This window comes from Macadamia integrifolia, chromosome 11 (genome assembly GCF_013358625.1).
Source record: "Macadamia integrifolia cultivar HAES 741 chromosome 11, SCU_Mint_v3, whole genome shotgun sequence".
NCBI classification, from domain to species: Eukaryota; Viridiplantae; Streptophyta; class Magnoliopsida; order Proteales; family Proteaceae; genus Macadamia; species Macadamia integrifolia.
The window spans coordinates 30,888,116-30,959,021 of record NC_056567.1 but is presented as its reverse complement, the minus strand read 5'-3'; the positions used below and the strand labels follow the sequence as shown (position 1 = coordinate 30,959,021).

General features: G+C 37.1%; 7 protein-coding genes, 1 long non-coding RNA gene and 1 pseudogene across 11 annotated transcripts; 3 read left to right on the top strand and 6 right to left on the bottom strand.

The window, feature by feature from the left end:
- Positions 1-13,927: 13,927 nt before the first annotated feature.
- LOC122092829 (cypmaclein-like) lies at positions 13,928-14,703 on the bottom strand. The gene is made up of 3 exons (XM_042663122.1): positions 14,590-14,703; positions 14,436-14,463; positions 13,928-14,301 (listed from the first exon to the last, which is right to left on the bottom strand). Exons 1-3 carry the CDS (start codon positions 14,665-14,667, stop codon positions 14,117-14,119), a joined length of 291 nt encoding a protein of 96 aa, XP_042519056.1. The 5' UTR covers positions 14,668-14,703; the 3' UTR covers positions 13,928-14,116.
- LOC122093085 lies at positions 14,666-18,167 on the top strand (annotated as a pseudogene).
- Positions 18,168-21,746: 3,579 nt separating this feature from the next.
- LOC122093508 (probable carboxylesterase 18) lies at positions 21,747-22,952 on the bottom strand. Its single transcript, XM_042663852.1, has one exon. It carries the CDS (start codon positions 22,877-22,879, stop codon positions 21,878-21,880), a length of 1,002 nt encoding a protein of 333 aa, XP_042519786.1. The 5' UTR covers positions 22,880-22,952; the 3' UTR covers positions 21,747-21,877.
- A 3,273-nt stretch (positions 22,953-26,225) lies between these two features.
- On the bottom strand, positions 26,226-27,959 carry LOC122093243 (probable carboxylesterase 18). Its single transcript, XM_042663527.1, has one exon. The coding sequence runs from the start codon at positions 27,848-27,850 to the stop codon at positions 26,798-26,800; it is 1,053 nt and encodes a 350-aa protein (XP_042519461.1). The 5' UTR covers positions 27,851-27,959; the 3' UTR covers positions 26,226-26,797.
- A 2,588-nt stretch (positions 27,960-30,547) lies between these two features.
- On the top strand, positions 30,548-33,050 carry LOC122093510. Of its 2 annotated transcripts, XR_006144488.1 has the most exons (3): positions 30,556-30,929; positions 32,521-32,777; positions 32,892-33,050. XR_006144488.1 is itself a non-coding variant. In XM_042663855.1 (2 exons), exons 1-2 carry the CDS (start codon positions 30,657-30,659, stop codon positions 32,931-32,933), a joined length of 315 nt encoding a protein of 104 aa, XP_042519789.1. In that variant the 5' UTR covers positions 30,548-30,656; the 3' UTR covers positions 32,934-33,050. The 2 variants fall into 2 exon arrangements, 1 of the variants encoding a protein (XP_042519789.1); XM_042663855.1 differs by lacking the exon at positions 32,521-32,777 and having other exon boundaries at positions 30,548-30,929.
- A 2,814-nt stretch (positions 33,051-35,864) lies between these two features.
- Positions 35,865-40,280, bottom strand: LOC122093521 (WAT1-related protein At1g68170-like). 3 transcript variants are annotated; one of them, XM_042663868.1, is made up of 4 exons: positions 40,148-40,280; positions 39,890-40,048; positions 39,044-39,195; positions 35,865-36,413 (listed from the first exon to the last, which is right to left on the bottom strand). In XM_042663868.1, exons 1-4 carry the CDS (start codon positions 40,277-40,279, stop codon positions 36,410-36,412), a joined length of 447 nt encoding a protein of 148 aa, XP_042519802.1. In that variant the 5' UTR covers position 40,280; the 3' UTR covers positions 35,865-36,409. The 3 variants fall into 3 exon arrangements, with proteins under 3 accessions (XP_042519802.1, XP_042519801.1, XP_042519800.1); XM_042663867.1 differs by having other exon boundaries at positions 35,865-36,378; XM_042663866.1 differs by lacking the exon at positions 35,865-36,413 and adding an exon at positions 38,442-38,907.
- Position 40,281: 1 nt separating this feature from the next.
- LOC122093084 (WAT1-related protein At1g09380-like) lies at positions 40,282-44,454 on the bottom strand. Its single transcript, XM_042663336.1, has 5 exons — positions 44,303-44,454; positions 43,813-44,045; positions 42,102-42,164; positions 40,498-40,614; positions 40,282-40,402 (listed from the first exon to the last, which is right to left on the bottom strand). Exons 2-5 carry the CDS (start codon positions 44,007-44,009, stop codon positions 40,282-40,284), a joined length of 498 nt encoding a protein of 165 aa, XP_042519270.1. The 5' UTR covers positions 44,010-44,045; positions 44,303-44,454.
- A 5,542-nt stretch (positions 44,455-49,996) lies between these two features.
- On the bottom strand, positions 49,997-51,596 carry LOC122094241 (pathogen-related protein-like). Its single transcript, XM_042664981.1, has 4 exons — positions 51,418-51,596; positions 51,117-51,249; positions 50,705-51,003; positions 49,997-50,465 (listed from the first exon to the last, which is right to left on the bottom strand). Exons 1-4 carry the CDS (start codon positions 51,559-51,561, stop codon positions 50,313-50,315), a joined length of 729 nt encoding a protein of 242 aa, XP_042520915.1. The 5' UTR covers positions 51,562-51,596; the 3' UTR covers positions 49,997-50,312.
- A 12,836-nt stretch (positions 51,597-64,432) lies between these two features.
- Positions 64,433-65,509, top strand: LOC122094249. Its single transcript, XR_006144701.1, has 2 exons — positions 64,433-64,818; positions 65,162-65,509. It is a non-coding gene; the product is annotated as an uncharacterized LOC122094249 (long non-coding RNA).
- Positions 65,510-70,906: the final 5,397 nt, after the last annotated feature.

Genomic DNA, 70,906 nt, shown 5'->3' with positions numbered 1-70,906 from the left:
CGACAAATATTTTACAACCGTTGCGTAATATATATTGCTCGACAGAAGTAATTTTTTCATCACTAACATGCGTGATGGATGTTTTAGCTACAGAATGATGACGGATATATGTTCCGTCGGTGATAATATGGGCGACAGAAATGTGGGTTTTGGGGACAGTTTATTTTTGTCGCCAAAAATGCAATTTGTTATAGTGATCATTTGTTTTGATCAATTTTTGAATGGACTAAGTAATCAGTGAGAATACAAATATTTTTCAAGATAAAATAGTTGGATTGCTATCAATTAGTAATTCAGAATTACGGAAAAGTGGACCTAAGTTTGTATTGTTATTACTTGTCAATCTAAGTGATATATGATTATTTGGAAATTTGACAAGTGTGACAGGTAATCCATAGCATTCAAGATTTTGCACCTAAGTGATAATAATATATTTTGAAATAGTTCCAAAGAGTAATTTATCTTGAATTTCACTATAATAGTAGAATGTTTAGCAATAAGCCAAGTTGTTTGGTTGATAAAAGTTCTTGACTGAACAAGAGACTATTTATAAACTTGGAAAACTATTTATTGTCCAGATATGTGATAATGAGAATGTTTTACACTTGAATAAGGAACTCAAGTTGCATTATATAGAAAATTATTCCAGGAAGATGATAAGATTAGCTCAAAGAAATAATTTTTCTAAATCTCTTTACTAAGAGATTGATGTAGGACGTGTATATGTTGAGAACATGTAAGACAACTTGATGACTTTAATATACAAGTGGAAGTTTATTGAAAATTTTTCATCATTCAATCCATATTTATATGAAAATTATATAAATTAATTTGCATGATTTAATAACGAGCATTGGTAAATCCTTAGGTTTTAATCTAAAACTGTTCACGACTAGGGACGAGACTGGACATCCTATGTAAATGGTCGTCGTATTATGTATAGCTAGTAATGAAAATTTCAGGGCACAAGTGCGAGTGTACATATAGTGTGTGCGTTGAACCAAATCATATGAGAAAATTTCAAGTGTGTGTTACTGTCTATTGATTTGAAACGAGATTCTCGTGAGTAGTATACGGTCGGTCCTTTGACCTGAGGGGTTCTTATCGATGCGATCACACATTGTGAATTTGGGTGCACCAATGGTTGATATCCCTCTGATTATATATCGGTGTACTAGATTCGTATTGTTTGGTCGTATTCGAAAAAAATTCCTAACAAGAAATCCACTACCTTTATTGGAAGAATATCAAGGAGAGAGAATGATTATACTTGATTGGACATAATTCAGGTACCGGCGGTATTTTTGTAAATTGTTTACAAAGTTTTTAAAATTAATATTATTTATTAATATTTGTTTTCGTAAATTATTTTGAAAAATGTTTTCTTTGGTCCAATCAGAATTACAGAATCTCTGAAAATTGTCTATAGATTGGGGATATGACAATATACATATGCCCTATAGTTTATAATGTGATACTGTATTGACTGATGCGTAATAATCTACTTAAATTAAATATTGATTGTTACATCTACTTGGCTTCATATGTGTTGGTTAATCATATATTATGAATGCAGTATAATTAAGATGCATAGCATGCTAGGTGAAATCCCAATGGGATCCTACCCCTTTCCTATTAGTTCAACCCATATGTACAACATTTTAATGGTCATGAATTCTTTTTGTGATCTAAGATTTTAGATCCTCATAAGAGATGAGATTTCATATTAGGATGGATGAGATTGTTAAGAAAAAAGAATTTTATAATATTTATTTTTCTATTGTTAGGAAAGGAATTTTATATTGTTTATTTTCCTAATAAATTTGATATTATCTATTATGATAAGATTGGTTTTGGTGTTGGCTTTGAATAGGAAACGCATTACTTAGTTGGATGTTTCTAAAATACTAAATAATATGAGATTCTGATTGGCCAAGAATACATGAGATTGGCTGACCAAAACAACGTGAAAAAAACAAAAGAATAGCTCTCACAGTTCTCACCCTCCTTTAGAATCATCTCTCACATCTCCCGCTCTCTCTTTTCCTCTTTGAGTGATCGAGTATGATGATCAGGGTTTTCATAAAACCCTGACTATTGTGGAGGAGCTTGGATCCAAGGGAACGCAAAGTTGTACGTGTGAGAATGACTCACTGTGAAAGGGCTAAGATCGCGTGGAGGCTCTGCACTTGTGGAGTTTCAGGTAACGATTGAAACCCTCAAATTAATTATTTTTTAAATAGCCGACCCTACCGGTAGGACAACCCGAATCGTTTCTGCTGATGCCATCTTTCAAGGACAGCATTACTTACATCTTACACTTTCTTAAGAAATTGGTGTGTGTTGGCTCCACGATTCCTTTGTCAAATGAGCCTTGGATTTTCTATCGTTAATGATTTTCATCTTCTTGAAGTTTTATACATTAGTTCTATTGTTAGGAATGTTGGTGGATAGTATATGATTCTTAGGTGGGATGGTATTGCCCTAGGACTAGGAATGGTGAATTTTCAAGTAGTGTGGTGGTTAAATTAATTGTGAGAGATGAGCCTGAAAATAGATTAAATCAGATGAGCCTTAAATCTTGGAGGGCTATTATAAAAACTTAATATTCACCCATTCTACACTTTTTATTTGTTTGAATCTTTTGCCTCTTGTCGGTCTTTATTGAAATCAAACAAAACTCCCATATTTTTCATTGCTGCAATAACCATGTACTATAGTTGGATTTCTCGCAATAAATGTGTTTTTTTTTTTCTCTAACCCTTGACCAATTGTGTGATCAGTTTTCGAATGTTGTGGTTAGATTGTTAGCTACAGTTCTCCCTTGAATATCTTGACTTGCCAACTGTGGGTATATCCTCTAATTATTATATGTGATGGATGCTACGATACTATTTCCCATTCAGCAAGATTGGCTGCTATTGTGCTTGTTAATTCCAATTTCCACTTTGTTTGTATGAATTATGGATCTCCAAGGAGTTTGATGGAAACAAAAGCTAGTAGTGTCTTGCAAGGGGTACGGATTGCAATGAACCAAAGATACGAAATGGTGGTTCTAGCACGTCAATACTTCCCACAAATGTGGATGTTGATTTTGATACTGCTATCAGATTTCTCCATTGAATTGAATTTTAGTTTAGATAGTGGGAGTCAAACTTAAGACGTCTGAGCTTACGGCTCCTACCAAGTTCGTTGCTCACCAATTACGCTACCTCCTTGGGTTCAGTACTCAGGCATTCAATAAATGGCTAACAAAAACATTTACTTTACCCAAAAAATAAAATAAAAAAGTATAAAATACGCAATGATAAAACAAATGGTTAATCAATAGAGAAGGTTAAAATCATTATTAAGTAATTTAGATTAATCTATGCCAATAGAACTGAATCTACTTGATCCATTCCTTCCATTAAGTCCAGAATGCCAAAAAACCATAAGAACACCTGACCTCTGTACCACACCCTCTATAAGAAAATTGATTTTTGGGATAGATAATCAAACATGTATGATATAAACTTCTTTTTAAAGTGAACCCTTCTTCTCAAGCGAAATTTCCTTCCATAATCATTACCAGATTAACTTTTTTTTCTTTCTTTTTAATTCCTTCTTCAGAGCTTTACTAACCCCTCCTTTTTTTCACCTTTTCTGTATAATACCATAGAACCTTGGGGTTTGTCACTAACAACCCACCTCCCTTCCCACCTTCTTTATAATGAAAAACAGAGAAAAAAATCTCCCCCATGCCACATGGACACCTAATTTTTATCGTATTTGTATCTCCTGACAAACACGAACTCCCTTTTTTATCTCTATACGTGAAACACAATTATAGCATTGTCATGATCCAGACTGCAAACTTAACTGAAGTATGAGATTTCTCCATTTTCTCTTTTCCTTCCATTTCAACTTCACGGAATTGTAAGTTCAATTTGTACTTTGGAAATCTTCTTCCTTTGCTCTTTTTATGAATTGTCTTTCCTCATATATTCATGCACACCCTACAATAATCTGTCGAATATCGCTTTGATATCACTTATTAAGGACAAATGTACAACCACGAGGAAGAAAACAAGCAAACAATCACACACAACGTAAAGAATTTAATATCATTCAACAAGATTGCCTACATCCACTTGAGAGAACTAAAGATTTTCCACTAAACCAGAAAAACTCTCAACACCACTCTTCACCTCACGAAGTTATATCCCTTTTGCTATCTAGGTTTTTCCTAATCCCCCGACTGACTCGTGTAAGAAGAAAACCATTACAATCTTCAACAACAAATCTTTAACAGCTTGTTGTCTTCCCTCTTAGAAGATGGAGACAGTAATGAAGTCGATGGTAGCACTGGAGCAGGAAAGGGTACTAGAAACTCGACCAAAGTGCCAAAATGGTCTTGCTCATATGTTGAACATAGATTACTTGATTTCATATTGCTTAATACCGTTGTTCCATGTATATACTTTACCCATCTAGGTGTTGATCCGGCAAAAACAAATCTCACTTCATAAAATTTGATTGACATAGGGTTGGTCAACTGAAACCCTTGCATCCAACTCTAAAAGATTCATTGCAAATAAATTGGAGGCGTTGTAGCCAATCAAATCCGAAATAGGCATCAATTATATGTAACCAGATAGTGGATGTAAACTGGTGATCAATTCTTAAGGTTTCGGTAGACCAGAGTCGGCCACTTCACATACGGTTCCACCACAACTCTAGGAGGGATATCAAATTCCTTCTAGCTTTTAACCATTTTTTTCTCGAACTTCCTTCTTAAGGTCATTGTAGAAATTGTAATCCAAGTTAAATTTGAGGGGACCTTTCCACATAGTGGATGTTGATTAGTGGCCGAACGAAAGTTTTGTTAGCATTATTTTGTAGAAACGAATCTAAGGATCTTATTCCATCACTTGATATCCCAAGGGCTTCAACAACAAGTCCTAGTCACTATAGGGAACAAAAAATAGTGAAGAATATTTCTAGACTTCCAAGAAAACTAATCTTAATCTGTAGTAATTTTTATACTAGAAGAGGAACTATTGTAGATGCTTCAAGTTAGATGAATCCAGTAAGAAAATCATGACTCTTTCAAGACTTCTCTGCAAAGGAAAAAAAAAAATTATAAATTATAAAGCGATTGTGGATGATTGGAGGATTCTTTAATTATTTAAGCTACCGTTTGATAATGTTTTTGTTGTTTCTATGTCTAAAAAAACAGAAACACAGAAACAGCAAAAACAGCTTTCACATTTCTGGAAACAAAAACAGATTTTTTGGTGTTTAATAAACCTATTTCTCGAAACGTTTTTTACAGACATAATGCCACTAAAAAACCCAATAATATCATTGGATACCCAAAAGGGAGAGAGGGTTCGATTGCCTCTTTTTAGGTTTAAATAGTTGAGAGATTTATTGGGCACAACGCCTTTTTTTCTCTCAAAATCGTTTCTAGAAACGACGAAACAAGTCCGACTTGTTTCGTCAAAGTTATTTCTAGAATTGCAAATAGTCCGACTTGTCCGTCCAATTTCAGTTCTCTTAATGCACAAAAAGTAATTCAGACAAAAATTAGAAAGCACAAAACATAATTTAGACAAAATACCTGAAATCGAGGAAGAAATAAACTCTAATGAGCAAAACAGTCTTCAACATTTTTAAATGAAATCCTCCAAATTACACAAAGTAAACAAAAGATGAACCTCTAAATTCTCCCGAACATGCCAATTCTTAAACAAAACACATTGAACAACAAAGGAGACACCTATAAAATTCTAGCAATCCTCATGAGATCTCCTGATGTAGTCCTTGATACATAAACATCTGAAGCTCTTGACCAACTGTTTGTAATATATCTCCAAGAGTTTAGTCTTATACAAGCTCATGTTGTTAGTTGAATTGTCACTTGCTACCTTAGATGGATGGCCAAGAACTTGACCAACCATAGAGCCATTTAAAACATACATCATCCTGTGGATACTTACAAACAACTAAACAATGATAGATATGCTAAATAATTTCTCAACATTTAATCAAACTATTAATCAAAATTTAGTGACTCAAGTGTCGTTGGAAAACTTTTTCTAAGTACCAATAAATGATATGAAAATCAAGAACCATTTTAGGCAAGAATAGGTTAAAAATCCATTCTAAAGTAGGTCCCATGAAGTCAAAAATAGAATTTACTTTTTTTTTTTGCTTAATATCAATGATAGAAATATATTGGCATAAACAAAATATACACGATTAATGTCTCGGTATTCCTAGACGAAAGAAAGAAAAGTCAAAGATAGATTTAAAGCTCCATTTACAACATAAAATATAATTTAATATAAAATAATAAGAAAATGGGAAATTTCCTTGATCTACTAGAAAAGAAAATTAATTACAAGATAAGTATGATTCAAATTTATTTTACATTGACTAGTTTCAACTTTGAAGATATTTACTCAATCTCCAAAATTATTTATTGCTTATGTGGTTTAAGAAAAAATAAAAATAAACTTCCTAAAATACCCCAACTTCAATTCTTTTATTTTTATTCAATTCATTTTTAATCACATGTGGGACCTACTTCCTCCTCACCTCTCCTCTTCGGCCTCTTCTCCTTCCTCTCCACAAAGGCTGATTGAAAACGTTGATGACGATGAGGATTTCAGAAACTTCAAGTTCGTGTCGCCATCTTCTAATGGATCTCTTTATGTCAATCAGGACAACGGTGTGGAAGACGAATGGGGAGATTTCATTGATAATTTCTCTCAGAAGCAAGATTTTTTTGAAAATCGATCCCTATTTCAGCCATTTAGTGGCTTCACTCAAACTGTAAATCCTACTAATCCACCTCAAGACTTGAAAACTTTTTATCTTTTCGGTGATTTCTCGGATCATTCGATTAAAGCCACCGATTCAAAGCTGGATCATGTGGAATCTGAAAGTAATTCTGTTTCTTCGGTTACTGAGAAACGGTGGGAGAATCCTCAAACTGTAAATAATTTGTTCGTTGCGGTTTCTCCACACTTTGAAAGTAGAAATGGTCTCAAGCTCTCAGGGTCTCCACCTCGATTTTCGCCATTGAAATCCACCAACCCACCATGGGCGGTCACCTGCTCTAAATTCTAAACCCTCTCATTCCTTCTTTTCATTCATTCCTTCACCTGACCACACCATAAAAGCAAGGAAATCCATCTTGATTTTATCCATTATTGAATTGGTTGAATCCATTGACGAATAGTGATCTTCCTGTCTGGGGTTTCACCATCAATTTCTTAGTAATGGAAGAAAACGATTCCCAAATCTGTTCGGTATCATCTGATTGGGGTTATCTGGGTTCAGACTTAACAGGTTTGATCCTCTCTTACCTCCCCATCCAATCCATAGTTGTTAAGTTTGTCTCAAATTCTTGACCCATTTTGAAGATTGACCCGATCCGACATATTTTGATGGCGACCAGAATGGGAATTTTTCTGAGATCTGTGATGGAAGCAAAGGGGTTGGGTCGATAGACCCAAGCCCGGAGCCCATCACTGATCTCATATGGAGGTGCGGGGGTGTAGCCCCCGTGGTATGGTTCGATCGGATTGACCGTGACCCGATGGGTCGACCCACGATTTTGGAGTATATATAATGTACTGTTGCATGTTGAGAAAGTCATTGTATTCTAGGATTTTCACGCAGCTAGGGTTTCAGGGAAACTTTTTTCTCGCTGCTGTTAGGGTGTAATCTCTCTCCTCTGCATAGTGAATCATCTTCTTCGCCCGAGGACGTAGCACACCACCCTAGTGTGTGAACCTCGTTAAATCTCTGTCGTACGGATCTATTGTCTCTTTATTATTCGTGTTTCTTAGTGTTTGATCTAACAAACTGGTATCAGAGCTCTGGGTTACTTCGATCCATGGCTTCAACAAAGTACGATATTGATAGGTTTGACGGCAACATCAATTTTAGTTTATGGCAGGTTCGAATGATGGTTGTTCTCACGCAGCAGGGTTTGAAGAAAACCCTATTTGGGAAGGCGAAGAAACCTGCAATTATGTTCGATGATGATTAGAGCGATTTGGATGATAAAGCCCTTTCAGCTATTCAGTTGTGTCTTTCGAATAATGTTCTACAGGAAGTTCTCTTAGAGAAAACGGCTGCAGAGTTATGGGTGAAGTTAGAGAACCTCTACCTCACCAATAGGTTGAGATTGAAGCAACAACTGTATACCCTTCATATGGGTGAAGGTACTTCTATTAAATCCCATATATCTGAGTTCAATTCTATTGTTACTGATTTGAAAAGGATAGATGTTAAAATAGACGATGAAGATTTGGCCCTATTATTGTTATGTTCTCTGCCTCCATCTTATAAGCATTTTAGGGATACCATGATTTATGATAGAGAGACAATCTCTATTGAGGATGTCAAAACGAATCTGCAAAGCAAGCAGAAGATTGATGATGAGTTGACAACTACCAATAAATTTGATGGTGTTGGTTTGGTAGCTAGAGGGAGAACGAATGAAAGGGGTTCAGATGGTGACAAAAAGAAGGCTAGATCAAAATCTAAGCACAAGAATTTAACCTGCAATTACTATAAGAAAAATGAGCATATTAAATCTGAATGTTATAAGCTTTTAAATAAGCAGAAGGCAAGTGGTGGTGCTCAAAATCAACAGAAAAGAGATGATTCTGCAGAAGCTAGCATTGCTGAAGATGAGAGTGAGTCTGATATTCTTTTGGTGACTGATGATAAAGTTAGATCACAGGGTGAATGGATTCTTGACTCTGGTTGTTCCTACCATATATGTCTCAATCGTGAATGGTTCTCCACATACGAATCAGTTAGAAGTGGAGTTGCGTTGATGGAAAATAATTCTTCTTCAAAGACTATTGGAATGGGAACGATCAATATCAAGATGTATGATGGCATTGTCAGAACCTTGTCCAATGTCAGGCATGTCCCTGATTTGAAGAAGAATCTCATCAGTTTAGGCACTCTTGATTTAAATGGGTGCAAGTATACAGCTGAAGGTGGAGTCATGAAGATCAGCAAAGGTGTTCTCTTATTGATGAAAGGAATCAAGGTTGACAGTTTGTATGTGTTACAGGGTACTACAGTCACTGGATCTGTTGCAGCAGCTTCATCATCTATGTCTGAATCAGATGTCACAAATTTATGGCATATGAGGTTAGGCCATATGAGTGAAAGAGGGATGGCATCATTAAGTAAAAGGGGTTTATTGTGTGGTCAGAGTACAGGAGCAATGGAGTTCTGTGAGCATTGTGTGTTTGGGAAGCAGAAAAGAGTTAGTTTCAGTACTGCTATTCACAGGACCAAGGGAACTTTGGACTACATTCATTCAGACCTATGGGGGCCCTCCAGGGTTGCTTCAAAGGAGGCCGGTACAAGATACTTGCTTACTTTCATTGACGATTTCTCTAGGAAGGTTTGGGTCTATTTCTTGAAGCACAAAAATAAAGTATTTGTCACTTTCAAACAGTGGAAGAATTTGCTTGAGAAGCAGACCGGGAAACAAATTAAAAGGTTGAGAACCGATAATGGCCTAGAGTTTTGTGAATGTGACTTTAATGAGTTCTGCAAAAATGAAGGTATTGCAAGACACCATACAGTTGTTAAAACACCCCAGCAGAATGGAGTGGCGGAGCGTATGAATAGAACCTTGTTAGAAAAGGCAAGGTGTATGTTATCAAATGCAGGATTGGGCAAGGAGTTCTGGGCAGAAGCAGTTAACACAGCAACCTTGTTGGTGAATCGATCTCCTTGCACAGCTATTGAATGTAAGACTCCAGAAGAAGTTTGGTCAGGTAAACCTGCAGACTACTCAAATTTAAAAGTATTTGGATGTCCTGCTTATGCACATGTAAATGAAGGGAAGTTGGAACCTAGGGCTAAGAAATGCATTTTTCTTGGGTATGGATCTGGAGTGAAAGGATACAGGTTGTGGTGTTCTGATCCAAAGTCTCCAAAATTTCTTATTAGCAGAGATGTTACTTTTGATGAATCTGCTATGTTGCATCCTAGGAAAGAAGCTCCTATTCATTGTGATGAAGGTCAAGAAAAATATAGAGAGAAGGTGGAGTTTGAAATTGGTGGTTCATCTTCAAACAAAGTACAATCTACTTTAGTTCAGTTGCCTACTTTTACTGAAAGAGATGATGCTCAAGAGAATCAAGAAGAAGAACGGTATAGCATTGCCAAGGATAGATCAAGGAGGAATATTTGACAACCACAAAAGTATGGGTATGCTGAATTTGTTGATTAGACATTGTCTGTTGTAGATACAATTGAAAATAGTGAGCCTACAATATATTCTGAATTTGTTGCTTCAATTGATTCTACAAAATGGTTGATTGCCATGAATAAGGAGATGGAATCTCTTCATAAAAATCAGACTTGGGAGCTTGTGAAGCCGAGAACAGGAAAGAAAATTGTTGGTTGCAAATGGGTCTTTAAGAAGAAGGAATCTGCCTCAGGTGTTGAAGATGCTAGGTACAAGGCACGTTTAGTTGCAAAGGGCTACAGTCAGGTACAAGGAATTGATTTTAATGATATTTTCTCACCTGTTGTTAAGCATAGTTCTATTCGTATCCTACTTGCTTTAGTTTCTATGCATGATTTGGAGTTGGAGCAACTTGATGTGAAAACAACATTCTTACATGGTGAACTAGAAGAACAGATTTATATGCATCAACCTGAAGGGTTTGTTATTGAAGGTAAGGAGGATCATGTATGTTTGTTGAAGAAGTCCCTATATGGTTTAAAACAGTCTCCTAGACAGTGGTATAAAAGGTTTGATTCAATTATGGCTAGTTTTGGATACTCCAGGTGTCAATATGACTGTTGTGTTTATTTCAGAAAGCTCTCTGATGGGTCATTCATATATTTGTTACTTTATGTTGATGATATGTTGATTGTAGCAAAAGATAGGAATGAGGTCAATAGGTTGAAAGAACAATTAAGTTCTAAATTTGAGACGAAAGATTTGGGGGCAGCAAGGAAGATCCTTGGTATGGAGATCAAGAGGGATAGAAAAGCTGGGAAGCTGTGGCTATCTCAACAAAAGTACACTGAGAAGGTATTGAATCATTTTGGCATGAAAGATGCCAAACCTGTAACTACTCCTCTTGCATCTCATTTTAGACTTTCAACTGCTTTATCACCTAAGACAGATGAAGAGGTGGAGTACATGTCATGTGTTCCATACTCTAGTGCAGTTGGCTCCGTTATGTATGCTATGGTTTACACTCGTCCTGACATTTCACAAGCTGTCAGTGTGGTGAGCAGATATTTGTCATGTCCAGGTAAAACTCATTGGGAAGCAGTGAAGTGGATACTTAGGTACTTGAAAGGGACCTCTGGTATTTGTTTGGAGTTTGGGAGGAATGGTGATTTTTTATCTGGTTATGTTGATTCAGATTATGCAGGTGATCTTGACAAGAGGAGGTCACTCACATGTTATGTATTTACTCTTGGAGGAAGTACGGTTAGTTGGAAAGCTACTTTACAGGCTACAGTTGCATTATCTACTATTGAAGCAGAGTATATGGCAGTGACTGAGGCAATTAAAGAAGCTATTTGGCTTAGAGGTTTGTTGGGAGAACTCAGCATGGATCATGGGGTGACTGTTGTCCATTGTGATAGCCAGAGTGCTATTCACTTGACTAAAGATCCAATGTATCATGAGAGGACAAAGCACATTGATGTTCGGTATCATTTCATAAAAGAGATAATTGCTCAAGGTAATATCCAAGTGTTGAAGATTGGTACTGAAGACAATCCAGCTGATATGTTGACTAAGCCTTTATGTGTTGGTAAGTTCGAGCATTGCTGGAACTTACTTGGTGTTTGTCATGTTTGAGTTCAGCCCTTTGGAGGGCTATTGGAGAAGATGAAGATATTAGCTATTTGTTTATCTGTTGGAGGAGAATTCAAGGCAAGGTGGAGATTTGTTAAGTTTGTCTCGAATTCTTGACCCGTTTTGAAGATTGACCCGATCCGACATATTTTGGTGGCGACCCGAATGGGAATTTTTCTGAGATCTGTGATGGAAGCAGAGGGCTTGGGCCGATAGGCCCAAGCCCGGAGCCCATCACTGATCTCGTATCTCGTATGGGGGTGCGGGGGCGTAGCCCCCGCGGTATGGTTCGACCGGATCGACCGCGACCCGATGGGTCGAACCGCTATTTGGAGTATATATATAATGTACTGTTGCTTGTTGAGAGTCATTGTATTCTAGGGTTTTCACGAAGCTAGGGTTTCAGGGCGAGTTCTTCCTCGCCGCTGCTAGGGTGTAATCCTTCTTCTGCATAGTGAATCATCTTCTTCTTCGCCCGAGGACGTAGCACACCACCCTGGTGTGTGAACCTCGTTAAATCTCTGTGTCGTACGAATCTATTGTCTTTCTTTATTCGTGTTTCTTGGTGTTTGATCTAACAAAGGATTTAGAGTGGCATCAATTTCTCTAACATGTATGTGGCACTGTGAGCATGAAAAATTTGTATATGTTGTCCACTAATTATGGCTGATTTATAATATAATTCAATATCACTTTAACCAACCTGTGGTAAGTCTCCAACTAATTAAGGGTGCTAATTAGTTTGGTTTCGATTTTTTTATTTGGTTTTAATTGGCTCAGGATACAACATATGGTACATTTCAATCTTTTTGCACGAAATTCATTTGATTTGTTGAGTTCGGTTTGATTCAAATTAATGATTTTTAGTCAAACTTAATATCTTTGATTCGATTTGATTCAGATATAAAAGATTGATTGCAGTTTAAGTTCTAAATTGATACCCTTACGCTAAGTATTGGGATTGTGTCCTGCCTCATTGAGTTTTTTTTTTTTTTTTTTTTTTTTTTTAATTGGAACCGGCATATATTCAATAAGCACAAAGAAGATCCAACCCCAATGGGGTGAGGGGAAAAAAATACAAGGAAAAGCCAAAATATATGTAAAGAAGCACAACCCTTATTAAAGAGAAGATATAAGCATCGAACAAAGATCTAGAGATAGATCCCAAGTTGACGCGACAAAATAATTCGTTACGGAGAATATACATGGCCTGATAGATAATTTGAAGCGAACATCAAAAGTGATGCCGTCGAAGATCTAGGCTTGGGTTCTAAAGTTTCATGTCCAAAGCTTGATATTACTCTCTTTACATATATGATCAACCGAAGCACCAAAAGCAAACTTTACAAGGGAGTCAATTCAATGCAACTATTGAAGTGGTCAAGGATTCATTTCCACTCACTATCTAAGGAACCTAATGCTCATAGGATAAGGAAAACACCAATTGCTAATGGGGAGGGGGCACACAAGAAGAGGTGAAGGAGGTTTTCAAGGGCCTTTCCGCAAAGACACCAGGGGGATTGGGATATGTCTTTGGATAAGCAGGCCCATGTGGGTATGTAATCTTTGAACCAAATAATAGGGTGGCAAGGACCTTGAAGGCTTGAGTGCAAATAAGGTTCCAAGCCGACGCAGAAGAGAAGAACCCATTTGAGAATTCCTTCTAAATGACATTGTCACTAGAGCCATGAGGATTCCAGGGGATCCCATGGAGTATATTCTAAGCATCAATAAGACTGTGGAGAGTATTAGGGCTAGGATCCCAATCACCACCATGAAAGATTTGAGAGAATAAGGCAAGCCTGTTGCTTCTAGAGTCATAAGCCATTCTATTATCATAAATTAACATTCCTCATGACTGCCCAATCACATTCAGAAAAATAATTTTTTGTTTTACTATTTACCCTCACTATTTATGGGAGGTCTCACTAATGCCTGGGATCTCATGTGGCAATCTCATTAGATAGAACCCTAAGCGACAATGTGGTTCAAACCCTTCAATTAAAGATCAGATAGAACCGTGATTTGGATATTACACCAATTAACGTTTATTTATTGGGTACATATCACTTTCCATACAACTTTTTTTCCATAAAGATCTAATACAACAATAAATAACAACCAAAACAACAGAATAAAACACAAACGTTTTATATAGAATTAACTTTCCTTTATTGGATAACAAACACTATCAGAATCAGAATCTATCTAGCTTGTAGAACTCATTGGTTAATGTCCAAACAAAGTAGTTGTGTTCTTTCAAGGGCACTTGTGTTTTTTCCCATTGTGTGTCATCAGATGGGCATAGCATGGGCAGACGTCTTCATTCCCATAAGTACCAGGAGGAACGCAATTGCACCTTTTACAGCAGGACCTGCATTCCCTCATGCAGCGACGCTTCCTTGATGCTAGCCGGCACCTCCCCTTACAAGCTGAGCTACAGTCTGAAACTCGGAAACATCAGTAAAGAAATAAGCATTAAGTACTCAAATTAACGGTGGAATCCCGTGTGGGAAGATGATCACATGAGAGTGAAATGTGAAACAATATATAGGGTGGATGGAGATATTTGTCATACCTATGGTAGCAACTTGGTTACCATTGGCCTGTGATTATTGAAGAAAACACACAACATATTAATAGAAGGAAAGGGAAATTAAAGAGAAGAAAATTTAAGAATTGATTAAACTATGATTTCTTGGAATGTCTCAAGTTGAGACCTTTAATCTTACCTCTTCAATAGCTGCAGCCACATGAAGTAGAAGGAGAGAGAGGAGAAGTGAAGCAATAAGAACCCTAGAGACAGCCATGGTAGGAGACTCAGAAAAGCAGAAGATGAAAGAGAATGTTTTAGTTTCTTGTGGAGAAATTGGAAAGACTATGAGGTGTTTATATAGTGAGAGGAGTAGGAGAGAGGTAGGTGAATGCGAGGGCAGTGAGAACTGAGAACTCGCCCTGGACATACTCATCTGAGATACGCCGAAGGTTCCTCATGCCAGTAAGGCATGTGTTGTTTGCTTAAGCAGCTGCAGGTAGTGATGGGCTCTCCCTCCAAGAGTGAACTCACAGAGAAAGAGAGAGATGGATGGGGGAGGTGCATGCAGCGGCAAAGGGCTCTTCCTTCAAGGGTCAACACCGACATTGTCACTTCCAGAGTAACTAAAGAAGTAAAGAAACTATCCATCAAGTCAATGCAGAGGGCCACCAAATTAAAAGGGTGAGACTAATAAAATTGGGTGAAGAAGCTCCAATTTCAAGAGTTGGAGTAAGAACGAAGCCAAAATTAACTTTCATGTGGTTTGAGAAACCAAAGTTCAAAATATAATTTTCCAAAACGATTTAACCTGGTTTGGTTAATCATGATAGGTTTTGGGCGAAAGAACCCTATCCCACATACATGGTTCTATGGTTAGACATCCTGAAGTAGAAATATCTTCTTACAGTCGGAATTGGCCCATTATTTGGGGTGTTAAAACAGTTGGGTCTGCTCGAACCTACCCTAGCCTATTCTGAGCCCGAACAAGGCTTGGATTGAGTTTTCAATCGATAAGGTGAGATAGGATTGAGAATTTCAGGTCCGAGGCTGGGTTGGACCAGGCCTAGGTTGAGGTCTCAACCCAACCCAACTAGATCCAACTCAACCCCACCGAATTCAACCCAAACCAATCATGTATATTAAGTATACAATAATATAAAAAAATTATAGAAAAATTATTAACATGACAAGGGTCTATTATTTATCCAAACATAACAAGACGTCCAGTACCCTTTAAAAATCACAGAAAAATCATCATTAGAAAACTCATACAAGATTTCTTTATAAATTATTTATTTCATTTCAAGATTTATTAGAAAAATCAAAGAAAACAAAAACTCATACAAGATTTCGTAATAAAAGGTTAAATCGTCATTGATCACCACTAATCTCCCCCAAAATCATCTCCTCAAGCATTTCTCTCGTTTAAGCCGATTATGGAAACTCCCAGAGGTAATATTTCCTCCCTCCCTCGCCAAATTCCTCCTTGCGCTACGTGCACCACAAGCTTATCGAACTTCTAGGCAGCTTACCTACGAGGCCATCAAGTTGTGAACAAGTCTTCCTGCACAAGGTACCCCTCTATCTATTCTGGGATTTGGCTCCTCTGTGGGCCTGTGGCGCAAGACAATGTCTGGAGCGCATCCAATGCCCAGTAACACCTTGGGCTGCGTGTGACCGCCTTGGACTCTATGTCAAGGCATTTTTTACCATTGGATGCGCACCGGACACTGTGTTGCGCCACAGAGGAGCTCAATCCATCTATTCTGCTGGACTCGTTAATTGCTATGGCCCGACCGACATGGGAACTGCCATGTGTTTGTTCTCCCTTGATTTCTCTTCCTCTAGTTTGAGCAGCAAGGGACATGCGACCCTGATTTATGGAGTTGCGATCGGTGGCGGTGTTGGCTTGCTTGGTATAGTTGTGGGCTTTTGGTTTATATGGAAAAGGCACAAAAAACAGAGGAGGAAGAGGAAGAGGAAGATGGTTGCAAAATTTGGTCAGGCGAATTCAATTTTAGGATCGGAATCGATCAATGGAGTACGAGTCTTATTAAGTTCACATTCGAGCAAATCAAACAGGCTACGAGGAATTTCTCTTGGAATAACATAATTGGCAAAGGAGGCTACGGGAATCTTTATAAAGGAAGAGGATGGGTCTGAGGTTGCATTGAAGAGGTTCAAGAACTGTTCTACTGCAGGGGATGCAGATTTCACCCATGAAGTAGAGGTTATTGCCAGTGTTATGCATGTAAACCTTGTTGCTCTCAGAGGATACTGTAATGCAACTACTCCTTATGAGGGTCACCAGAGGATAATCGTCTGCGATTTGATGCACAATGGAAGCCTCCATGACGATCTATTTGGATCATTAGGCAAGAAGCTTAGCTGGCTAGTCCGCTAGAAAATTGAGCTTGGGACGGCGAGGGGGTTGGCTTACTTGCATTATGGGGCACAACCAGCTATCATCCACATGGATATTAAGGCTAGTAATATCCTCTTGGATGAAAAGTTTGAGCCCAAAGTGGCAAATTTTGGCTTGGCTAGTTTGCACCGCAGGGGATGACCCATATGAGCACTAGGGTGGCTGGGACACTGGGTTATGTTGCCCCTGAGTATGCTGTGTGATGAGGGTATTTCTTTCCAACCACGGTACGGGCAAGGATCATCCTGACCAATGCTGCACCTCGGCCCTCCATCAGGCAGTGCTATCACCTCGGCCCTCCATCAGGCCGTGCTGCCACCTCGGCCCTCCATCATGCCGTGCTACCACCTCGGCCTCCATCAAGCCATGCTATCACCTCGGCCCTCCATCAGGTCGTGTCGTCACCGCGGCCCGACGTCAACAACAAGGTTTTCGTCCACCCCTACATTCAAGGAACGTGATCTCTATTCACAAGGACATGACTCTATCCACTACACGTCACCATAGACATCTATCCCTCACATGGTTGGCATTTTCGAGATAAGAGGGGAATATTCCCCTAGAATACCCTAGGACTCGGAATATTTCCAGAATCACAGAGCCACTCCCCTCAAAGACTCTACGCCTAAACAGGACTCTTCACAATCGTCTTCCATTCTCCCTCCATCAACAGCCTATAAATACCAAGGTAAACCTCCATCATGGGGGATCAATCACTTCTTTTACTGAAAAAGCTCTCTTGAGCATCTGTTGTGGAAATATCTAACTTAGGCATCGGAGAATCCCCTGTCAGGTCAGTCCAGCTCTCCTCTGTCATCTCTTCTATGCAGGTCGACTAAAGCACGAAGAACTGCAGGGAAGATCATCTGGTCAATTTTTACCACATCACTCTGTATGGGAAATTAACTGAGAGAAGTGATGTTTACAGCTATGGGGCTATGCTTCTTGAGCTTTTGAGTGGGAAGAAAGCACCTGTTAGTACTAAGGATGGCCACAACTCCCTTGTGGCAGATTGGGCTTGGTCCCTTGTGATAAAAGGGAGACCTTTGGATGTCATTGAGGATGGCATGTCTGATATGGGTGCTAAAGAAGTCATTGAAAAGTATGTCTAGGTTGTTGTTCTTTTTTCTCATCCACAATTATCTAATAGGCCAACTATGGATCAGATTGTGAAGATTTTGGAAACTGACCTTCCAGTTCCCCCAATACTTGAACATCCTATTCCTCTTGTAGCGGAGATTAGCGAGATTGAAAGATCAGCGAGTAGTAGTGGCTCAGGTCAGCTGTCTACTTCTGCTGGCTACCAGTCCTTTACCATAGAGAGCAACAATTTAAGTTCTGACCACTAGGTAGAAGAAGAAACCTCATCATTTTGCTCTGTCTGCAATTTAGGTTTTCTCTGCATTTCTCATTGTGGTGCCCATTGGAATTTCTATCGACCGTAGAAAGTTGAGTATCGGAATAATTACGAGGTCATGAATAACAAACCATCTTAAGCGTTCATTGGGAAACCTGTTACAAGAGGTGTAAAGCAAAGACCTTGGGATGACTTCTTCAGATCAAAACCCTAAGCATCAGAGAGAAAATTCAAAAGCTCGATCCTGATCGGAAAAAGATAGAATAAGGCAGAGAGTAATGGAGTATGCTCTGAAATGACATAAATGCCATTTAAAATGTAAATTTTGCAATATAATAATAAGATTTTTTAAAAAATAACAAAATGTCTAGTTTGCCCCCACTTAATTGATCCTTGAATACCTCATTGCTCGTAATACAATAGTCTTTTCACCCTTTTGTTATTTTTCCAAACATACCCCAAAAATATATTAATAATCAAAAATGGGTAATTATAGAAAAAGGTCCGTAAAAAGTCTTTTGTTTTACACAATCTACATATATAAGAAAACCTTAGTCTTTGACCTCTGCAATCTACATATATAAGAAATTATAAGTCTATGGCCTCTGCAATGTATCAAGATCAAGCAACCAAGTAACTAATACTACTGGTTTGGCACACTGTTAGTTAAAACGGGAACTGCAAAAAAACATAAACGTACGGTACGGGTTTTAAACAGATAAAAATGATGAACGATACGGTCAAAAAAATAGAAAACGGCAAACGGATGAAAACGAACGGTACGAGTATTAAATGTGTAGTTTTCAAAAAAAGAAACCAAAAAAAGGGCAATATACTCATGCAATTTGAGAGATTATTACCTATATACATGCATCTAATGTTCCAAAAGCTCTGGGAGTCCCAAGATAAAATAGCCCAATGGGCTACAAGAAAATTAGATGTTGCTAGCTTTAGTTTCTCCTTACTCAATGGGCTATTAGAAGATGAGATTTTTTCCTATAGATAGTATGGAAATTAAAAACCAAAAACCAAGTACCATATTGTCTTCACTCTTCACTTTTACTAATAGGTTTTTTTTTTTAATTAATTAATTAATTTTTTTTAATAAAATTCTTATTTTGCATTTAAAACGGATTCTTTTGCCGTTTCTGTTTTTTTCCGTATTGTATAATAGCATACTGGAAAACGCGTTTTAAACGGGCAAAAAAACACAACTGCGTTTTAAACGCGTTTTAACTAACAGTGGTCTGACATGGGTTGGGCTAAGCTGAGTCCAATCAAGGTCCATAAGGGTTAGGTTGGGTTGGGCTAAGCCCGATGGGGTTGGGCTTGAGTTGAGATATCCTAACCCACCCTAGAGTTGGGCTGGGCTCAGGTTTCAAAAAATGCAGCCCGGCCTGGCCTATTGACACCTTATCTATCATACTTTCACATTACACAAATAGATGCACCAACCAGCAAAGTATCATGATTGGCCCAACCAAGGATCTTTTTGTTTGAAAAAGTTAAAATTTGCAAAAAGACCTATTTGAAGAACTAGAGTAGAACAGGTTCTCATACGAGAATCATTCTTATGCGATCCTAGTCCATACATATGGAATCTAAAATAAAAGAAATCTTGTAACAAATACCATGTGCGAGATCAAGATCGTACAAGATATAAGGTAGAAAAAAATTTTAAGGGCCATCAAATTTGGCATGTGACCATAAGGTAGAAAAAAATTTTAAGGGCCATCAAATTTGGCATGTGACCTATCTCCAGTCTTCCCTTCCTATCCTACGTTCAAAATGTGAAATTGTTGTTCCACATGATATAAAAAGATGTCCTTATATAAATGGTTTCAGACAAAATCCATGTAGGAAACTTTGATTCTCCACCTGGTCGCCCCTCATCTATCTCTAGCCTCTCCAAAAACTGAGAAAAAAAAAAGCACAAAAAGAAGAAGATTGCAATGTTATGATGGTTATTAGTTTAGATCCATTAATTTTATCAAATGTGGTTAGGACTTCAATATGCTTGATCAATTGGGAGACTTTTGAAATTATTAGACAGAATGGATCAGACATAACACATTTTTGAGAAAACTTCGAGTTTGTTCCAGCAAAAAATGGAGGGTATGTTTTGTATGATCTTGATGCTATACTGAATTAGACTTGTCTTTCTTTGGTTGAGCATGGGAGAAGAGACAGGAAGGATTGGAGGGTGGTTGGGGTATGACTAGAGTGTGAAGAGTGAGGTATGAGAAGATGTTTACAGATTGAGCGTGAGGGATTAGAAGGCAAAATAAATAACTCTCCTATTTAGGAGAAGATTAGAGGGGAGGGCTCCATTTGGTGTGTGTTTGTGTGTGTGAGAGAGAGAGAGAGAATCCGGCTCCTCTCCAACAACTTGGGCATCTAACTATTTACCTCACTCATATAATGGTTAAGACGGTCTGGACATGCATCTCTACACTTGTCTAGGGATATGTGTTCAGGTTGTCCTAACCATTGGATGGGTAGGAGATAAATGGTTGATAATGAGTGAGATGAGAGCAGAAAGAGAAAAATCAGCCGGTGAAATTTAGGATTGAAGGGTTGGAGTTAAGAGAAAATGCAAGTGAGGCAGAGGTTTCAGATGAAAGCTCAACACTTCTTTTCACTTTCTAATAGTAGGTGGCTGAGGGGTTAGGGAAGGCGTCAACTACAATGTTTTATCAATTGTTGTCGATACTAACATGGATAGATCATATTGGTCCAAGCCAACTCCAATTCTAAAAAAAAATACTCTCTCCGAGAAGGTAGGGGTTGCACCGAGATAAAGAGGTGGGCAAATTGCCCCCCCCCCCCCCCATAAGAGATGGAAATATCCAGCCTATTGATGTTTTCAACTGCGCTTTTGTCCCCCCCCTCCCCATACTGGTGTAGGAGCCATGCTCCTGGATAGAGAACTCTTCCCCTAAAAAAATTATTTGTGATTGTATTAGTCAATATGTATTAACATCATATCAATACCAATCATCATTATTAATAATATGCAACTAGAACAGCTGATAACAAAGAATTAGGGATTTAGACATTGGAATACTACCAAATGTTGTAGTCCCTCACTGTTCCCCTATGCCCATCCTAATCAATAAAAGCTGTGGCTCATGGAATACCTCCTTCAGCCATAATGAAGGATATATATAACTTGATCATTTATATTTCACTACCTTTGCACTGTTGGTTTTGTCAGCTCACTTCAAGAATTGAAACATATTTCACCCATATCAAAAGGAGAAAGAAGAAGAAAAAGGTCAATGTCGTGCAATTACATGTTACTAACACACACTTATGAGCTTAGGTGTAGTATGAAAAATTATTGGGAGAAATGTAGGAAAGGAACACAACAACAACCTAGCAGTGATTGCATTAACTAGTTATATGTAATTACTTATAATCACTTTATTTATTCAATAAAGAATGAAAGTATAATAGATTTAAAATGACAAAAGAATTCTTATAATTTATCGCTGAAGAAGTAGATTATGGCTTCTCCTTTTAAGCCAAAGATACCAAGTTTCGTCTTTAAAGTGTTACTCTAATAGTAATTGTGTTAATGAATTAGATTAAAATTTTCATTATTTATAATATAATCAGATTACATAATAACCCCTTTATCTTATTTAATCCTAGAAGATGGCTAGGGACATAAGAAAGGCAATTAACATAATTATCTGGTTATGCCTTGTCACATTGTTCATGGATAAAATCCCTGGCCACCGTCATAAACTGAGAAGATTCGGGCAATTCTGGAAATATATAAAAAGCATGAATTCCGTTTGGATACTCCACCAGCTTCACTTCTTTCCCACTTCTCTTGAGCCACCGGTAGAACTCCCGCTGCCTATCCTGCAACGGATCAAACCCTCCGACTACCACCATTGTCGCCGGATAATTCACTTTACTTATATCAATTGCCCTCGGCCCACTCACATTCACTGCTTCATGGTCTCTGTTCTCCCCTTCAGGCAAGAAGATCTTCCACATCCAATCCGTCCTCGATAACGACACCAGCGGCGCCGTCGACAAACGAATCTCCGACTCAGTCCTATCTTCGCCGCCAAAGAACGGCTGTATCGATATCTGACCAATCACTTTCACTCTCTTGAAATCAGCTTCCCCAGCTCTGATGGCGACATGGTGAGCAAGGTTGGCTCCGGCACTGTCGCCGGCGAGGAAGCACTTGGATGGATCGGCGTTCGCCGGAAAACCAAATGTGTCGAATTCGGTTTCGTTGAGGAATTTAAGAGTGTCGAATCCGTCTTCGTACTGTGACGGAAAGCGGTGCTCTGGTGTGAGACGGTAATTGACGGAGACAATGACGGCTGGGAATTTAACGGCGAATTGACGGCAGACTTTGTCGTAGCCTTGGGAATCGGCGGTGAGGAGAGAGAATCCTCCGCCGTGGAAGAAGATGATGACGGGGAGAGGAATGACTTCACCACCTTTAGGGATTTCGGTTGGGGTGAAAAGACGAAACCAGAGTTTCCGGGTTGCGTCGACTGTGACGTCGGAGGTTTTGACACCCCTTACAGGTTTGCCGTTGGCAGCAGCTTTGATTTCTAAGAAGTTGAGCAAACGGCGGTAGACGGTGCCGTTAGGGCGACAGACGGTATCTGTGACTACGGAGAGGATTTTGAGGACGATCTTCGTCTTCCATGGTAACACTGGTGACGCCATTGACGTCTTTGTCCACTCTCTCTCTCTCTCTCGCTGTGTGTGTGTAAGTTGGAGCACACACAATGGGTGATGGCGAGGGTGGTTGTTCATTATATTGTGTTGGTCGTTTTCATATTCTTGTACGACTCTTCCCTCTACGACTTCCATACGGTACCAGCTCAAAGGATCTCCCCAACATGGTTATAAAATTCAGATCGGATCGGTCAGTATCGGATAAATATCCTTAATCCTGACCTATCCGATCCTGATACATGGGTACGACCCAAAGATAAAATCGTCATAAAAAACTAAATTTTATTTTAAAAAAAAATAGTAAATCTGTTTGATATGATCCGATCCAGGCCAATCTAGATCGGTATCAGGTCAGTTTCAGCCCTGACTTATCCCAAGTTTTAGAACTTTAATCCCCACTATGTATAAGAAGGCTAAAACAGAAAAATTAATTTGGGAGAAGGTTCCCTAAAAGGTATTGTGGCCCTCAAAAGCATCAACATTAGTAAGTTTTTCATTTTCTTATGGAGTAGAGTAGTCATTTTACGAGAATGTATTTGATGCTTGTATGATCCTCTGCTCATACAGGTGAACATCCTCCATCAGTTTCACTTTCTGCCATTACATGGGATGAAGAGGGGCATAAAGGATAGGTATTGAATACTCACTCGTACGATCAAGTAATAATACGAGTAACGGATTCAATCCCTCTCATGTGTCTAGGTGTAGAGGCCATTTCTTCTTCCCAATTATGTTCAAGAAAAAATTTGACTGCTATTACAAGAGAGTACATAATAGATAAATAATTGAATTTAAAAGTGAAATTTTACATGTGCCTTATTTAAATAATTTCCTCCATATATGCCCCATCATTTTCTATAAAAAATGCACTCATCCACCAGCCACAGAAACTCACCTAACAATGAGATCTAATCATAACATGCCCATACGCTGTCCTACCAGTGAATCTCCCTCGTTTTTCCGGTGGTCCAATTCTTTGTTCGAATCAGGATTTTATCAATCTCAACTATTTTTCAACCTTATTTTGTTAGACTCCCAGTCAGACTTTAGAAACTATGTATGTAACTTGAGAAATGTATCAAATTTCATACACCAATCGCAATTCCGACCAATTTGATGCAACCGATTCTAGGGTTTTGGTCATTGGATCGTTGGGTTTCAAGATTAGATAGTTCTAAGGTTTTAGATAGGGTCTAGTGTTATGAATTTCATGCCCAATCGGGAAAACACAAAATCGCATATACATGTTTGTTAAACGTGCTAGGCTCAAGCCTAGACCAAATATTATTTGACCATTCTAGGTAATGAACTCTTCCCCAGTGATTGTCCAATCAAGATAAAACGATTAAGAGCCAAATAAGTTTAAAACCCATTTAAAGTTGATTTAGAGATTAATAGCTCAATAGTCCATTTAGCCCTATTATTAATTAGTAACCCACTTAAAGCACAAAAAATCGACCACTTGGGCGGTCTAATACAAGGGGGAAAATGGTGAGGCCCGAGTCGCCCGACTAAGCCTGGTGCTAGAGGTTTAGTCCTTGGATCTGACCCGATCATGTCAATTATGTGTAGAAATGGTATGTCTCTCTCTCTCTTAAAACCAAGGTTCTAAGAAACTGGACCAGGTCAGCCGAGTAAGCCGGTTCAAGTCAGAATCGATAGTAGCCAATCTCGATTCCAGGCAATCCTGATCGGGTTTTTTTAGGGATTTTTTTGCTATTTTTTCCATTCAGGGTCTATCCAGACCATAGTTAGCAAATTCGGATTTTAGAATTATTCGGGTGGAGAATTATTCGGAATAATTCGATTGATTAATTTAAGGATTCGGTCAAAAAAGCGATCAAAAAAGCTTATTGGGTTTTTTTTTTTTTTTTTAAATACTGTTTAAGTGTACCGAATAATTTGGTTTAATCCGGTTCTGTCCGAATTATTCGCGTTTTATATTCACTTTTGAAAAAATCGCGAATTTTACCGAATTTTATTTTTAATTCGGATTCGGTCAGAATTTTTGGTAAAATTCGGAAAAATTCGATTCGGCCGAATTGATAACACTGATCCAGACTAATTCAATTCGGCCGAATTGATAACACTGATCCAGACTAATTCTGCCCGATTCAGTTCAGAGTCAGATCATAATAGACCGCAATCTGGGTGCTGATTCCAATTACTTACTTTTGTGCATATCCCTTCGCCTTTATTCGTTTGTTGGCCGTAGCCCCAAAAAAGAGAAACATGGCATCACGTATTTGTGCTTGGTGAGCTACCTCACCAAACTTCTTGTGGGAAACAAAAAAAAAAAAATACCCCACCGACCGGCCCACGTAACAAATTGTTGAAGAAAAAAAGGTGTACCTGCAGCACGTGTCGGATCGAGATCCTCATGTGAGTGTTGATCCCTCAAGTCTTGCCCAAAGTTATTTGAGTGATCAATACTTGTTCAAATGGTGATCCAATGACTCTGGGCACGGTGCCTCTATTCTGATCGGTAGAAGCACAACCGTTAAATTGCCACTTGGACATGTGTCGATCGTCCAAGTAACTATAAACAAACCTGAAAGATCAATGCTCACAAGAGGAGTCGGATCCCAAGGCTCCTACATTTGCGATGTCAAGGGGAAAAATACAGAGTTTACCCCAAAAATGTCAACAGACTATTTCGACCGCTTGACAACTAGTTCAAAGCAATCTTAATTACTTGCGCCCCTTCCACCTAACAAATTGTTAACTTGTCTCAACAAAGAAATGGACCAACCAAAGTGGGCCTTGACTAATAAATATTAACAACTATATGGATGTGAGGCCCATCGACTCATTGAGGAAAGTTGGAGGACGCTCACGGATGCAATTTAATTACTTGGTGGAGGGCACGGTCAACATGCAGTCTAATGGGCCTGAATGATAATATTTCTGTTACCGAGCCATATTCCTATTCCAAAAATAACTTTTGATCTCAATCAAATTTCTGGATAAAAAATGCGTGGTAATTTCCTTGTTCTAGGCTGGAACAACAAATTCGGTGGAGATAAAGAGGAATTTAAGTCATAAGTACATACATGACACATTGACACATTTAATTATAAGAAAAGATGGGCATTTAATTCTTCACAACAGGTTTACACATAGAATCACTTTTTTTTTTTTTTTTTTTTTTTTTGATAAATACATAGAACCACTTCCCTTTTTTTATTTTATATTTTATATTTTTTATTTTTTATATTCACTAGTTACCATGTGGAGCCCCTTTGACACCAATGTTGGTGGTTTTTTATATTCACTAATTATCTTGTGGAGGGTAATATCTAAGATGAAAACACCGAGCCCAAAAGGACAAACATCACAAAATCCATATACTTATTATACTCATGTATCTGGCTAGGTTTATTTAACATATACAGCTCATAACAAAGAAGAATTGGCAATCGACAATCAAATAAATTGGCATCTAGTGGACTCGTAGTCTGGTAGGTGGCAAAGCTGAGATGGTCCAACCTCAACCCCAACCCCAACCCCAACCCCCAGATTTCCACTTGCATTCCTCAAGGGGCCGAATCCATGCAAAATATTTCAAGTCTACAATCAAGTTTAGGTTTGGGTCACACTCAAGACATAGGGGCACGTTCTGAGAGATTTTGAACGTTCTTGTGGGAGGATTTGATTAGGTCTTCTGCGAAGCAGGGTAAAGCTACATACACTTTGTCTCCTCCCAGACCTTGCAGTAACGAGAACCTCGTGTACTATGTTGCCTTTTTTTTTCTTTTTTAAACGTATGAGAACAAGAACCTGGTCTGATTTCCTACTTATATATCTATGAAACAATAATAATAATAATAATAATAATAATAATAATAATAATAATAATAATAATAATAATAATAATAATAATAATGTGTAATATTTTTTTCTCCTCTAACCAATCAAGTTTTTGATTTGGTCACCTTCAACTCTCACCTCATCAGAAACCATAAGAACAAAGTCTCTTGCCGCCTCCATCAACAGTGAAGCTTCAGGCAGTTCAGGGAAAAAATAAAAAGCATGAACTGCGTTTGGATACTCAATCAGTTTCACTTCTTTCCCTGACCTTCTAAGCCACTCACAGAACTCCCTCTGCCTATCCTGCAACGGATCGAAACCTCCCACCACCACCATCGTCTCCGGATACTTCATTCCTCTTATATCCACACCCCTCGGCCCCGTCACGTTCACCGCTTCGTGGTCTCTATTCTCCCCTTCTGGCACGAACGCCCTCCATACCCAATCCGTTCTTGGTATCGCCACCATTTGTCCCTTCCCCAGACGGATCTCCGACGCCGTCCTCTCTTCGCCGCCGAAGAAGGGCTGTACCGATATCTGGCCGATCACTCTCACGTTCCGGAACTCTGTTTTTCCGATCCTGCAAGCCAAGTGGTGAGCAAGGTTGGCTCCGGCACTGTCGCCGGCGAGAAAGCACTTAGAGAGATCGGCATACGCCGGAAAATTGGGGAATTTTGCCTCGTCGAGGAACTTGAGAGTATCAAAGCCATCTTCGTACGGTGATGGAAAGCGGTGCTCCGGAGAGAGTCGATAGTTGACAGAGATGACGACGGCGGGAATCTTGCGGGCGAATCTGTGGCAGACATCGTGGTAGAAAATGGAGTTGGGGCTGAAGAAGGCGAAACCTCCACCGTGGAAGTAGACGATGACGGGAAGGGTACCGTCGCCGCCTGTGGGGGTTGTGTCAGTGGGTATATAGAGGCGAAACCAGAGGTTTCGGGTGGCGTCGACGGTTAAATCGGAGGTTCTGACGCCGTTGACGGGTTTATCTCTGGCTTTGGCCTTCAGGTCCACGAAATCGTGTAAACGGCGGTTGATGGTGCCGTTGGGTCGCTGTAAGATGTCCGTTAGTACAGAAAGGAGAGAGAGCACGATCTTTGGCTTCCATGGAAGCACTGGTTGTGACGCCGTTGATTTCTCTCTGCTCATTATCTCTTTTGGACTCTTGGTGGTTTAGTGCTCAGCAAGGTACCGTGAATACTGAGTTGGTGAGAACTGAGGATGGGATGGTGGCTCAATATATAATTAGGGGAAATTAGTCTCACTTTTCTATACCCACCTTATATTTACTCAAAATATCTTTACCTCAAACTTCTTTTCCGACTCCCCCAAGAAAGTTCTCCTTTTTCTTTGGTATTTTAAATTTTCCTAATTATTATTTTGTCCTGGTTTGGGGTGTCAATCGGTCGGCCAGACTGATTTGGCTAGTCGGGTCGGCGGGCCTATACCCTTGAACTGTGATTTACCTATTTAAGGAAAGAATCAATCTTGTGTTGGGTTCAATAGAATTTCAATCTAAATCAAGCTTTGGGCATTAAATGGAATAATGCACCAATAAGCTTTAAATGGGGCTTAAACGGTCTTCAATAGTCTTAGAATTAAGATACTTTAACATATTTTATTAAATCATCAATAATCTAAAAAATATATTACACTTAATTTCATTCAATAATTGATAAAAATATCAAAATATATATATATATAAAATGTCAGGCTAAACGTGTTAGGCCGAGTCAAGCTTGTAAATGGGTCAGGCCGGTCAGGCTTTCGTCGGGCTTATCGCTTACACTGTGTACTATCTATTTATAAATGGATCGGGCTTAGGCCCGACACATTTAGTAATCGATGCATATCAGACTAGTCTTTAAATCGTCGGGCCCAATCGATCGAATTAGTGCGGGCTTGGGATTGACAACTCTTGTCCAGGTATCCCCATCTCCCTCAACCCACTACCCACGTTGAAGATGGATTAAGTTCTCATACAAGAACCATTCTCATACGATCTTGATCCACACACATGGAATCCAGCCCTGTTATGGATTCAAGTTGAATCCACAAATACTCAAAAATTCCTAAAATTTCCAAAACCCCTAGGGAACCCAGAATTTCTGAAGGAATCGTTTGAGAAGCCCAAAAAGTGTTGAACGTCCATCAAATTCTCGAAATTATAAAAAACCCGAAAGTTACGCCGATGCTCCAAAAATCTGATTCCTCCAGAAAAGCAAGAACAAGGCAAAGCCTTAGTCCTTGAGTAAGAAAATTCATCAAAAGTTTGCATCCAAAGCAAAGGGCTCTCCCCCTCTTCAATCACGTCAGACACCAAACATAGATAAACCTCTAACCCTAATCAGCATAATGTAGAATTCTTTTTTTTTTTTTTGGTAAAAAGCATAATGTAGAATTCATACCTCTCATGCATTAGGATAAGATAGCATGATAACTATATTTATATTTTACACCATTAGCATGATAGTCAATCAAATATAGCGATGCATGTTGGTCTAGGCTTTTTCAAATTAGGGGAGAATATTTGAAGTATAATCATATGGTAGAAAGACAATTTTTTTTTTCAAGCAAGGTGGGATGCCTATATCTTCTCACCTTCGTAAGTTGACACAAACTCGTATTTCTATCAAAGCTTGAATATGAAGTCAAATTCGAACTTGATCCCCTAACTGAAATTAGTTCCCCACTAGGGTTCTAGGTCTTCAATCTTAGGTGGCAGTTTTAAATAATCATATTTTCCCCATCCCTTCTTAGTTGTCAAGAAGAATGAAGGCATCACCGCTAGAAGTGGTGAGAGATTATACTGAAGGCAAGGTAGGAGGGAAAACAATACCCCTCTAGAAGGAGAGATGGCATGCTCAAGCAGAAGAAAGGTAGAGTTGCTGCGACGGTCGATCGAGAAAGGTCTGCGTCCTTCAATTCACTATTCTTACGCTATCAGAAATAGAATCTAATATTTTTAGAGACACCTTTGTCTCTTACATGATTAAAAAATAATATTAATACATTTGAAATTGTTTTATCATATATTTTTCTAGAAATTAACTCATTTTAGTGCGCACTTTGATAAGCTTATTAAAGGAACCCATCCTTGTGTATCTTCAAGCTTGCCTAAAGTACTAGGTCACAGATTTTGGGCCACCTTGAGCATTTTAAAAATTGAGAAGAGGTTCTTTGATTGAGGGTACATTAATGAGGTGTTACAAAATAATATTGTATATTGAAGGGTAGTAAGATAATTTCATATGAGAAGAAGAGATAGACATAGAGATGCTAGTGTAAACGTCTTGACACTAAAAAAACCTTTTTTTTTTTTAATTGGAAAAACTATCTTAAAACATAAAGCATTTACTACACAATCCCACACATATATTTTTCATTTTTTTTTCCTTTAAAAAGATAAATAAAAAATTAGGCTCTACGAATACTTTCCCAAATTTTTTATCCATATCTCTATCCATTTTTAATGAAGTAAGAACACTAAGCAACCCCGAAACGTGAAAATCAGAATTGCTTTCCTTTCTCATCGATCCCTCCTTCATATTATAAATTATGACACGAGAACCCTGTTTACTTGTGCAGTCACAGCATCACCACGCATGCCAATGAAAGGCCACATGAAAACATCTGCTCTCACATACTTGTGTTTGTGCATAGAAGAGCCACATAAGCGGAAAAGGTCCTTTTCTCTTATAAATTTCTAAATTGGAGATTACCCCACCATCCACTTTTTTGCCTTTTTTTTATTGTTTTGCTTTTCTTTTTTCATGTGACCAACAACATCAGACTACGTCACTATATGCCTATGCCCAACGTTCACTCTTACACAATTGACCTCCCTCCAAGATTTCTCGCAATCTCTCTCTCTCTCTCTCTCTCTCTCTCTCTCTCTCTCTCTCTCTCTCTTCTTCTTCTTCTTCTCTGAAATTTGGAAGTAGTTGAGTCAGAGATGTTCGCTTTAGGCGATGATCTCATCATAGAATTTCCAGGGGAGTCATGGCTCTTAAGTCTGCACCTATTGGTGATGTTCCTCTTCTTCCTCCTCCTCTTCACTCACCTTACAATCCATGGCTTCGACGCCGACGCCGCCGCCGCCGACGACCACCGAAAGGTTTCGACTGTTGCCGCCGATCATTTTATGAGTCGAGACCACCGGAAGGCGAAGCAAATCAAGAACAACTCCATTAAAATTGGGATCAACTGCTCTCAGGATAAGTATAAGGTATGCAAATTAAGATTCTCTTTCACTTATCTCTACTTTAATTGATTTTGATTCCAAGAATTCTTCAATCTCTGGAATTTCTTTTTAAGCTAGAATCGAGACATAAAAAAAGATGAAAATTTTTTCTAGTTTTGTTAAAGGGCAAAGGATCTCTGGTTATCTCAATTACTGTGAGTGGATTGCTTTTATGGATATTTTGGGCATAGGATGAAAGTTTCAGGGCATTTTGGACATTAACGATTCTAAATATATGGTCTGTTAAACCTTTAGATATGCACCAACCGGTGAACTTTTCTTCTTTATTAAATATCAATTTCTGAGTGGGTGGGATTGGTGCCTGACACTCCCCCCAATCCCATCAACTGATTAAGAATCAATGTTTTATTGGGTCATTTATAATCCATCTTTCACGGTTTTACCAATCAAAAGGGTTTGGGGGTTCCATCACAAATCTCATAGGTCTTGATCATGAAGTTTATTATAGAATGTAAGGAGTTCCTCCCCTAGAACTCTATCTTGCTGTTCAATTTCATTTGTTGATGGGGGCTATCCCATGGGTGTTGTGGAGAATGATCCTCTCTTTAGGCCGGTCTAATAGGAGATTTTAGGGTTGCTATTTTTTCTATAAATTCTTTGTCTTATTTCTTCTTTTCAATACATACTTCTTACCAAAAAAAAAAAAAAAAAGGTTTGAAGGGGCCATGGGTCGGTTACCAACTAAACCAACCCACTAGTGTACATGATTTCATTCTAAATCTTAAACGGTGGTTATCTTTATAACAATGAAAGTGATGTTTTGTTAGGTCATAAGATGAATTTGAGTCATCTATTTTTATATTTTGGAAGAAAGAAGGTATATGGTCCTTGCATCAGTGTGTCGGCCAGCGAGAGCTTGTGCATGGTCATCAATTAGGAGGGTGTGGTGATCATTTCACACCCTTTTTGTCTAGGCACAAGGACCACATACCCTATAAGGTACACTCCCTCATATTTTTAATTCTAGATCAGCTGTCTCATTCATAGTTAGGACAATGCACAATAATGGCTATACTATCAATACACATGCATGGACATATACGGAAAGTGTGCAAATACAAAAGGGGGTATTTGGTTGAATTAGACTTCGGATTTTGACACGTGACTAATCTAGACCATGTTGTCTCCATCCCACAATCAGAACGAACATATCATATGTCTAGATGGCCTATTTTTCTTTTCTTTTTCCATTTTTTTTTTTCCTCTCTTTGTGCCAAACATGTGGGCCAATTTTATGCTTAAAAACATGTTCCAACTATTTTATTCACGTGGTTGATGATGTGGCAATTTTTAATCATATGAGTAATTAAGGTCACTCACTGATTAACCGAATGTCAAATTATGTGAAACGATTCAATCATATGCCCAACTTGTATTTATTTCTATTTATATATTTCAGATTCATAATTTTCGCTTTTTTTTTTTTTTTTATTCATCTACATATTTTGGATTGGTTTTTTATTTTTATTTTTATTTATTTATCTCATACTAAAGTTGAAGATGTATTATTAGTGCAAACCAAAAATATAAAATTAATGCAAGTACAAGATCGCAGGTGAATACCATCAGAGGCCACTTGACAACATCCACAAGAAGAACAAAACTAAAGGAGAGGAAGGAACAAGATGGTGAAGAAGAAATAGAAGAAATGGGAGAATCTTCACCAATGGTGGTCAAACGAAGAACACTAATGCACTTTTGTGTTAATCCCTGCTATTACCTAGAACAATTCTTAAAGCCTTTTTTGAAGTGCTTTGGTCTTGAATCTACATATCATGATTCTTAACAACAAAACAAGGAAGAAAATTTAATGTTAGACTCTCTCTCTCTCTCTCTCTCTCTCTCTCTCTCTCTCTCTCTCTCTCTCTCTCTCTCTCTCTCTCTGTTATTTGAGGAGTTTTCTTAACAAATGCATTTTTTATACAGGAATATCAAGAGAAAAGCCATTGGACCAAGGTTGCAATGTAGATCCACAAATCCTTCAAAGCATCAATGATGGCTGGGGGAGCTTCCAATGCATATTCATTCAATACAATAACACAACTTTGTAACACAAATGTATGAAATTTTCTCCAATTTGTGCCATTTCTTCCTCTGTGAGCTGGGTTGAGTTGAAACCCATGGGTAGGTCCATGGAATAGACAGCATCACAACATCAATTAGGCCCATGAGTGCGTACAAGGAAGTATAATGATATGCTTTAGGCCCATGGGAAGGCCATGGGATGGGAACGATCCAAAGATCAGCTATAATCAGGTCCCATGGGCAGGCCATGGGATGAGAAAGACAGTATATATATATATATATATATAGCATCTCTAGATTGCTTGAATTGGTCCCTCACGCCCCTCCCCTTCAAGGGGAAAAGGGCAAAGGAAAAACACAAATGGGCCTCCACTCTCACCAAGAACATGATCCTCATGGGCCTTTCAACAAAGTAATACTATTTGGGAGATCGGGATATACTCCACAGTTAGCCTTTGTCTCAACAAGTCATCCCTATTGTGAAAAACCCACCAACTTGGAAATTGGATCTGACAATGGGCCCACATCTATATTGAGTTGGTTCCCATTAGAAAGGGTGGACCATACAAAAGGTCTATGAGTGTGGTGGGCCAAACTTTCCAGTGGTTCACATCACACTCTAAGACTCGAGTCATGGGTTAAGTTTCAATGTTTATATATATATATATATATATATATATTAATGGGCCCACATCTATATTGAGTTGGTTCCCATTAGAAAGGGTGGACCATACAAAAGGTCTATGAGTTTGGTTGGCCAAACTTTTCCTCAACCTTTAGGACCAGTGGTTCACATCACACTCTAAGACTCGAGTCATGGGTTAAGTTTCAATGTGTGTATATATATATATATATATATATATTTATTTATTATTATTTTTTAATACCCAGGGTATCAGGATTTTTGACCTAACTAATCTTTGGGTTGCTATGATACCGCTTACATAGGATCAGGTCAGTCCAAGATGGAAATTCTCATGCGATCGCCCCAAGAAGTTAGGTGCAATAGCGAAGGTTTGATCACGTGACCTTGCTTCCTGAGGCGGAGTACTGTGTCTCCTCCAAACCAACTGCGCTAACCCCTTGGGGTTCATATATTCAGCCTTATGCCCTTCAGTTGAGAGTGGATCAAGTTCTCATAGATTCCATGTGTATGGATCAATTTCATACGAGAAGCTGATCCACTTTCGTTCGATTCACCCTTTATTATGACTAGACACGTTAATGCAAAGGTATGAACTTCACTCCACAAGAATGAAACCATTGGGATGCTACTTGTGTGCTTAGTCTAGCTTTAGTACAGCTATTTATTATCGATGAGAGAGAGAGGATTAATTATATATGAATGCTCTCCTATCTACTAAGTGGAAATTGGGAAGTCACACACTTGGGTCCCAAGCAGGTTTTTAAGCAACGGTATTGGTTGAGACTAATATTGATATCTAGTGGAATTTGGATCGCATATCGATATCAGATTAAGAGTAAAATCATGAGAAAAAAAATAATTTTTTTACAATAAATAGTGACTGATCCAAGCTGATACGAATCGATCTTAATTGATATCATACTAGTATTAGCAAAGACTGATATTGATCCAATTCCCAAGATTTAAATCCTTAATCCCAAGAGGTGTTCCTCTATTATCTCAAAGTGAGGCACTACTCAGCGACATGTTCAGAATCAGTTTCAAGAAGATTGAATGACTTACCCTAATAAACCACAAAGGAATGCTTGGAAGATGACCATCCATATCAATTTTGGTCTGCTATTTCTGTGTGTAAGAAAGTATAGAAGAAGTGATTAATTACTCATAAGCAAATACATATTAACAATGCATTGTAATATATATTACATTGTTAAAATGCAGCTCCCAAGCTCTAAATCTTAGCTCTGCCTCATGACTTGCTGATTCAAAACTCAACTCTGAGTCAACTCAACTGGGAGGCACTAGGGAATCAAGTAAACATAGAGAGTACTAGTGCATAAGACTCGGCTGAGTTAACCGAGTTGTATACCGTGCCAATGAGTAATTAAATGTGATGATTTCTTAAAATTCTGAAGTTTGCATGAGTCAAAAACTCGGATCCTTCAGAACTTATTTAATATGCATTCTTCTTGTTTGTTAACAAATTAAGAATATAATATTTATGGATGAGATTTGATCCACTGCTCGTACTATCACTTGATTGTACATGTGAACATTCAATGTATGTCTCTTTAATTTGCTTCCAAATATACCCATCTTCACCCATGTAATGGCAGGAAGTGAAACAAGTGTTGGATGCTCACTCGAACAACTAGGTGATCAGTCGAGCAATGGATCCATTCTCTTTATGGACAAAGTCTAATTCAATCAACTACTTATTCTCTCCCATTATCATAGGCCTCCTAAAAATTAGAATCCATGTGTTAGCCTAATGGCATATATACAAGAATAGTTCTAGTACGAGAATCTGATTCGAACTCTGGCTATGTAGAGCCATAGTCTTCGATTCCAGCCCAAAAAAAAAAAAAAACCACCCTTAAGGTATCAACGTATCTTTCCCATTGTTGAAAAACTAGGTTTTGTGACTCGATTCGTCCTCTTTAAATCCTAGTGAGTAAAAGCAAGTCACAAAAAACCAGGTGAGTCATGTCAAATTTCTCTCTCTTATTTCCATACTAGTTTTTCTCAAGCAATCCAAATAAATAATTAATAAATTAATTAATTGAGACAAGATAGAATAAAAGTGTTTGTTTTTCAAATTTTCTTTATAAAGCTCATCATTTATTGTCTATTGGATGAAAGTGATAAGATCCGACTTGGACATGTCATGGTCACAAATCATGTTTTTTTAATTAAAACTTAAATGTATACACTCAATAGTCACTAGATTCAATACATAAGACTTTTTATTTTTTTGGTAAGCAATACAGAAGACTTCAATCATTGAACATTTAACATCATTAGAATATATTTTAGTTCAAAACTATCAGAAATGCTAACTTAAACTTTTGACAAGAATCGGCCGTTTTGTTGTAACTCGGGCAAAACAAACGAGTCTTGAATGACTCGGTATGATTTGGCCTCAGTTTTGTCAATTTTTCATACAGGATGAGTCTTCATAACTCTTGACCATGTTTCTAATCTTTTAACCAAACTCGGCCTAGTTTTCCTAGTCAAAACCTGATTTGCCAACAATTTCTTTCCACAAAGAAAGCAAAGGGAGCCAACAAAAATGGTTGCGAAGATGCATCGGTAAGCAACCAAGATTTTCAGCTTCATAACATCCATGGCTGCCAACTTGAAGAGTTAATTAAGCCCCACAACAATGATCTTAGCTAGCAACACCACCATTGTCGGTTTCAGGCCATGAAGAAAGTAGCAGAGACCAGCAGCCATGTGTATCTTGTTCAGCAAAATTGAAGGAAACTCACTGTTAACTACAAGGCAGATTCAAAAACCAGAAAATAAAAAAGAGAGGAGATTGGGAAGGTAGAAGAGAACAAGAACAAGCAAGCTTTGACAGCACAGTGAGATTCATCTGTACATTGGAGTTTGGAAAGGAAGATCTTCTTACTTCTTATATGGTTATACCTCCTACCAAGAACACAATTGATAATTATCTCTTGCCTTATATGGTGATGGTAATAGGCTACTACAAGAATATCCTTATAAAAATTAATTCCTATTTTAGTTTGATTTTTTTATTTCCATTACAACGTCATCCCTAATCTGTAACGAATTCAAATTAAAATTCTATTAAACAAATTAATAGCCGTTAATTATTCCAAAAAAAATAAAAAATCTGATTGAATAGTATTTCTGTAGTCTAGTTGACTCTCTGAAATGACATTGCTTTTTTCTGAAAATGGGATTTGCTACATATAGCAAGAGTTTATTGCCCTATGTAATGAGCTTCATGTCAGTGGTTGCTTGTCTGTCTCCAGTTGTGTAGAATTCTTTATTTTCTTTGGTAGTAGTGTTCTGGTTGGAAGAAGTTATTTACTTGTTTCTTATCTGAGATTAGGAATTATGCTAATCTGGTGTAGGCAAAATCAGTGTGCGGGGTCAATGGGAGAACATGCAGGAGCACCTTCAACCCATGTGGGTGGAATAACAATGTGGTCTTTTTGCGTCTTCCTGTATGGGTGTAGGCAACAAAAAACTGACAAGGTTCTTTTCTTGAGAGATTATATATAATTTTAGGAAGAATAATGCTACATGATCGTGTGGCCACTGCACCAGTGCCTTGGCCAATGGAAGTGCACGTGCATAAACATCCAACAAAAGGGGTAGGGGCATCTTTTCACGGCATCCTATGTCTAAGCATAGAGGGCACAACTGGGTAGCATTCACTTCCCCATAATTTTGTTGTGAAAAAGAAGCCTGAAGGCAGTGTGGCCCTTGCACCCGACCAGCCATAGAGAGGGTCAAAATGACTGCCTCACTCCCTCATGAAAGGGGGAAATCCTGCCCCTATTGATGCTTCCTCGTGCATTCCCATTAACTCCTGTGCTGGTGCGGAGGCCACGTTGCCTTTCAGGAACCCTCACCAAATTTGAAAAAGGTGTATATAATTATTGAGAAAAAAGTTTTTGCAAGGAAGTATGACCCTTACACATGGGTGGCGAAATGACCAATCCATCTCCCATGAAATAGAAAATAACATCTATGTAAATGTTTTTTTATACAAGCTCACTAGCCCTCACGGGGTACAGAAACCACACTCCCCCAAGAGAAACACTTCCCCCATAGTTGTTTTGAGCTGACAACTGGTTAATTTGTATACTGTGTCACCAAATATAAGGTGTATTTGAAATAAAAACTCAAATTTACAGCTTGCCTCGCAACTAATTCCTTTAGCCCCCACTCGATTTTTTTTTTATTATTATTTTTTCTTCCAAGGGAAGAATGTCATTAAGCTTATAGGGGAAAGGGAATAATAATCCAAATCCAAGCCCTACATGGCTACATCTGTGCTTACCCAACCAATTGACTTTTCCATCTCTAATGAACCTGCCCATGTCCTCACTACAGAACCAACATCTTACCACAAATCTTACAGCATCTCTTAGTTCTCTCCAATGAACCAGACCATGCCCACACATTTGAACCATGACCTTAACCCAAATCTAAACCAACTCCTAGTCCCCTACAAACTAATAAAAGAAGTTGGCCAAAGCCCAAAGTTCATAGTACTCTCTCTCTCTCTAACTAGAGAGAGAGAGAGGGAAGAGGAACCTACCCTTTGCATTTGCATGCATTCCCACATCCGGACACAACCCTTGTTTTCAAGGGAAGAGGGTGGATAGATATATCAACTATGTGTTGTGGTGGTACTAACTAACATGATCATTACTTATGGCTCTTAAACAGAAAGATGTTGCAAAAAAATTTGTAACTGTGAGAGGTAGAGGCCCAAATCGCTAACTGTGTGAGAGAGAGAGAGAGAGAGTTAAACAAGGATATATACAAGGGAAGAGGGTGGACAGATATATCAACTATGTATTGTGGTGGTACTAACTATCATGATCATTACCAACAGACAAGAATATATACCAATAAAACTTAGGTATTATCAGTTTTCTATGGAAGTAAATTATCAGTTTGTTGGAGATAAAAGGCCACACAAATACTTCCTCTTCTTCCCCAGCCTTCAGCCTTCTTTTATTTCATCATTTTCTTCTTCTACACCTACTGACACAGCTGGGGAAACCATGGCCAGATTATGAGGAGCATCATCTGAGATGTTAATGTCAAGGTTGTGGCTGATGGAGTTGTCAACAGTACTCAGCTGAAGAAGACGGTACGGAAGTGACAGCCACCCCGAAATGCTTTGATTCTGTACAAATCTGAGACATTCTCTTCATCTCCTTTCCCTTCCCCCATAGCACCACATACAATCCCACAACTACCAACGCAGCCCCTACTAAGCTGTAAATATATAAATATATATATATATATATATATATTTTTAGATTAGATTTCACATCACCACAGTACTCATTAACCCTTAAAAATGACTAATTTTAATTTTCCTTTTATTGAAATTGAAAATTATATATCTTACCTTCCGACATGTAACTTCTCATCAAGAATTAAGGAGGCCATAATCGCCACCAACACAAGTGAAACAGTGCTGAAAATTGATACGAACAATGGACCCTTTACACTTACCACCCATGCTATGAGCGTAAACATCAGCCCCATTGCCACCAGTCCCTACACGAGTGCCACAAAAACCACAACAAATCCATTCATTAATAAGATATAAAATAAGCAAATAAAAGTACCAATTAAACTCCATCACGTTCGTCTAAGGGTGAAACAGTGTCAGGTTGAACCCTAGTCAAACCCTACGTCCCCAAAACTTAATCTTGACCTTATCCAATTTTTTCAAGCTCATGCCTGGGCTTAACCCTGTCGGGTTCATGCCAATCCAACCAGCCCTAACTGACCTTGATTGGATCGGGTTGACCCTAATTATGCCTGATTTTTGTCAAGGTCGGGCTAACCCTAATTGATAACTTTTTTTTTTCATTTGTGTTCTATACATTAAAAAAATATATAAGAAAAAAAAGAAGCACTAATATATCAAATGATCATTATAAAATTAAAATTATGAAGTGCAACACAATAATAAAAGTTAATCAATGAATCAAATTTCATTATTATAAATGAAAGGATGGGATAATAGCCACTTATATTTTATAATTCAGGGTTAAAATCATGGTCGGGTTAGGTTGGGAGTAGGCAACCCAGGCCCAGCCCAATCCTAACGCAGGGTCAATGTTTTTCATCCTTAATCCGCCCTCAAGGTAAAAAATCTTAGTCTATGCCCTATTGGGCTCAGGACGACCTTAAGTTGTCAAGGCTAAACTTACACCCCTATATTTATCCATATTCCATTATATACCGAGTAAGCCACTGTCCAAAGCCTAATATTCCATCCAAGCTTCCACTCCTCCGACTTCCTCTCCATACAAAAAGCATAAATGACACTTTGTATTGATGCCATAAAACATATCAAAGTTGTCATTGAGTAGAAGCATGGATAACTCTGGCTCATCTTAGTCTGCAATAAATAAATAAATAAATAAGTAAAATTAAAATAGGGAGAAAATCAGGCCAAAACCGGCCTGAACACTAGATATCTGTAATAGATTGACCATACCTCAGTAATCAACCATAGTGCATAAGTTAAACAACATCCAACGGCCAATAGCAAGCCCAGTGCATAATTACTAGCATGAGGTACTGGTGATGTTGGGGATCCACTCCCAAACGCACGAGTAAGGTCAACCATCATCAACGATCACGATCAATCCCCATCAATATAAAGGTCAACACCATTGCCCCTCCTATGCCTATGGCGGTCCCCAGTATCTTTGCTTGACCTGCTAGGGTCCGAATCCTGAGCCTCTCTAGGCTTTGATTTGTCAACCCATCAACGATCACGATCAATCCCCATCAATATAAAGGGATACTCCAATTAGTAAATGAAATCAAGAGCTGGAAACATACCGGAAAATCACAGCCATGATGTATGTTGTGGCTGGAATAAGGTTTCCCATGGCTGTTGCAAATGTCACAGAAGTTAATTGTAAACATGCCACGTATAAGTTTTGAGACATCGTTCCCCTAACCAATAAAAAAAGGAAGAAAATTATTTATTAAGTAATGATACATATAATTGATGAGAGAGAGAGAGAGATCATATAAGATCCTTCAAAAATTCATCATGGAGTTGGTATCAAGTTCGTTACTCACCAATTGTGTTATCACCTTGGGTTAATTATCATTGAGATAGTTACACAATAAATTTTGATTTTCAACAAATATGAGAGAGAGAGAGAGATCATATAAGATCCTTCAAAAATTCATATAGTTCCACCAGGTAGCTAAGTTGCAAGTGATTTTCACTTCAAAAAGCAATTTGAATCCGACTTCTCTTATCTCCTTGGGGTCATTCATAATGGGGTGTTTAGTTCAATAAATCTTTGGGATGACATTCATCAGAATGATAATTCTTAAATTTTTGGAGCTGTTTGGTTCCACTAGATTGATCCTCATAAGTGAGCATCCTACTTTCCATGAATGACCATATTACAAAGGATGTGTTTCAAATCTGAGTTTACCTCAACACTTAAACTCAGATTTGATCAACCTTTTTACCACCTAATATAAAAGGAGAAAGCGGAAAGAAGTTCTCTACGAAAGCCAATATCTCAATCCGCGAGAAACATGTACTAGCCTCAAGGTAGGGGTGTCAATTCCTAAATCAAACCGGTAAAACCGGATGGACCAAACAGATAACAACACGGATCGAACCGAACCAAAACCTTATTGGTTCGGTTCGGTTTGGAGTATTGAAACCAAAACCAACCCGGTTACAAATCGATTTAAGAAACCGAAGACAAACCGAAACCAACTGCACCGAAACTGAAACCAAACCGGTAAGCAACGAAACACTCCAAAATTCATTAAAAAAAATCAAAATTTGCATAGTTTTGTATACATTTGTATGGAAAGTCGAATCCAAACTAGACCAAAAACCAAAACCAACCCGGTTACAAATCGATTTAAGAAACCGAAGACAAACCGAAACCAAACTGCACCGAAACCAAAACCAAACCGAAACCGGAATTTCCTTATTGGTTTGGTTTCAGTTTCAGATTTTTCACATCGAAACCGACTCAATCCGGACCGAAACCGAGCCTGACCGACCGATTGACACCCCTACCTCAAGGCAACCAAACGATTTTTCAGAAAGAAACATAATTCAGAAGAATTTCTATCAAAAGATTGACATTCATATCCGATATATACACCATTTGATTTACTGAACCAAACACCCCCGAATGTTTTCAACTACTTTCGGTGGAAGTTTAATGATTCTCAATGCTCCTCAATCATCTCAATGTGAGGCACTAGTTCATTGACTTAGTTCATTCGATTATGGGGTCATCCACATGATTAGTCAGAACGAATGTCTGGATATCCTTTGTTGGAAAGAAAAAAAATAAAAGTGTGTAGTGGGAATTCTCAATGCTCCTCAATCATCTCAATGTGAGGCACTACTTGGCAGATAAGTTCAGAACCAGTTTCAACAAGATTGAATGTCTTACCCAAATAAGCCGCAAAGGAATGCTTGGAAGATGACCATCCATGTCAACTTTGGTCTGGTATTTCTGTGTGCAAGAAAGGGTAGAAGAAGAGAGTACTCAATTCATTAAAAGGAAGTAAAAATAGCAGAAATTGGCAATGCATTATAATATTACATTGATGACATGTATGTTGTCTGGGACTATATGACTATATCAACAATTGGTCCGTAGCCCTACCTTTATGCAATTCCCAAGTCTTAAATCTTTGCTTTGCATTATAGCTTGTTGATTCAAAACTCAACTCGGTGACTAAGTGACTGAATCAACTCAACTCAGAGGCACCAGGTGAGTAAACATATGGTTGAGGACCTTGAGACCATGTGTAAAGTATACAATGAATACATGATTTCTTAAAATTCTGAAGTTTAAATATGAGCCCTAAAAATAATAATAATAATAAAATAAAATCAAATACATACCAAACCCTTCATGTAAACATATGGTTGAGGACCTTGAGACCATGTGTAAATATATATAAAAATCAAATACATAAGTCGAATAATTTATATTGAGAAGTATTTTTTGAGAGGGAATGTAGTTTTTATGTAGAAGTGGGGACCAATGGGAGTGCACAAGGAAATATTCACAGAGATGTCATTTTCTCCAATTAGAGAATCGTTGGAGAAAAGGAAACCAAAACTGTATGGAGAGAGCCCAGATTTCCCCCTAGAAATATTTTTTTTTCCAATATTTATATACCAAACAAATACAAATACCATTTTTAGTGGAATTATTGTAAGTTTCTATGATTTTCTCCAATTAGAGAATCGTTGGAGAAAAGGAAACCAAAACTCTATGGAGAGAGCCCAGATTTAATGATTCTCATCTAATGAGGTTGATGGATCATCCATTGACCATGGGTGGAGGGAAACTCAGTCTAATAATTATTGTATAAATCAACCAAGTTTTACTTTTAAAAACTCAGATGTTTTCTTGAACTATGGTTGCACAGTGACAAAGAAGCCCAGAAAAAAGATATTACTTTGATTTCAAACCAACCAAAATCAAATTGGAATTGACCTGAACCCTAAAAATATCTTAGATTGGCAGATCTGCTTCTAATTTCTTGAACTATGGTTGCACAGTGACAAAGATGCCCAGAAAAAAGATATTACTTTGATTCAAGAAGAAACATTAAAATAACACAGAAAAAAAATTCTCTTACCGCTCGATTAAGAAAGTGATGCTCAGATGTAACCCCCCCATCTCCCCTCCCCTATTGTATGCTTTTGATGGGCCACAGTGAATTGATATCCATTCATCGTGGCCTTAGGAAAACTCAATCCTTAAAATAACACATCCAATTATTTGATCGGATGGGACTGGTTCATCCACTTTCTGGGATATCACCTTCTTTTAAGTTAATAACATTACTATTTAAATAAATAAAAAAAAAAAGTTAATGTAACCGATATATCTTTAATTAGACTCCCCATATATAGTAGATGGAGAGTTTCTTACGCTCTTTAGTCTCAAAACATTTATTTCCATTAAATGGATACATCTCTTCCTCCTTCAAGCTCCCTGCACCCACGGTGAATGAGAATTCGGAAATCCAGGTCACTCGAGGAAGAGGGTAAGGGAGGGCACGAGGGTCTTGTCCCTTCAATCATCATCATCTAGTGAAGAAAAACTTTATCCTTAAAAATGAAAGAAAGGGGAATTTACCTACCTTTCGAGGAAGAAAGCAAATGGAGCCAAGAAAATGGTTGCGAAGATGCATCGGTAAGCAACCAAAATTTGAAGGTTCATGCCATCCTTGGAGGCCAACTTGAGCATTAAATTAAGCCCAGCACCAATGACCTGAACTAGCAACATCACCATCGTCGGTTTCAAGCCATGAAGAAAGTTGCAAAGACCAGCAGCCATGTGATTATTGTTTAGCAGAATGAAACACACCGTTAGCTACAAGACAGATTGGAAAACCATGAAATAAATAAGAGAAAGGAGGTTGAAGAAATGACCCTCTTACTTCTTAGGGTTATACCTATAACTCATACTAAGATGACTATGACAGATAACTACATGACTTCCCAAATAAAATTTGTTATTTTAGTTTTGATTCCCTTTCCTTTATTTCCATTACAATGTCATCCCTGATCTCTACCAAAATTCCAAATTCAAATCTCATTATGGCTTGAAAAAAAATTACACTTAATTACCTGTTAATTATCCAAGAACAAGAATTTGAAGATCAAACTAAGAATTTTATTGACAAAATTGTAAAGAATTAAGATTTTGATTTCGAGGGTCAGGGAACTCCATGAGAACGAGGTTGAGAAAGTGAGAAGAAAACAAATTGTAGGAGAGAGTACAGAGATATAATTTATATCCTCTTTTTCCGTAAGGCCCCTCCTATATAATCTCTCATATTCTCACAGGCCAACTACTCATAACAGAATTGCAACTTATCAGAATGGTGATTGACTCCAGGCTGTTGTTTTAGTTAGTTATAAAATCTCTTAGAAGAATTATTGTTTTCGCATCCATAATCGTTTAGGGGTAACAATCCAGAGATATTCGGATCCATATTCTGATAATTATTTTAATTAATCAATTTGAGTGCAGATAATTAATTATAATAAAAAAATTGTGAATTAATGATCTTGAGAGTTCTTAAGGTTTCGATAGGTTCTAGTGAATGAGAATGTAGCTAGTGGTTGAAGTACATAGATTGAGAGCAAATTGTATCTTCTAACGGAGGAAGGTCCAGGTTATACAAGTGATCTGGGATGTAAACCGATAGTCAAACCCAAAAAAAAAATGTTTCGAAAATTCAAGACCATAGGAGAATGTATATTAGTGGTTAAAGTATGATAAATATCCACGGACATACATGAGGATGTATACTAATGTATGAAAGCTATTCAATTTAATTAGGCTCTGAAATTTGACAATTGGGTGAGTCAAGTCGTTTATTTTCAAACAATCAGAATTGTCACATCATCATTCCACTTGGTGTAAGGAGGGTGACCATTATGATATAGTTTTCATCATGGGCTGCTCAGATGAGTGAATGTTATATTCAATTTTGTTGGAGCTTACATCTGCTATACACCCTTGAAGAGATACTACAGGCCCATCCTCTGTGATAAAATTCTTAGAAAATTAACTTCTGCCTTTTTAGAAAAGAAGCCAGAATTAGGAAGTAGGCAAATATAGGAAGGCCAATTTTGTTGGAGCTTACATATACATGATTAGAGAGGTTGCTAAGGAACTAAGTCCTTTAAGTGAATGTTGGCGTGATTCATGGAGAAGGAGATCAAGTCGTTGCACCAAATCTTCCCAATATTGAAGGGAATCCTCCCAATATAGTAGAGAATCATGCGCTTACTTGTGATAGCTGTATTTGGAGAGATATAAACTGTACACATTGCTGTCCTCCCGATTTATCCTTATCTCAACCATTGTACAAAGCTCTATTTAAGGATAAAGAGTCCTCCTCAAACAGGTTAAGTTGATAAGAGGAATTTCCCCATGGATTAGGCTTCCTTCTCTGGGAAGACCGAACCATGTATTTCTAAGTCTCTATGTGTGTGTGCTTGTGTCTACCTCTTGTGTGAGTGAATGTGAGATTGAACAGTGAATTTGATCACTTCTATATATTGACAGTTTGCCTGGCCATTAATTCTTTTAACTCCCATAAATACTGGTTTGTTTTTTCAAAGGGAATTGGTGGAAAGCAAATGTCATTAAGCTTGTATGGAATGGAGGAATATGAGAAACCGAAAATAGAAACTCAAATTGACTAATTTAACATTAAAAATTAATTCTTCACATGTGTGGACACATTGCAATTCTGTTGTGGGCCTCACTTCCTTCAACCCCCCCCCCCTTTTCTCCCTTGATCATTATCTTTACTGAAAAATACTAATTTATTTAAGATTTGTATCAATTAATTTTTTTTTCAGTTCAAAAAAAAAAAAAAAAAAAAAAAAAAAAAAGGGTTCATACTATTAGGGGCACGGTGTCTTGTATTCTATCACAATAAATTTTTTGTGGATGGATTATTGATCTCAAGGGGCCCAAGACTTGAAGGAATTAGCCTACCTTATGTGTTATCTTCGTTGTTGGGGGCATCAAGGAATTGGGGGTCCAAATGAGTGTTCGATTGCACTAGCCCCAAGGAAATATTTTTAAGGTTATATGGATATTTTGGTAAAATGAATAAATATAATGTTGCTAAGAATTTATAGCGAGTTCATCCCTTGTAATTTAAGAAAGGCGTGAAGATGAGCGGCTACAATCCTATTCTCCATTGATAGTAAAACAGATCTCATGCACCATATAAATATAGACAATTTGACTGATCCACTTAAATCATTATGTGCAATTGTGTGATTATTTTAAAACGATTTCCAATCAATTTTTTGCATAATTTTAGGTTTTTGTTTTCTATAAATCCAACCTTCAAATTTTTTTTATTTTTTTTCCCAAAAAATCCATGTCCTGCTCAAGAAGAGGGGTTCGTCTGCAATTCCAATCTCATACAATTCCGTGCAATGCCACTTTCAGACGGTGACACGTGTATTGATACCAATACAATGGTCTAGATCTAGTACAACTAATAAAATATTAAATCAGTGAAGAGGCATTTAAATCAGATCTGGACCATTGCATTGGTATCAATACACGTATCACTCCCTAAAGGTGATATTTTACGAAATTATACGAGATCGAAATTACAGATGATTTTTTTCCCAAGAAGAGAGCACCATGAGTCAAGACCACAATTTAGTCTGGCGCTTATCTGTCACTTGCACTGCCTTACCCATTAAAGTACTTGCATGGGACTGACCAAAGAAAAGTGCTTTGCATGAGAATGGTGAGTCATGAATCATGAATACAATTAGTAGCCTACTAGCCTATGCAGAGAAAAGATGGTAACGCAATGAACTGGCATTTTAAAGCAGGGGGAGAATAGGGTTGTTCTCCCTTGATCAAAAGTCAAATCACTTCCTTTTTTATAATTTTTTTTTGTGCTTTTATTTACTTAATTTATTTGCTACTATACCCTCTCCGTTGCCTTGTTAGCCATGTTTCAGTTTTTTTACCCCATACCTACTCCCTTCTTTTTGTGCTTTTATTTACATGTAGGTCTTAGAAGAGGAAATTGCTACTATACCCTCTCCGTTGCCTTGTTAGCCATGTTTCAGTTGCCGGTAACTGAAAGGAAAACAAATTATCATGGGATTGGAGAAGAGAAAGAAAGGGAGTAGTCCTTATGACTTAGAAGAGGAAATTGGAGGCGAAGGGGAGGCACTGGTGGAGTTTGGAAGAAGAGTATGGATTTAGTTTGTTTTCAAAGAATGGCATCTTGTGAAAATTTAGTCAACATAGAGGAGCAATGGGAGAAAAACTTAAAATATGTGGTACGTGCCAAGCAACTTTTTTTTGGGCAAAAAGTGATCGTGTTCAGATAAAAATGAATAACACATAGTTTTAAAGTTAAAGGCGCTCATAATCATGGAGTGAAATTGGATCATAATATCATACATGTCACCAACAAGGCCTTTTTAACTAAAGAGTCGGCTACCATGTTTATCTCCTAAGAAATTTTTTCAAACTTACTCTCACTAAAACAAGTGGTTAAATGTAGTATATATTCTGATAGGTTGATTTCAAACTAAGATATTAATAGATGAATTTGTTATAAAAGCATATTCCACCGAAAAATAATTTTCTTATGAAAGTACAATTTTGCACTCACTAACTTCAACGAGAATAAATCTTATCATTTAGCATGGATAATAAATAAATAATTTTTTCAACCTTTTCAAAAACTTTTGGTTTGTCATAAATAGTCTTCTAAGAGAAAAAAAAAAAAAAAAAGTTATAGTCCTTTTAAGTTGCAACCACATGACTTGGGTTAGTAGTAAGAGAGGACTTTAAATGGTGAAAAATTGAATTGAGGTCTCAGAAGTAATCGGCCTACACACTTATCCTAAATATTTTCCGGGCACTTCTCAAGAGTCAACTTTGTTTGTCCTTGTATGAAATAAATCCATCCATAATAAAGGATATAAATACTTCACATAAGCAAGTTAAGCAGCTTTGTCTCTTCTTGACATTATCATATATCTTAGCATAATTGAATTGAGGTCTCAGAAGTATTGATTAAAATCGGTAGTTAGATCGGTCTCCATCGATCCCAATGTGGATCCGTTCAATCAGAATCGGTTTGGAGTCAATCAAAATCAATATAAAACTATCCTAACCCTAGATTCTGTTCAGGAATCGGGTGAACTTGATCAATCAAAATTGAGATCTATCTAAGTTGATTCTGATCCAAATAGGCCACTCCAATATCAAGAATAATTGTGTAACTAACTCAACATCTTAAATAAGGTAGCTAAATTTTATTACCTAATTGAACTTTTTATTTTGTTTTTATTCAAATCAAATTTTACTCTTCACTTTACTTCTAATATATTGTTGAGTTAGTTATTTAATTATTATTCATAGTAATTGTGAAACTTTTTATTTTGTTTTTATTCAAATCAAATTTTACTCTTCACTTTACTTCTAACCAAACGGTACATCAAAAAAAAATCAGCGGTTTGATTCAACTTCTATTCCACTAGAGCTCATAAACTAGCGTCAAAGCCTTCTTAAAGCATTTATCTCAACCGTTCAACCCTTGAATGAATCAACCATGTATTGTAGGAGAGTTTGAAATAAAATCACGAATATTTGGTAGGGCTAAGTCACGCCACTAGTCATTCTCCTTAAAATTGCAGTCGCTATAAGGTACGATATAGGTCCTTGCGAATCGATGTTCACAATGAAATAGTCCTTAGACCTTGTAACAATTGTTGCACACACTTACTGGAGACCACTTTCAGAAACACGTAGTTTGTGCTCAATCAACAAAAAGAATGGAGCAACAGCAACTCTCAATACAGTATAGAAAGCAAAAGGAAAAGCCAGATAGAGAAAGCAAATGAGTAAGAGAGAGATAATATAACACTTAAAATCATCTTATAAAGTGTCTAGGGTATTCTCTATTTATAGAGGAGAGATGTCCCTTAGAAACGCCTATTCTAAGGAACCGAAAAGATGTGCCTCTCAAAAAGAGAAGACACAAAAAGCTAGTTGTTATTGACATGCAAAGCATTATGAACAGCGTGTAAAGAAAAGATCACCGACGCCGGTGATGTGTCAGACAACTCTCATTTGACATTGATAAAAATATTTAAAAAATATTTATTAATAAATTTTACTATTGTCTCCACGCTAGTCCATCGGATTATCATCATACACAAAGAATCTAAATCATTGTTAGACATAAAATCAGTTTCCAAAATCATTTAAAAAAATATATACTAATAGATAATAATATTTTTAAATAATTTTACAAACTATTTATAAAGTATGCCATCGGGCCTAGTAATTTCATCCAATCATAATCCGATGTCTTATCTTTGATATTCTCTCATTGCGAATAGTAGATTCCTTATTGAGCATCATCTCTTTCATATATAGGAAAATATGATACACGCACTGCACTGATACGCAGCTTAAATGGCATCAATAATTAGTACACCAAAGTTTATAATGTACCTTTCACGTCTAAGAACTAATCAAAAACTATAAAATAAAATCGTATTCTTAAACAATCGACAATAATCCATTCAAAAATCTCAAGTGGTCATTTTTTATGTACACTCACACTTGTGTTTGAAATCCCATTTCTAGTGATACATAGTGTGACAACCATATGAACAATGTCTAATTATATCCCTAATCACAAATGAACTAAAGTATAAGCCTTGGGAAAAACAATCCCCCAATAACATTAATAATGTAAATTAATCAAAATTAAAAATTGAATTCAGATTTGATGAACACATAAATCAAATAAATATATACATCATTTTATTTTAATTCATTCATCATGCTTACACTTCTTCACAAAGACAATTTGAAGATTACAGCACAATCCCATTAACCATGACTTCCACTAGTTATGTTGATGACAAGATTCCTTTGTCACCATCCATAATTTATTAATGACAAACTTCCACTAGTTATGTTGATGACAATATTCCTTTGTCACCATCCATAATTTATTAATGACAAACTTCCACACTCTTTTAAGACTGATATGAAAAGCACACATGATTTCGGAATTATGGACTTCCAAAATCCATAGAGTGGATTGACCAACTCCTACACTCCTTTCAGGAAAGGGCAACCAAGAGATGAATTTGGCGAGGTGTCATATCCAAATCCCTCTAAAATAGGACCTTTGAGAAGACCAGCTAGCAATTCTCCAGCATCATAGAAGAACTCCACCTTCTCAATTAGCATTGATTCATCAACCTACAGCCACATATATTACCCACCATACATGTGAAAAGGGTGGAACTTTAAGCTACGTTTGGATGTCAAGAAAAGAAAATAGTACAAAAATTATAATAACACAATAATTTTTTCATGTGTTATCTCTTTTTTTCAATTCAATTTTTTTTTTTCTTTTTTCTTTTCTTGACATGCAAACATAGCCTTAGTGAGGTAATTTTCAAAGGTGGAAATTTAGTTAAGGGGAAGGGATGATGTACCTCAACGATGCCTACTCCATACAATTCTACTTTCTCACCAGTAGGAGGATGGTTTTTGAAAGGACCTTCCATGTAACCCCAATGTCTGAACTTGTAGGCAATCACTGGAGGACCTGAATAAACCTGAAGGATTTCCAAGGCAAAACCACGAGGGAATGTTGTTTTGAATGTCTCCTGGTATGACTCAGGTGTCTCACTAGATGGGTCATAGGCACGTAAACGGTCTCCTAAGGAGGTTTGCCAGAATGCCCTATAGCCTCCAACCTTTCCAATCTCCTCAAGAGACATGGGTTTCCCTCCTTCATTTAGGCACCATTTTAAGTGTTTAAAAACCCATTAGTCATGAGCTTTATCAAAAAAATAATAATAATAAAAGTAGATACCATTTGGTTGGTCAATAGTTGATACATACCATTGATGGTGAGAGTAAACTTTTGAGTGTTCATTGTTTTGTTATCATCTGGGCAAATCTTATGGAAGAGCTCCATTTCAAATGTTTTAATGAGATTTTGCAGTCTTTCTTCAATGGATCCAGTGGGCCACTCCTACAAGAACAAGCCAAAGATTTCAGGGTGTGAGCAAAATAAGAATTAATAATTTATCTTCAATGAAGTATATATAGTAGTAACTAGAAAATAGTATATAACCAAAAAATGAATCCAGAGGAAGATTAAGATGGTGAAGATGTGGAAGTTATAAAAAAGGGTAGTCACCTTAAATCGGTCTTCTTCAAAGAGCTTGTTGACAACATCATAGGTAGGAGGAGCACCCAAACTCCATTTAGTATTCTTCTCTCCTTCCCCATTAATGTGGGATCTGTACTTATCTCCCTTCACCCCAAGTGCCTCGGTACCCATCTTTCAATTGAAATCTTAAGAGAGAGAGAGAGAGAGTGAAGAAAACCCACATATATATAGATTGATGGGTTGAATGAATGAATGACACCTGGAGAGAGAGAGAGAGAGAGAGAGAGAGATGGGCTAGGTAGTGACCTGTGAATGGCTAAGGGATAAGATTATATATATTAAGGTTTGGTATTGACTTATGAATGGCGAAGGGATATAAGAAAGATTCATTTAGTCCGGAATAACCTACAAGTTTTACGTAACGAGCAAGAAACAATAGAAGCATCCAAAACCTGGGTGTGTACTGCGTCACTAGTTTGTTGCCATTATACCTCTCAAAATTTTATTTATTTAGATAAAAAAAATTATTTTATAACTAAAATGATGAACTAAAAAATTGTAACCTTGTATTTTTTACACTTCCAATATATAACACATTTGCCTAATAAGGATAAATCTTATCTTTACATATATAGGATCGGTTGAGATTACTAGGATACACATCCTTAGGTCACCCCAGCTGTAGGATGACTCCTTGTTTTTTGAGCTCCATGGAGAGTAATCCTATCTACATATAAGTGTTGTTTTAAATTAATTTCAACCTTTTGAAAATTCTTTTTTTTTTACCTACATTAAATAACTTTTTAAAGTAAAACAAAAGATAATTGAAAGAAGAAATTCCAAGTTTTTCTAAAGTCCCGAGGTGAAGGAAAACTTTGTACTTAAAAAAATATTACAACTTCCAATATATATATATATATATATCACCACTTTAATGAAAACATGTTTATATAAAATTTTTGAACACTCTAAAAATAGTTTTTTAGCACAATGATTATACTTTACAATGAGTACAATGAACAACAGATGACTGAAAGTATCTAAACATACTTTCCAAGATCCTCTTGATCATCTATGCTTATTGTATCATTACATTAAGTGCAAAGGATGTTTTTATGAAAAAAAAAATAAGTTACACAACTCATTTATTATGTACCGATGACTTGGTAAGAGAGGACTTTGAATGTGTGACAAATAATTGAGTCACATCAGACATATGTCACATATCCCAATTATTGCACTTCTCAATAGTCAACTTTCTTTCTTTCAGGATGAAACAAATCCACCCAGAATAAAAGATATAAATACTTCACATGGGTAAGCAAATTTGTTTCTTCCATAATCCTATCATAGCATGATTGAATTGAGGTCTCATCAGGATTGTAAAGATCTAAATCAGTAGCTAGATCGGTCTCGATCGATTCTGATCTGGTTCGATTCAGAATTGGTTAAGATAGATTAAGAATCAACCAGAATTGGTCTGAAATCAACCAATTAATTAGATATAAACAGGCTGATCCAACCAACCCAATCCTAACTTTTAAAACCATGGGTCACATGGAGTAGCAGTAATTGCTTTTTTGGAAGGTAAGAGATCCTTAACCTTCAACTTTCAAATTAAGTTGACCTGAGCCGCGAGGTAGGTGAACACATACCCCATGACAGCACTGGTCCTCTCCATTTGATCAGTAAGATCAGGCCTGTGATTATGCAATCTTTTTGGTTTTTGTATAGTGATTCTAGTATGTCAAGTTTCTCATAGCAGGATGAGTTGATCATTGTATATCTAGGAAATGGTCTCGAATAGTCGTATTATTTCCCTTTCACATGTAATCATTTTTCTTTCCATGTATATCCATATATTATTTTCCTTTAGTACCATGCACCCTCATTGTAGTTCTATGACTTAGATGTAAGGATGTGAATTTGTAATCGAAACCGTTTATCAAAACCGAATCGATTCGTTTACACCAAAATCGCAAAGCCGTTTAGTAAATGATGCGGTTATGATTTCAAGTTTCAAGCCGATTAGCTAAACGGGTTGGGTTGCTTTTAACTGCGAAACCCGTTGGCTTCAAACCAAATTAAAACCGTTTAAACCGATCCAATTAATCCTTATAACAATTAAATAAAGCAGGGGCAGAATCGGTATATTACTTCCAAAAATATAACCCTAAGTAAATGCGATTGGAATGAAATGGATTTGAGACGTCTCGTGTTCCTTACTTCCCTTTTCATGGTTTGAACCCCTAATTTTTTCAATCAATACAATTAATCTGTAAGTTACCAAATTACCAAAGAGTCTTCATTCAATTCTTCCCATCTTCTTTCTTCTTCTTCCCAGACTCTAATCTAAGGATATGATGATTCATTCATCTCTTTCATTTGCACGGCCTTGAGAATTAGGAACTTAGGTTTATGGGTTTATAAGGGAATGCTCGAGAAGATGAAAAGGATCCTGAGTTATAAATCGAATGACATTGGAGAATGGCCATTCAAAGAAATAACACTTGATTATCAAATTAAAACATATCATCATCAATATAGAATCTCTTATTTGTGGTTGCCAATTATTTTTGGATAAACTTATGATCTGCAGTTTAGATATGGTTGCAAGTTATAATAAACCGATTGTGAACCATTTTACAAACCGTATAGAATAAATTGAAACCAAAACCATTTAAAATTGTGAAACCGACCGTTTAGAAACCGTGAAAATCGAAACCGTTTACTAAACGGTCACGGTTTCAGAAAGTGGAACCGTTTAGTAAATGGTGCGATTATGATTTTAATCACATAAATGTAAACCAAACCAATCCGCACCATTTAAACTGAAACCGACACCATTTAAACTGAAACCGAACCGATTAACACCCTCACTTAGATGCCATGTCAATGGGAATTAACCGACTACCCAGGTCCCTAAAACACTCCCCCAAGAGAGAGGTGCCAACCACCAAGACGAGCCCTAGATCTTCAATGCGGACAATTCCGATTGTGCTAAAATTCAACCTAAGTAGAAAATAACGCTTGGCCAACATGAAGCCTGGTTGAAGGAATTCTTTGTCTCAAAACTCACTCAACTGCTAGAATCCAACACTGAGTCAAATCATTTCTGCTCTTTTTCATTTTTTGGGAGTACTTCTGGTAATGAGAATCCCCGTCCTCCAAAACCCAAATGGTATTAGTAGGGGTGTCAATTCCTAAACCGAACCGGTAAAACCGGCCAGACCGAACCGATAACAACACGGACCGAACCAAACCGAACCAAAGCCTTATTGGTTCGGTTCGATTTTGAGTATTGCAACCCCAAAACCAAACCGAACCGCACCAAAAACCAGATGAACCCGAAACCAAACCAAAACCGGCTCAAAACCCAGACCGAAACCGAAACCAAACCGGTAAGAAACCGAAACACTCCAAAATTCATTAAAAAAAATCAAAATTTGCATATTTTTATATACATTTGTAAGGAAAGTCGAATCCAAACTAGACCAAAAACCAAAACCAACCCGGTTACAAATCGATTTAAGAAACCAAAGTTCAGCAGTTCAACATTTGGTTGTTTCCTAATGGCTCCATACCAGTTTAAAAAACCGATCCAAACCGAAATGAACCTGATAAATCCAAACCGGTACCAACCCGAACCCAAACCGCACTGAAGCCAACACCGGACCGAAACCGATAAATCCTTAATGGGTCGGTTTCGGTCAATTCTAAAGTCACACCGAAACCGATGGAATTGGAGCGAAACCGCACCAACCCGGACCGTTGACACCCCTAGGTATTAGTATGAGCCTTGACCTTATAGACTCCATTTGTTAGAGATTACATAGACGAAAACTAACTGGAATCAAATTTTCTGTTCCATTTTGGTTGTTGGTGATTAGTAGGTTAACTATTGAATTTGAATACACAGATTTGATAATGTCCCAAGTCCCAATCCTCCCAAAGGGGAAGATTTCAGGTATTCAACCATCACTGGAGCCTACTTGTCCACAAAAATAAATGCCCCGACTCCCACAACAATTAAAGTAGATTCTGGAAAGTGTGGAAAGACGCTCACATAGCCACTAAGTTCATGTTCCGATTTTTCTGAAAATGATTAATTACATAAACTGAAAAGGCAAAAAACCTGTGTTTATTATGGCATGTTAAAAACGGCTTAGAATCTGAACATTACGGTCAAAATTCTGATCAAGCATTTCAAGAACAAGGGGAAAAAAAAGCTAAAAAAAATACAAATTTTAAACGTTTAGATTTAAAAAATACATGATCAAACATATGGTAAAATGGTAATATCCAATGGCAATTACCAAACCGGAAGCTTCAATAGGCATTGGAGGCAAACCATACTTCTCAACAAATTTACTCTAGTATAGCTCCTCACACCAAAGGGCCATCACAGAATAAAATAAGTCCATAGCAATGGCAGTACACGCTACCAGAACACTATTTCAGAACTACTCTAATACAAATTGAAAAGACTATTCCTAGCATCAGGGGTGGCATGTCTCTATTCAGGTTCCAGATTGGAAACTTTACTCTCTAGCGCGTAAGCATTCAAATTTTCCATCAAAGTTTCAATCTGCCCTACCAGTTCTCCCAGAAACAAACTGCAAAATATACATTGGGTTAACAAGACTATATGGTGGAGGGTACGTAGCATGAAACCTAGTTCAGGCTAAACACCTCCCTTACAAAATCCCAAGCAAACCCAAATCAAAAGTCAACCTTCTCAGATGATGGTAAAACTTAACAATCATTCACAAATAAATAGAGTAGCTGATTTGGAATACAGCAGAGTTCCAAGGGTCAGATTAAGAGTAATTAAAGAATGATTAAATCTAAAACTTCAAATTCAGGAAATTGGAGATTTCTAATTACTTAGAATCAAAGAATCAGATCAGCCTAAGATTCAAGTCAAATATCACTCTTGGAAGGCTCAATCAATTCCCAAACTATGATTAAGAATAATGGTCAGAATTGAAGTAACCTAAAGAATTTCAGGTCTGAATTAGACAATAGGACAGAAACAGGAGAAGCTTAATTAAATCAGAACAGCAATTAACCCTGGTCAAAGGACCATCTTAGGTGGTTCTTGAGTGGCCCCCAGAACAAGAAACCTAGTTTTCAGTTAAAAGGCTTACAAAACAGAGCATCCGAAAGGATTAATGGGGAAGATTTTGCTGGATATTCAATCCTCAATATTATGGCACTAAGACAGCAACTTAAAAAGATGAAACAAAACTTAAGGAAGAAAAAAAACAGAGAATAAGAAGGATGGATTAATGACTTCCCACCAAGAACAACAACAACAATCTCAGCCTTAATCCCAACTTAATGGGGCTGGCAATTCCCACCAAGAACAAGTATCAGAATCTCACTGCTCTAAGGATCGCACAGCACTCCATTACAGAGAATAAAATCTTCTACTAATTAAATCATCTGTGAGTCAATAGCTCTTACAAGCTTTATATAGACGACAGAATCCTAATCTAAATTGGAAAAGCAAATCCTATTGCTACTAACAGCATAGTTTAAAAAGGAAACATTAAACCAAAGGAATCTACATACACAATGTGAAGAAATTCCAACCCTATCAAACTTAAAATTAAAAAGAACTAAGCCTCATCCTGTATGCCTACTTTCCACATATATTTTAGGTCCACTATAATGGCCCATTACAGTGAGAACACATGGGATCAAAGGCCCGACACATACATAACCCAACCCAAAGCTAATATCCCAATAAAATAAGCCCTTTAGGTGATTTGTCTCCATCACTTGTACTTGTGAGATTATTTTCATACAAATAAATGGTCATATCTCTCCTCATAAAAAACACCTCTTGGCTCTGATACTAGATGAGACCCAAGATATGCAAAAGATACAAAACTATTTTTTAAATTGAAATTTTTTATACAAGCAGAATATATGCAAAACTAACTATTAGACTCTTATGGCTGGCAGAACCCCTTATCTGGTTATGACGTCTACTTTTTTATGTGCAATGGACCACAAAGAATAGGCAGGGATGGCCTAAAAAATAAAAAAGAAAGGTGTTTTCCAAGTAACTGAAAATATTTAGAGTTTTTAAAGTTTTACATCTGCTGTCCCATAAGCTTTCAAGGAAGATACCAAATGTTCTTAAGAACTTGACTCACTATTTCCTGAGCATAAACAGGAGTGATCATAGTCTCAAAAGATGAGCAGAACCAACTCCTAGAAGGAACTCAAGATTTTAGTGCACAAATCTGCCACGTGATCTTTTCTTACAAGTTCTTTAGTACACTCTTCCCTCCAGAATGCTCAGTATGATGCCAGTTATTTAATACTCTTCCCTCCAGAATGCTCAGTACGACAACATCCTAAATGTACATGCAACACCGCATTGTCAGAGAATACGCTAACAGAAAGAACCTGTTGGTCTTTCTTCACTATTTTATAGTTAGATGGAACACCTACGATGGAGTAGAAACTGAATGGATAGGTAAAACAGAAGCTTGAAACTTCACATTCTGTAAAACGAATCCCTTGATCATTTTATAGATGTCTACAAGAATTTGACACAAATGGAGAGTTGGTCAAAACCTTTGCTATCATGATGACGATTTTCCATGTTTATCTAAAAATCATCCTCCTAAAAAATTAAGAATACAAATTCAGTCCATGATTTGTAGAAACAGATTGGATCTGGCAAGCGTGCAAGAGTCTTGCAAATTTTTAATTCCTATCAACCTTTTGAGTCCACAACCCCACAATATAGAGAATTACCTCTGTTCCCACCTTTCCATTTCCACATTATATAATGCAGTTCGTAAGTATCAACTCAGGAAAATATTTATTACAATAGCTTGTCCTCCAACGATGAAGAGCGCAAGTAAATATATAATACAACGACTTGGTAGCCAAGGATAAGAAGAAAAGAAAGTTCACAACTTGGAATAGAAACCTAGAAGGAAACATATATAAACTACCCTAATGAAACACAACCAAATCCCAAGGAGGAGATCTTACAAAGATCAATCAATACAACCCCTCAAGTTGGAGGGCCGAGAGATCGGTTTTTCAACTTGTCCCTTAAGAATTGAAACCGTGAAGATGGAAGCCCTTTCATCATGATGTCAGTGAGTTGGTCCTTCACATAGATGAACTACACAGATAACTTGCGTTTGGCAATCTTGTCACGAACAAAGTGAAAATCAATTTCAACATGCCTGGTACGAGCATGGAAAACTGGTTTAGTAGAGAGACATGTAGCACCAATGTTTTCACGCCATAAGACGAGAGGTTGATGGAGAGCGACACTGAAGCCATGTGTTTTCGGCCTCAGTGGAGGGTCTTGCAACTATTTTCTACTTCCATTAAGTCCAAGAGAAATTAATCCTAAGAAAAATTGCATAGCCTCATGTGGATTTACAATCATCAGAATTACTACCTAGTCAGCATCAGGCTTGAAGACTAAAGTGTGGGGAGCATAGTTGTCACGGCGCCAAGAGGAACCAAGGCGGTGGAGGGTTGTCTAAACGCTTAGGCGAGAAGGCGCACGCCTTGAGGCGAACAAGGCGACCAATTGTTATTTTTTATTTTTCCTATTTTCTAACATTATTTAGTATGTTATATATACCTTGTATCATAAAAAAATCAAGATTAAGCAACATCAAGTCATTAAAAATCAACATGTAGCCATATTAAATCATAAAAAATTAACATTAAGTCATATTAAGTTATAAAAAATCAAAATTTAGAGAAATGCTCTGGTTCTATAACAAGTTTGACTGGTCAAATGATATTATTTTTACATGAGACTTTTTGTATCAGTTATAATATAAAACCAGCTTTCCAACAAGTCTAAGATTACTTAAATCTAAGTTGTAATGACAAAGTTATGCTCCGGTCAAACTTATTTTTAAGTGCACGAATGCTGTTAAAATCGGCTGAATGAAAATAATTTTATGGATATCAAAACAAAAAATTATTTTACCGGACTTTTGGTTTTTAGCAATGTTTTAACATGATAGAATTTATAAAATTTTCATAATTGAGAAAAACTCCAGCATTTAAAAATTGAAAATCGCCCCTATAACCAAAATCCAGTTTTTCTTCTTGGACTGGGGGGTTGACTTTTTATCCTTTTGGAATTTGATTTTTAAACTATTTTTATTGGATTCAAATAGGGGGTATTTGCTTATTTATGAATAATATCTTAAGTAAATGAAATAACAAATATAAAAAGCATAACAAATATAAAAAGAAATAACAAATATAAAAAGCATAACAAATATAAAAAGAAATAACAAATATAAAAAGCATTTACTTAAATGATATTTGGCATAAATAAGTGCCAAAACACAAGACGGTATGCAGTGTAATAAGGCGAATGTCACCTAGGCCCCAGGCAAACCGCCTGGACGCCTAGGCGTTGTCAAGGCGTCGCCTAGCGCCTTGGCAATGCCTTGACAACTATGGAAGTAACAGTAGCAGCAGTAGAGGGTCCAACACGATTAAAGTAATATAGTCCATCCTGCTTAAGCCTGCCACCAATCATTCACCTTCTCTGCAGATTTGGAAATACACGATAAGAGGGATAAAATGTGACAGAACAATTAAGAGATTTAGTAAGTTGACCAACTGATAAAAGACTTAAAGGTATTTGTGGAACATGAAGTACAAAAGACGGAGTTATGGATGGAAATCGTACCATGACCACTCACATGGGTAGAAGTCCCATTTGCAAGAATTACAAAATGAAGAAAACAATTTTGACTTACCAGTCATATGAGTAGAAGGACCAGAGTCAATTATCCAAGGATTGGAAGTGTTGGTGTTATTACCAGTCATATGAGTAGTAAGAAATGTTGATGTACCAGAGTGAGCTAAAGTGGCTATGGATGAGGAAGTAGCAGTGGAGGACTCAAGATTTTGGAGACTTTGAAGTTTTTGATTGTAGTCATCTTGAGACATAGAACCTAATGAAGTAACTGAGGAAACTCCAAATGAAGAGGTAAGGGTGGGGTCGCTAGTATTACCATCTGACACAACACTATTAGCAAACTGTTGAGGCCATTTTGGTTTAACATGTTTGGCCCAACATGTCTCAGCTGTATGATTAGGCTTGCCATAAAAAGAATAGTGTCTACAAGATCAATCATTTTGTTGTCCACCTGTACCACAACCACGACCTCCCTATGAGCCATGACCTCTCCCAGGAAAGGTAGAACAACGACCAACAACAAATGCAGAACCTTCCTTAGGAGAGGGTGAGATGTCAGCTCTGGAAGGAGAAACAATATGCTAAAGATGAGTGAAGATCTCATTTAGGGAAGGCACCTTCTCCTTAACAGGTACCTGGCTCTTAACATACTACCCCCTATAAATTTAGAAACTTGAAGTTCAGCCGGTTAAACCTTCAATTGTTCCAGATCAATAGTGAGAGGTTGATGAATATTGTGGTCCTCCTACATTCCCTTAAAAGCACTGAAGTGCTCTTTCAAGGATTTGTCTCCTGCTTGAAGTTAAAAAATTTATCATATTGATCATAAATCCAAGACATATTCTTCTCTTGGGAGAAGCTTTCCTTCAAGTTATTCGAAACACCTTTAGTAGTGGTGTGGAACATGGCATTTGCTGCAATAGCTGGATCCAAATTGTTCCATAACCATATGAGAAGAGTGTCATTCTCACGAATCCACTCTTCATGTCATTCTCACGAATCCACTCTTCATAAGCTTTGGCATCAGAGGATTCTTTGGAATCAGAGGAAGGTGGTTCAGATGTGAGATACTGCATCTTCCCTTTAGCATTAATAACTTCCTAGACCCATAATAGATAATTGGAAACCCCATTGAGTTTGATAGTGGTGATCTGGACGTTAACATTGTCTGGTGAAGATTTGGGATTAGCCATCTTGAACAACACACTGAGGAATCGACATTGATCTGAGGACTCAAAAACCAGCAGCACAAAGAGTCAAATCTGAACCTTAAAAACCCAGAAATTGGTTAATTTTTAAGAACAGACAATCCTGGTGTCAGATGGACACCAAATCAAGGCTGAATGGCCTACCACAGGAGGACAACAATGCGTTAGAACCTCACAGGGATCTGATGGTCAGATCTAAGTTAATTTCAAAATCGGTTCTGCCAAGGATTTTTCAAACTGAAGAAAGGAGATTTAATACCACAGATTCATCAGTTGTTGGATCTTCCTAATATTGGGGTTCGAAGAATCCTATGATGAGGGTCAATAATGGCCTGAAGTATTACTAAAATCTGATGGCCATATTAAAAGTGGTTTCAGGAATATTCTACCAGAAATCACCTCGAAACAAAGTACCACCAAAGCGAAAATTTTCAGGAATCTTTGTTAATTATTCGCAGCATACAAACCAAATTTAGAAATTGGAAGAATAAATAATTAACTCTTCAATCAATAAGGTAACATCAGCATCTCAGATCAGATTTAGAAACCACAGAGTAGAGGATGTCATTCGCAGTTGATATAAATCACAAACCAGCGACTGCAGGTACTATAGATCCTCAGAGAACATAGAAATAATAAAATCTTCAATCAATAAGGCAGCAGCAGCATCTCAGATCAGACCGCTAGTTCTTTATCGTCATAAACTAGGTCTTCATCGTTGTAGGCATGGTTTAATATCTCTCTCTTGCCCCCCATCTCGCTAATCCAAAAAGGAGAGATTTCGCCAGATCTCGCCGAGATCATGTATTTTTTCGCGGTCAACTCGGTGGCTGGTCTCGGTGGTCATATGGTCTTTGTAGTCCCTGAAACTAGGTATTTACCCTATTTTAGGACTTCTAAACACAATGGAAACATCAGTTTTTTAAAATCAAACTTAAAATGGTACTTTGACTTCATACCTTATGTAAGTAGTTTCTGGCTCTTTGGAACCTAGGCTAGTATGTTTTATTCCACAATCCACCGCATTCCACAACCAACACATGACACACCATAATCGTAAGAATTTAAAAGACAGTATAGATAATTGATTAACAATTAACATTGATGACTGATGAGTCACATTAACATACATTTGAAATTTTGAAATGACATAAGATATACTACTAATGATTCGATGAAAAAATGGGTTGGAGAAGATTTTTTTTTTTATCTAATATGGTTCTTGAGAAGAAAAGTAACTCCAATTGTGGATGAGGAGGTAATATTCTCTACTCTTTAAGCTTCAATGAGTGTAGGAATGGAGATCCTGAAGCAAAAACACCAAAATTCTTGCCCCTTAGAGTTTTTTCTTCAAAAAAGTAGACAGAGAGGCGAGATCTTGGCGAGATTTAGTGAGATTTGGCGAGATCTCGGTGATCTTGTCGTTTTTCAATCTCGCCTGTGATGACGTCTCGCTAATCTAAAAAAACAAGCCAAGATCTTGAACCATGGTTGTAGGTTGCAGCAATAGGTGAGGTACAAATTACAGAGAGAACTCTAGATAGAGTCTCTCAGAATAATAATATAAAAAAGGGTAGCAAACACTGGTTAAATGTGCTCTGATACCAGGAAACAATATCCAGCAGGAGAAACCAGAATCTGCACAAGAAGAAAGTAGAAGAGAGAGCAGCAAGCTTTGTAGAGAAAGAAACATCGCTCACAGTTTGTCTAGTATAGCCAATCTGTGAGCCTCTATGTGCTTTATATAATAAACTAAAACAGTGTTTACAAATATACCCTTCACACGAAACCAAAATAAAAATAGAGAGCATAAACAACTAATAACAATCTGAACTATCTTCCCAAACTACCCCTGCAGTATCACCAATACCCTCAACGAGTAGCAAAACATAAAAAACATAATAAAAAGACAGAGAAAACCATGTAAATGTTTCAGTAACATTTCAAAACATTCTAAAATGTGGGCAAGTTCGGACTTTATTTGTTTCTGCACAAACAATAGTGAGGGAAAGGGCAACTGTTGATCCTTTGCTTGGAAAAGTAAGTAGAGAAACGAAGAAAAAGATTTTCTTTATTTCTTTTATTTATTTAAAAAAAGTCCAAAATAGGACTCTTTAATGATTAAACGATAGCCAACTACATTACTTAATGGACTCCACTTCTAGCTGAATATTTGATTTTGTACACCCATATAGACCCCCTACTTTTGGGTCTTATAGTTCAGCCCATCAAAAATAAAACCTACAGAGTTAAAGTCCATGCCTCATAGATATTAAATAGGGTAAAATTTCTGGACTGGGCCCGCATTATCCCCTAATGCTTATCTGATGTTTCTGCACAAAAAAAAACCACCCACAGACCCACTAATCTATTGCTCTCGACGCCTGTGGTCTGCTTGTCCCTTTTAGTTGGAAGGGAATTGAAATATTTTTGAAGGCTACGGGAACCATCCTACCAAGCAATTTGAGTATCCAGGGAATAGTTATTGTTTGTACTTCTGGCTGTAAGATGTGCAGAGTGGGCTATCCTTTCTGGATCCTAATCAAGATAGGCTTCTGTTCTTTTTTGTGATTTTTTTGTAAAGCTGCTTCCAACATATTTGCAGTATGATTCGGCAGGCTCACATCTTTTTATAGCACTATTGGGCTGTTCTTGCAGCCTCTTGCTCCTTTGTAAAATTTACACATCAAAATAATAGAAAAAAATCCTTGTCGAACCTGCAACTAGGCATGGATGCATGTGTTACTATTTGGAAATATTTTTTTTATCACTATGCTAATTTTTTAGTAAGAACATATCTGTGCGGAACCCCAAGGGGATAGCTCAGTTGGCAAGGTCCAAAACCTCATTATTAAGAGGTCATGAGTTAAAGTCTCCTTGGGGCATACCTATAAAAAAAAAAAAGATACATCTGTGCTGAAAGTAGCTGGAGTTAGGAAAAGAAAGTTTCCAAATACCATTTTGGGATCCAGAGCCATGTTCATCATTGAGATAGCATGCAAATATTACATGTGTTATGTTGTACTAATATACATGCATATTAAATGGTTCTAATTCTTTTTAAAATGGTTTTAGTTGGATCGATATCTTAAATTGATCTCTCACTCACTCTCACAACTCCCCCCCCACCCTCCGTGACAGAAATCAGCCTTTGCGGGTCTATAGTATGGTGAAGTATGCTGCCATAGCTCGGGGGGATGCAGAGATTTTTATGAAGTTTGCAAAGGCTGGATACAAAGAGAAGATATGGGATCATGCGGCTGGTGTTGTCATCATACAAGAGGCTGGTGGTGTGGTAACTGATGCCGGAGGTCGTCCATTAGACTTTTCTCAGGGTATATATCTAGAAGGCCTTGATCGAGGCATTATTGCTTGCTCTGGTGTTAAACTACATCAGAAGATCATCAGGGCTGTTGATGCTAGCTGGGACTCCTCTAATCTATGATGTTTATTGTATATTTCCAATGCATCAATGGAGCAGACGATGTCTTTATTATTAACAGGGTAAGCTCATCATAGTAATTGTATTAGCCAAAAATTTAAAAACTAGATGAACTGATTCATGACTCAGTCGAGTTGGATCTTTTCTCCTCTTTATCATTCAGTTACTCATCTGTTTGAAAACAGTGGCTGAAATCCGATGTTCTTTTTTTAGCTGGAAAATCAATATTCAGTCTTAAAAATCCAATTACTCACCGAGTCACTGAATCAACTCCTTGAAGTCAAGATTCTATAGCTATGCAATTGGATTCCGGGAACCAGTTTTTCAACCTTGATTTTAATTATCACCTATGTTCCTTTCTTTAGCATTTTGGCTCACCATTTTTAAGCTCAAAATTAATTGCAGGGGAAGGCAGATTCTGAAAGGTTTGCTGATGGAGGTCGATAACCATTCTTTCATGCCTTCACATTCCTCAGTTACTTGCAGAGAATGGAGTTATGATGACCCACCGAGCTGAAGATAGTAGGTTATTCCATTGAGTCGGTTTTTTTTTTTTCTCCTTTTTTTTTTTTTTGGATTACCCAGAAGCATCTTACTCTTTGTCTTTGCTCTGTAATGCATGAGTGTGCCATTTTGCAGAATTTCTTGATTCTTCATGTGTGGCAGTTCCCCATGGAATACAATTATGAAACGCTATGTACATACATATATACATCAATATTCTACTTTACTGATCCTGATTGCTTTTTGAAAGACTGGATCTTTCATTGGTGGTTTATATAATATCTGATTTCATTTTCTACTCATACATATGCATAGTTGCATACATGACAAATACATACATATATGCATATCTTTTCTTTTCGAGACAATGTATATGGTTTTCAAACAAATTTTTTTTTTCATTTTTTACTTAATAGATTTTAATCCTGAATAAATTTGATGCTTATGTTCATCTTATGGATTTTAAATGTGAAGTATACATTGGCACAAGTTCAAACAGAGAAAACCTGTTCTCTAACGACTTTGGAAGCATCAAGTAGAAAGCAAAATTTGTTGGGAGAAAATATCTTAAAACCCCTCACAGAAAGAACTGTATCCAAAAAATCCTCTCTTTGATTTCTCTCTGTCAAACCCTCCAAAGATAAAATCGTGTTCTTATTTTGGTTGTTAAAGGCATGTAAAATGGCTGAAACACCCCCTAATGTCTTTAAATTGAAAAACATTTAGCGTATTTTTGTTATTACCATATGAGTGAGGACTTTTAACTTTTAAGGCTGTATCTGACACGTTAATTGTGATTTTAAGGATCCTTTGTGCTTTTATAAATCCCAACAACTTAAGAAGCGTTATAGGCTAACTCTTTTTCTATTATGGTTTTTTTTTGGCGCAAATCTATTATTGGTTTAGTAGACATAAAATTCGAAATTTGTAGTTTAGGTGTGATTCTTTTACTAATAGATATTATTTGTTTTCCCTGGTACCCCCCCCCCCAAAACTTTTTTTTAAAATAATTTTCCCTTCAAAGCATATATGCCTGTTGTCAATATGCTAGACAGATGACTAGGGTCTGATTCCTGAGGTCAACATCCTGCATAACTGGAGTTGTAACTTGAACTTTTGAGTCATAAACTAGGAAAAATTAATATCTAAATTGATAACAAAATCCACAGAGATATTCAGGGTGGTTCAGAACAAAATTTTAAGTATTAATGTGTATTGTGTTGGCTGATACGTATATCTGTGGGTATTGATATGATACTTACTGATACAATACTTATTTTTTAAAAACAATTTGTATTGGGTGACACAGTCTGATATGGATCGATGCAGGTAAGATACACTTGAAACACCTCCTTCGAACCTACAAACAGAAATCGTAAGTGAGATACGAAACTAAGAGAAACAAAGGCCTTGGAAACTTGTTTTTCTCTTTGATTTGAGTTGGGGAAAATCATCTAAAATAAAAAACAACGATAATTATCACCATATCAGATTTACAGCACTCAAATCTTGAATTGAAACTGTTTTGGGTGAAAAAGAGGTAAAATTGCAGAACTTTTTTTTTTTTTTTAATTATTATTATTATTATTATTATATTTTTTTTTTGTTGGTGCTTAAAGCTCTTTTTTCGTATTATTTATTTATTTTTTAAAAAATGATTTAAATCCTTGTATCAATCTATTATAATATGTTTACATATTGTATAAGGTGTTTTGTTCTTCAAAACTACATTTTATATGTATCATAAGCACAACCATGCATTCCTTGACCATTTCCATGCACATCTTTAGTGTATCTTGCATATTTTCAATACGATATGATACATATCTTAAAATCACCTCTTCGATTTGATACCCGTTGCCAATACTTAAACCCTTGGTTCAGATTGGGGAAGTCTTTAGGTTCTAAAAAGAGAGAACTTGTAAGGGTCAATTAGGTAGTGAGTTGGTTCAGGGTCTGAATCTCAGAAGAAAGGTCAACAAAATTGTAAAGTAAGGGGTTTTTAGTGTTTCTTGGAACTTAATGTGCGGTTTCCATTGGATTTCATTCGAACCATTTAGCTTTGCTGTGTTGTAACAGAGACACGAATGATATAAATTCAAAAGAAAAAGTTTTGAGTATAAATGCAGTAGAAATATTGGGGGGGGGGGGAGTTTGGGAATGAAACACATGGGATTAGGTTTGGGATTAGTTGAAGGGTTAGAGTGATGCTTTAAGATTGAGGTTGATAAAGAGCTAGAATGGTTTATTGCAGAAATATAGAGTTACAGAGCAATGAAGAAAAATGCAGTGTGTTGGTGACAAAGAGAAAATAATAAAACCTAAGAGTCCCTCTTGGGTGCAAAACCAGGCAGCAGCAAACTCATAGGATCTTATCTATTGAAAAATGATTCGTTAACTGAAAAACTATCAATTCCATTGGTACTTAAAAAGTAAATAACATTTGAATTTGGAAAAACTAACCCCCTATGGAGATAATAAACTCTTTAAAGACACCCTGGAAAACCAGAACTGGATGAATCAGCCACACTCAGGGCTCTAAATTATTAAGAACAGAGATAATACCCTTAAGAGGAACTATCCCAGCTCTTAAGTGGCTCTCTTTTCCATTTCATGCCAGAAAGAATCCAATGGTTGGGATCTCCAGAATTTCTAGCTGTTTTTTTCCCTTTATATGTTCCGAGTTGGAACTCTTGGTTCTTACAGTAGCAAAATTAATATCTAAGATAATCACAAAAGTTCAGACTCAGATGGATTCAGAGTGGTTCAGTTTGGGGAAATCTTTAGGTTCTGAAAAGAGAGAACTCAGAAGGGTCAATTTGGTTGTAAGGTTTAGGGCTCGAATCTCAGTAGAAAGGTCAAAAAGATTGTAAAGGGGGGGGGGAGGGGGTTTCCGTATTTTTCGGAACTTAGTTTGCGATTTTCAGGTTTTGGGACTGAAACACATAGGATTAGGTTTAGGACTAGTGGAAGGGTTAGAGTGATTCTTTAAGGTTGAGGTTTAATAAAAAACTAGAATGGTTCAGATTGCAGATATCTATAGTTACAGAGCAATGAAGAAAATGCAGAGAATATTGGTGATAAAGAAGATAGTTAAATCTAAGAATGGCTCTTGGGTGCTAAACTTGTAGGATCTTATATATTTAAAAATGATTCATTCAGTGAAAAATTATCATTGGCATTAGTATCCATATATATGTGACAACTTAACTTTTTCTACTCTTTCTTGTACTTAAAAAATAATAATATTTCAATTTGGAAAAACTAACCTACCGCAATAATAAATCCTTAAAGACCACCCTGGAATACCAGAACTGGATGAATCAGCCAGACCCGAGGTTACAAATTATTAGGATAACTGAGAAGCCTGAAGAGATAAATGCCCTTAAAAGGACTGTCCTTATGACTGGAGATTGGATGAATGTACTAGAAGTGTGGTCACTCGTAGACACTTAGGGCCCGTTTGATAACGTTTCAAGAAACGGAACAAAAAGTGTTTGATAAAACAGTTTCGTTTCATTTGTTTTCAGAAATAGAAATTGAAATTTCTACCTATTTATGGTTCAAGAAACGACTCAGGCTTGTTTCACCGTTTCTGGAAATGACTCGTGGCCATTCTTTCGCCGGTTACTATCGACTTCCAGAAACATGACTTATCAAACACCTTTAATTCTGTTTCTGTTTCTGTTTCTAGAAATGAAAATTTATGTTTCTACCGTTTCTTGAAACAGAAACGACAGAAACGTTATCAAACAGGCCCTTAGTTCTTCCATTAGAGTCACTTGCATTCTGTATCTACAATCAACTAATTCTATTTCAACAAAGCCATTAGTGCTATACCAACCAAGCATTAGGCACAAACACAGAGACTACATATCATGATGGTCTAACTGCTTATAAATCGTATATCCATGGTTTTAAGTATCTCCGATACCGATACGATACCCTCCGATACGTATCTTAAATTTAGCCGACCGATACGATACACATCGATACGATACATGAAATTTTTAAAATCCTTTCGTATCGATATATATCCTACAATACATACTGATATGCATCAATACACCACCAATACACATCGATACGATACGATATGCCTCGATACGACTATGAAAATTATAAAATTGAGGTAAAATGTACGTTTTGGTATGTATTGGTACATATCGGTGAGTATGGGTAAGTATCGATTGGTACGTATCGGTATGTATTGGCACGTATCGGTGAGTATCGATATATATCGGTACGTATCGGTGAGTATCAATACGTATCGATGAGTATCGATATGTATCGATCGATACGTATTGGTCATATAATGGCCAAGATGGGTAATTTTTCAGAAAAACACGATTTTTTGAAGGGTTTTTGTTCCAAAGTTGCTGTCAGCCATATTTCTCTCTAACTAAAGTGGAAATCAAAGTTGGGAATAAGGATTTTACATTTATGGGACAACTACAAACCTTGAATTCTTAGTACGATACCCTTAATTTAGTGTTTATGCATAATACATGTTATCAATACATTTTTTTAACAAACTCTTTATGCAAAAGTGTTTAAAAAAATGTTTCCTATCGATTTATGTGTGTATCTTTAGCGTATCTTAGCGTATCTCCGATACGATACGATACTCTCCGATACGTATCTTAATTTTAGCCGATCGATACGGCGATCGATACCGATACTTTAATCCTTGCGTATATCTAAGATCATCCAAGCTATGCATAAAAACCGGTTTTACATTTTCTTCTGCTCTGATATCTCAATGGATTGTTTGCATAGGTCTGTCAATTAACATCTCCTCTGTAGCCAAACAGTTTGGTTTAGATGCTTTGCAACTGAATTTTCAATAAAGGTATATCAGTTCAGAGGATTGCTTAAAATGTCATTTAAGCAACCATTCTAGTTTTAGTGAGCTTCATTCAGACGCTAGTGGTTCAGTAGTTTGGCCAGGCGAGGAGCAGTGCAGCTGTAACTTTCCTTCTAGAGATGGGTTCGGTGTTAGGTCACATGATTTTGCTGACATGAATGTAGATGCTGGATTCTCTTGGTATATGCTTGGACAGGTCTGATTCATCAGACTGGTCTGGCCATCCAAGTGGATTTGCTTGTGGGATTTTCAAATGAGATAAGCATATGCCAAAGGTTGAAGTGAATCACTGTCCTGATGGGGAAGCTTTTATTTTACAGTAGTTAAGAATTTGTTTCCATTCCATTCCTTCATCAATCGTTGGCTTCAATTTTTCGAGTTCTAGCTTCGTGGTTTCAGCATCCCAAAAAGCTAGATAATCAGAAGGTAGGATCATGCATAATGCATAATGTCTTTGTTTTTTCTCAGGGTTTCTTTAAATATCAGATGAAATTTCTCTTAGATTTAACAAGACTTCGGCACATTCCCAACAATATATTGTCGAAATAGACAGTAAAATAGGTATATATTTCTGCATTTGGAACTTTGGAATTGGAGTGAGGGATAATCAGTCTGCTATGATCTTCAGAATGAGTTTGATATTATCGTTGGTTGTGTTTGGTAGGCATCTCAGAATAGATTCTGGGTTTAGAATGCATTTTGAAGCAAGCAAAAAGAGAAGAAGAATTGGTTTTCAAAATACGTTCTAGACTCAGAATCTATTATGATAATGCATACCA

Excerpts from the sequence above, each read along its gene's own strand:
- LOC122092829 (XM_042663122.1), bottom strand. The coding sequence starts at position 14,667 with ATGGCTGTCTCTAGGGTTCTTATTGCTTCACTTCTCCTCTCTCTCCTT. Across the intron at positions 14,464-14,589 it reads TGGCTGCAGCTATTGAAGAG|GCCAATGGTAACCAAGTTGC; the intron begins GTAAGATTAAAG and ends CAATAATCACAG. Across the intron at positions 14,302-14,435 it reads TAACCAAGTTGCTACCATAG|ACTGTAGCTCAGCTTGTAAG; the intron begins GTATGACAAATA and ends TCCGAGTTTCAG.
- LOC122093508 (XM_042663852.1), bottom strand. The coding sequence starts at position 22,879 with ATGGCGTCACCAGTGTTACCATGGAAGACGAAGATCGTCCTCAAAATC.
- LOC122093243 (XM_042663527.1), bottom strand. The coding sequence starts at position 27,850 with ATGAGCAGAGAGAAATCAACGGCGTCACAACCAGTGCTTCCATGGAAG.
- LOC122093510 (XM_042663855.1), top strand. The coding sequence starts at position 30,657 with ATGTTCGCTTTAGGCGATGATCTCATCATAGAATTTCCAGGGGAGTCA. Across the intron at positions 30,930-32,891 it reads GCTCTCAGGATAAGTATAAG|GAATATCAAGAGAAAAGCCA; the intron begins GTATGCAAATTA and ends TTTTTTATACAG.
- LOC122093521 (XM_042663866.1), bottom strand. The coding sequence starts at position 40,279 with ATGGTTGACCTTACTCGTGCGTTTGGGAGTGGATCCCCAACATCACCA. Across the intron at positions 39,196-39,889 it reads TTTGGACAGTGGCTTACTCG|GGACTGGTGGCAATGGGGCT; the intron begins GTATATAATGGA and ends GCACTCGTGTAG. Across the intron at positions 38,908-39,043 it reads GAGAAGTTACATGTCGGAAG|CTTAGTAGGGGCTGCGTTGG; the intron begins GTAAGATATATA and ends ATATATTTACAG.
- LOC122093084 (XM_042663336.1), bottom strand. The coding sequence starts at position 44,009 with ATGGCTGCTGGTCTTTGCAACTTTCTTCATGGCTTGAAACCGACGATG. Across the intron at positions 42,165-43,812 it reads TTTGCTTTCTTCCTCGAAAG|AAATACCAGACCAAAGTTGA; the intron begins GTAGGTAAATTC and ends TCTTGCACACAG. Across the intron at positions 40,403-40,497 it reads ATCATGGCTGTGATTTTCCG|CCTAGAGAGGCTCAGGATTC; the intron begins GTATGTTTCCAG and ends GACAAATCAAAG.
- LOC122094241 (XM_042664981.1), bottom strand. The coding sequence starts at position 51,561 with ATGGGTACCGAGGCACTTGGGGTGAAGGGAGATAAGTACAGATCCCAC. Across the intron at positions 51,250-51,417 it reads TTGAAGAAGACCGATTTAAG|GAGTGGCCCACTGGATCCAT; the intron begins GTGACTACCCTT and ends TTGTTCTTGTAG. Across the intron at positions 50,466-50,704 it reads ATGGAGTAGGCATCGTTGAG|GTTGATGAATCAATGCTAAT; the intron begins GTACATCATCCC and ends ATGTGGCTGTAG.